At 43.3% G+C, this 72,089-nt stretch overlaps 2 protein-coding genes and 1 long non-coding RNA gene across 21 annotated transcripts in view; 2 read left to right on the top strand and 1 right to left on the bottom strand.

Moving 5' to 3' along the window:
• Positions 1-24,626, top strand: part of Tfdp2 (transcription factor Dp-2) — a 118,278-nt gene extending 93,652 nt beyond the window's left edge. For all 19 annotated transcript variants that reach the window (XM_050157334.1, XM_050157326.1, XM_050157320.1 and 16 more), the window contains 4 exons: positions 7,034-7,185; positions 10,494-10,660; positions 18,807-18,912; positions 19,101-24,626. In XM_050157334.1, the coding sequence (XP_050013291.1) occupies positions 7,034-7,185; positions 10,494-10,660; positions 18,807-18,912; positions 19,101-19,284 (609 nt within the window). In that variant the 3' untranslated portion in view covers positions 19,285-24,626. The remainder of the gene's footprint in view (positions 1-7,033; positions 7,186-10,493; positions 10,661-18,806; positions 18,913-19,100) is intronic.
• Positions 24,627-35,446: 10,820 nt separating this feature from the next.
• Positions 35,447-66,113, bottom strand: Atp1b3 (ATPase Na+/K+ transporting subunit beta 3). The gene is made up of 7 exons (XM_050157337.1): positions 65,853-66,113; positions 49,749-49,877; positions 47,017-47,124; positions 42,566-42,750; positions 40,977-41,027; positions 37,447-37,533; positions 35,447-36,088 (listed from the first exon to the last, which is right to left on the bottom strand). The coding sequence occupies exons 1-7, from the start codon at positions 65,959-65,961 to the stop codon at positions 35,918-35,920; spliced, it is 840 nt and encodes a 279-aa protein (XP_050013294.1). The 5' UTR covers positions 65,962-66,113; the 3' UTR covers positions 35,447-35,917.
• On the top strand, positions 61,122-63,458 carry LOC126510668 (uncharacterized). The gene is made up of 2 exons (XR_007594457.1): positions 61,122-61,973; positions 63,231-63,458. It is a non-coding gene; the product is annotated as an uncharacterized lncRNA (long non-coding RNA).
• Positions 66,114-72,089: the final 5,976 nt, after the last annotated feature.

The following is a 72,089-nucleotide window of genomic DNA, read 5'->3' as shown; positions in this document are numbered from 1 at the left end:
GAATTTTTATTTTCCTTTGCTTATCTTTTTTTTGTTTTTGTTTTTCGAGACAGGGTTTCTCTGTGGTTTTGGAGCCTGTCCTGGAACTAGCTCTCGTAGACCAGGCTGGTCTCGAACTCACAGAGATCCGCCTGTCTCTGCCTCCCGAGTGCTGGGATTAAAGGCGTGTGCCACCATCGCCTGGCTCCTTTGCTTATCTTTATACCAGAAACATGCCTATAATTTATAAGTCCTAATTTTTTTCTCTTCTCTTCTTTCTCTCAATCCAAACATTTATAGAAGATTTTAAAACTTAAGGGCAGCTTCGCAGCATTGATAGACTCAGGTGGCTGCAAACTGTAAATGAAACTCAAATTATTACTGAAAACAGTATCTTCAGGTTTTCTATAAACATACAACTTAGTTCCTCTTAATGCTTCATTTTTATTCCTTTTATCAAATGAGATTTACAAAGTAGTCATAGAAAATAAATTATGCAAGTTGTCCCTGTGCATTAATTTTGTTGTTGTGGCTAAACTGATTTTGCTTTTTTTAGTATGTCTCAACTCACTGCTCATATGACAGATTAACGATTACTTCTACATGCCACCACTTCCTCTTATCTTTGTTTTTTAGTTACTTTTCTCACATGCCCTTGTTAGGTTTAACTGTCAACTTGGCACAGCCTAGAGTCTTCTAAGAAAGGAGTCTCAGTTGAAGGATTTTCCAGATCAGATGGTGTCTGGGCATGTTTGTTAGGGATTATGTTGATTGTTAATTGATATAGGAGAGTCCAGCCAACTAAGAGTGGCACCATTCCCTGGACAGGTGGTCTGGGGCTGTATAAGGAAAGAGAAGAAGGGAAGGGAGGGGGGAAGGAGGGAGGGAGGGAGGGAGACGGAGAGGAGGGGGATCTGCAAACAACAAGTATTCCTCTATAATTTCTGCTTCCAGTTCTTGTTGAGTGATAGATGGTAACTTGAAAAAAAAAACTCTTTCCTTCCCTGAGTTGCTTTTGGTCAAGAGTATTTTACCACACAACAGAAAGGAACTAGAACATCACCTCATTTAGTATTATCAAGACAGCTCCACACAGACATGGCCAGAAGTCTGTCTCCCAGGTGATTCTCATCAAGCTGACAGTTGAGATAAGTAGTGTGACTACATTATACTTATAGATAACTCGTGCCTTACTTAATTGTCCTTTCCTGCCTTTAAACCTTTTCCATAAGGAACACACTTAAAGCTGTTCAGCCTCTGCAACAGATGATACTGAGTCTGAAAAGAACAAAAAGCCAAAGGGAGTAAAACAGATAAGGAAATCAGTTCACAGTACATAGGAGGTAATTTTATTTTTATTATTAAAATAGAAATACTAAGTTAGGCATGTAACTCAGTGGTAAAGTACTTGCCTGGTAAGAACAAGGCCTTTGGTTCGATACCCAGCACTGCAAAAGATGAAAATAACAGTATGTGTTGACTGGGGTCTCTGTCCCATCAGGTCCCACATCTGTTTAGTCCCAAATAAACACACAGAGGCCTACACTAATTACAAACTGGTTGGCCTATTTGCTCAGGCTTCTTATTAACTCTTTTTTTTTTGTTTGTTTGTTTTTTGTTTTTCGAGACAGGGTTTCTCTGTGGCTTTGGAGCCTGTCCTGGAACTAGCTCTTGTAGACCAGGCTGGCCTCAAACTCACAGAGATCCTCCTGCCTCTGCTTCCCGAGTGCTGGGGTTAAAGGTGTGTGCCACCACTGCCCTTATTAATTCTTATAACTTATATTGGCCCATAATTCTGATCTATGTTAGCCACATGGCTTGGTACATTTTTTGGCAAGGTAGTCACATCTTGATTGCTCTGTGTCTGAGTGAGGACTGTATACTGATTCTCTCCTCTTCCCAGAATTCTCCTGTTCTCATTGCCCCACCTCTACTTCCTGCCTGGTTGCCCTGCCTGTACTTCCTGCCTGGCTACTGGCCAATCAGCATTTTATTAAACAAGTACAAGAAACAAATCTTTATAGGGTAAAACCATTGTCCCACAGCAAGTGTGTTCCAACTGCTTTCATCATCTACACAATTTTGGTGCTATTAAACAGTCAGTCATAAGTATATAGGAGCTCTTCCTTATCACTGTTTGTATTCCTCTGTTGTGCTCACATCATGGGACCCCCAAGCAAGACCACCACAGAGCCAGTATTCCTTTTTTTGTTTTTGTTTTTGTTTGTTTGTTTTTTCGAGACAGGGTTTCTCTGTGGTTTTGGAACCTGTCCTGGAACTAGCTCTTGTAAACCAGGCTGGTCTCGAACTCACAGAGATCCGCCTGCCTCTGCCTCCCAAGTGCTGGGATTAAAGGCGTGCACTACCACAGCCCGGCCAGAGCTGGTATTCCATGCAAACACACTGGAGTTTATTGATTACAAGTTAGCTAACTAGGACTGTAATCAGTCACTCCATAATCCTTCACTGACACAGCAGGTGGTCGGAAAACGACCCCAAGGTTTCAGGGTAAAGGGCTTTAAAGGGAAAAACTGCAAGCAGGGTGACACAACCCTTTGATTTAAGGATTGGGTAAAAGTATACAACTTTTGAATTCCTTGGCTGGGATATAGGGGAATTTTAAAACAATGACTGTCAGCACATAAGAATTTCAAAACTGGTTAATCAGATACCCACAAGGACATTTGAAGCAAGTAGATGTTGTTTGGACCCCCTGGCGGGTCTCTTTGACTAGGGCTGGCACAGTTTCTTGGGAATGTTTATGACTTTGCTGGGCTGCATGCTATTACTTAATGTCTCCCTTTAGTCCGAGGAATCTGAAATGGTATGAGTATATAGGTATACAGATCAAGCACTTGATGATAATGACCATAAAGAAATGTTAATTTACCATTTATTAATGACAAGCAAACTTTCAAACTGGTAGTGAATGTGACTTCATTTATTTATTTATTTATTTATTTGTTTATTTTTAGAGTTGGGAGGTCTGTTGGTGATGCCAAAGTAACCCCAAATTTATTTCTAAGCCATCATATATTATAGTCAAAAAGCAGATCAAAGAACAGAATAATCAATTAACCACCTCCCTGCACTGTTTTCGAGAGTAAGAATCAGGTAGCCTCATCTATCCAGTGAATCCTGTTAGCAGCAAACAGTTTTTATTTCTTTAACTGGAGGTGCCTTTGACTGGCATTCAACAGCTTGTGTCTTAATAGATGATGTGTTCTTGGTCGTGGGCAACATGCTATTTTTCATGGGATTAAAAAGAACTTTTGCACAGCTCTCAAGGATACTGGTTAAGGCAGAGCAGGCAAGCTTGAGCTGAAATGACTGTTAAGCCAGATTGTACTCCAGATGGAAACTGAGTCACTTGTGAGCTACCACACTCTAGGGTAGGTGAAGGTCCTGGGGAAAGCACTTTTTAAATATTTGTTTTCGTTAGTTGTTTTTTGTTTGTTTGTTTGGTTGGTTGGTTGGTTTTGGAGACGGAGTGTCAAGTAGTAAAGGCTGATCCCAAATGTCATGCCTTGAACTCCTCATCTCCCTGTGACTTCATTTTTACATAATAATTGAGTTAGCATGATGGCTAGTAGGTAGAGACACTTGGAATGTAAATCTGCTGAACTGAGTTCAGTCCCTAGAATACCACAGAAGGTGGAAGGAAAGAAACTCCCCCAAAGTTGCCCTCATTCACACACATACAATAATAGTAATAAATGTGAATATTTGATACATACTGCAGGTCAGGAAATATCTTCAACATCTTCCAGAGTTGATACTTTGATTTTATCATTGTCAGTTTTTGTTGAAATAGGAGCGGCGGGGCTGCGTCCCCGGCACCCGGCCGCCCGCATGGCTAGCTTATGCCCGAAATAATTACACGGAAACTGTATTCTTTCAAACTCTGCCTGGCCCGGCTAGTTCCAGCTTCTTATTGGCTAGCTCTTACATATTGTTCTAACCCATTTCTAATATTCTGTGTAGCCCACGAGCTGGCTAACCAGGGAGGATCTTAACCTGCGTCTGTCTGGAGCGGGAGAATCATGGCGACTCACTGACTCAGCTTCTTTTTCCCAGCATTCTCTTCTGTCTACTCCGCCTACCTAATTTTCTGTCCTATGAGGGCCGAGGCAGTTTCTTTATTAGTAAGAAATCACTCCCACATCAAGTTTTGAGACTGTCACATTGTATAATTACTTCATTCATGATGTACAAGTACGTTTAGGACATAACGCATAATTATTCAAATTCTGTCCTAATCTCAAGATAAAATTAATTTAATGATGTACTAATCTCAAAAAAATGTTATTCTTGGTTTGAGACAGTTTGTCTATGTAGCCTCTGACTGTACTAGAACTCACTTTTCCCCCCATTTCTGAGTTTACTTAAGTCAATTAATTTAGAAATCCCATTCAAACAAAACTTCTGACGACATGTAAACACACTGCCATGTTCCTGAAACAGATGCTAACACCTGAAAAGAAGTTGTTAATGGCTTGTGAGGAAAGTTGTTCATTAATAAGACCTGTCTTCAGTAGAACTAAGCCATTTTACATCTGGTAACTTTCCCGGCTGAAAATACCATTAAACTACAGGCAAATATAAAGACAGTTTTGACGGATAGATCAGTACCATTGGTTATAGCTTTTAATCAGTTTCTTTCCTGGCACCACATGGAAAAAGCCACTCACATCATCAATAAACAAAGGCTTTTTTCTTTATCACAGTTCATAAGTGATGTTAATTATGGCCCTTGTCAAACACATTTAGTAAAGGTTATTTACAGTATACATGGCCAAACATGCACTGTTAACAGTTACAGAGAGGCCTGCAAGTTTCCTGGAGATCATACAGTGCCTAAAAATGGTGACAGATCATACATCATTTAAATTAACACAGTTTCAAGCAGAAAATGTTCCTTTTTTGACCACAATTGCAATAGGTACATGAAAATGCATATTCTGTGCACTACAGGATACGGCATGGAACTCACTTTTGTAGACAAGTCTGGCGTCAAACTCAGATCTCTCTGCTTCTGTCCCCAAGTGCTGAGATTTAAGGTGTGTGCCATCATGTCCAACTCAAGCAACAATATTCTTAAAATCAAGCATTCCAATACAATTTAATCAAAAGATAAACTAATTTTATATTTATATGCTGAAGAATGGTGGTAGGGAAATACTACAAGTCTTTTTCATAATTTTGATATTTTCTACAAGAATAGAAAACTTTGTAGAGTAAAAGCACTGCGGTTCATATTATGTGCTTGTCTTAACTGAGCTGTGAAGGCATTAGCAGTGCAGAGTGGTCACGTTGTATTCTGTGAGTCCACGCTCCAGTGATGACACAGGACAACACAAGCAAGCACTGGCTGAAACAATATAGGTTTATGGTGTAGTAGAGTCTCAATTAACTTTTTGTCAGAAACCTTATACTGTTCCTAATTATTTTTTAATTCAAACATTTATTTACATAGCTCCCTCCATATGGGATCTCAACCCCGTCTAAGCTGTGTTCTCACAGACATGATGGCCGGTCTATGCTCACAGCACTTGGGAAGTAGAGGCAAAAGGACCAGAAATTGAAGATCTTACTTAGGTCCACAGCAAGTTAGAGACCCACCTGGACACCTCGTCTATAAGTCAGCCAAGCTATGTTCTAGAAGGGAAGAGAAGTTACAGAGATGTGTTTGACCCCTTCATTCTTTTTCTCACTTCTAATTCAAGCACATTTTTTTTTCTCTGGATGTAAGAGGTGTTGGGGAGTGAATATAAGCAACTTTTGGGTTGGTGGTTGTTGTTGTTGTTTGTTTTTAATTTATTTCATGTGTATAGGTGTTCTGCCTGCATGTATGCCTGTGTGAGGGTGTTGGATCCTCTGGGACTGGAGTTACAGACAAGTTGTGAGCTGCCATTTGGGCGCTGGGAATTGAACCTGGATCCCCTGCAAGAGCAGCCAGTGCTCTTAACCACTGCTCTGAGCCATCTTTCCAGCCGCCTACTTTTGTTTTGTGGGAATAGAAAATAACAAATATAACTTTTAAGTTTGATAGTCGTAGTGATAGTGGTAATTTTGATGGTCTTTGACTTGACAATTGGACAGTTAACACTAGAATAAATTGGCATTCCTTCCGAACAGTGAGTTTAAGAGACAGTATTTATTTTCTAGGGAAATGGGACCCAGCCACTTTAAGATACTTTTGTAAATCAAACTTTAGTTAAGGCCCCAAACCTGAAATGTTCTGAACATAAATAAGATTTTTCTTTTTTTCTTAACATAAGATGAATTTGGTGTTTTTGAAAACCGTTGTTTCATGAGACTATGAAAGAGAGACGGCCTAAATTCTTTTTTAAAATTGGTCGTCTTGCGGGGGAACCCACCTTCCTGCTGTCAGAAGGGCATTGCTGCTTCCATCTGTTTTCTGTTTGGAGTGCGCCAGATGTCATCCTGAGAGTATTCTCTGGTTTAAAGGAATTGTGTAACTCTGAACTAGATAAAAAAGGTGTATTTTACCCTAAACTCTAAGGATGCCGAATGAGGTGAGTTGATACAAAATTTACTTGGGGTCACTCTAAAGAGAATTATTGCCTGTGCTGCTGAGTCCTCCCATATCTCTGAGAGCCTGTTTCTCTGGGAAATGGAAAACAGAGGCCACAATATTTATCTTAGTTAGACATCATCAAAATAGATGTGTATTTTGCCGGGTATGGTAGCGCATGCCTTTAATCCCAGCACTTGGGAGGCAGAGGCAGGTGAATTTCTTTGTTTGAGGACATACTGGTCTACATAGTGAGTTCCAGGACAATCAGGACTATACAGAGAAACCCTGTCTCAAAAAATAAATAAATAAAAATAAAAGAAATATATGTGTTCTACTTTTGAAATGTGTTTATTGAACTTAATCATTGTAATCTTTTATCTTTTATTTGCTAGTACAGATGTTTAAATACTCGAAGTTTGAAATAGATATTTAAAATGTAGTATGTTAATTCATTTAAATTCAGTGTAACTTTTTTATATTAAATGATCACCTTTTGCTTATTGAACATTACAGCAAATTGCTTTTAAAAACCTGGTACAGAGAAATCGACAAAATGAACAGCAGAACCAGGGCCCTCCAGCTCTGAATTCCACCATTCAGCTGCCGTTTATAATCATTAATACAAGCAGAAAAACAGTCATAGATTGCAGCATCTCCAGTGACAAGTGAGTAGGAACTAAGGGAGGGGTACGGGGCCTGCGTTCTGCTGATGTTCTCCCACGGTCTACAGCCCTTCACCTGGCTTCAGTGGGGTGTGTGCAATATGTTCTCGGGCATGGTGCTGTTTTCAGCAAGAGTGAGCGCTGTTGTTTACCATACAGTCCCTACCCCATGTTGGGCTTGCCTGTCACATATGGTGGTACCTGGGCCCTAGCTGTCATGTGTGTCACTTTTGTGGTAACTGAGCAGGTAACTGCAGTAAGTTAGACATCAACGAGGGCCCAGGAGGAGTCACTGTTCTGGTTTATTAGGAAAATATATCAGACCAGTGTGTGGCATTAAAGCAATTGTCTCATTTATTGTATCATACTTAAGTATGCTGATATTTATTATTTATTTGGTCTAAGGCCCAGTCTGTCCTCTAACTATGTAGCCACAGATGGCATTCGGTTCATCTTCCTTCCACAACCTCCCACATGCTGAGATTAAAAGACGTGTGCCATAACATGTGCTGTTTTTGCTTGTTTATGAATGAACACGTGAGCATTAAAATCCTGGGTACAAGACTGGGAGATGGCACAGTGACTAAAGTGTTTGCTATAAAAACAGAGTCCTGAGATTGGCTCCCCACCCCCATATAAAGGCTGGTGTGTCGTGCTTACCTATAACCCTACTGGGGGGCAGGGTGATGATAGCAAATCGGGAAGTTTGCTAGGGCTTGCTCAGGCAGCCTAGCTCAAACAGTGAGCTTCAGGCTCCGTGAGAGAACCTGTCTGAAAAAAATAAGTTGGGAAGTAATAAAGGAGGATACCCAATGCCTTGGCTGGCCTCTACCCATGTGAACACATAAATCAATAAATGTTTTAAAAATATCTCAAACAGTTTAAATAAAATCAACACCATTCACTTTAGCACTTTTCAAAGTAGAGCATTCATTGTATTTTACCTGTCCTTCAGAAGGAAGTTATGTGCATAGGGGACAAGACAGGTCCCAGCTGTGGATCCAGCGCCTCTCCCTGCCTGCTCACGGAGCTCCTGTTTACAGCCTTGTGAAGTTGAATGAGATAATGCTTTTAAAAGATTTGGGTCACTGTAACATTTTATAAATGCTAGTTGCTGTTCTTAGGGACAAGCAGTTTTCCTTCTTTAAATTTCTTAGCCTTTCTAAGATCTCATTCCTTTCTCCATAGAAGTAAAAATTAGGGCCAGCAAAATGGCTGAGTGGATCAAAGGTGCTTGCTGCCAAATCTGGTGACCTGATTCTAATCCTCAAAACCCACAATGTAGGAGACAACCAACTCTAAAAACTTGTTCTCTGACCTCCACACATGTTCCATTGTGCACACACACTAAAATAATGTATAAGAATTCAAGAACCAAAAAATTAAAATCAGTTACTTATTTTGCCAATTTATAAAAACTATAAATAAATTCACATAATATCTAGCCCAGTAAAATGCTGGATGTCGTAGTTATTATTCACATCCCCAGACTCTACAGAAACCTGTGTTTAAGAGGACTATCCACATATAACACCGAGAAGCCTTCAAAGTGGTTAACATCTTCGGAAGTGACCTACAAATGTCATACTGTAATTACTCTCTAAAGTTAGTCTCTTCCTTTATGAAGGACTATATAATTCTCTTCTTAGATTATAGGGCTTCCACAGCTGAGCATGTAGTAGTACATAGCCTGTGAACCCAGTACTCAGGAGGTTGAGCAGAAGGGTTGCTATGAGCTGGCCAGCATTGGCCAGCCAGGAGAACTGCAGAAGAAAGACCTGTCTAAATAAATAAATAAATACATTAAGTTTAGAAGAATTAAAAATTTCAGGAAAATCGGGACCCATTGGGAACTATTGACCTTAACAGTTTGTGGTCACTGTTCACCCAGGCTGGAATCTATTTTGGTTCTATGCCTTGGGTGGTCACTGACTCATGCCTTGCCTTGCATCCCCTCATGGAGCAGCTTGCACACACTTGTTATTTGAGGTAGGTCCGTAATCCTGTCTGTCAGTTACTTTGGTGAAGCAATCTTACCCTTAATTAGCCTGGAGGCTTTCTCACAATGCAATTAAGTTTACAAAGCCATCTGCATGTAAAGATGCCTGAAATCATCCCTCTGGCAGGTGCCCACTTCCAGTTCATTGTGAGCTTGTTAATATACTTCAGACTCACTTCAGCCTCCTGCTTTAAGTTAGAATAGTATAAGTCTCAACCTCACGTGCATTTAATAGAGAATCCCATAAGAAGGTCAAACCCACAATTATTCAGAACTTGCACTAGAACAAACAGCACAGAACCTGTAGATAGAGGTCTCAGTTCTGTCCTTCCCCAAATTATTTCCTGGGGATAAGTTTAGGTCACATCTTGTTGTCCCTTTCTTTGCTTCTCGATTGTGCTGTGTATTCAGGCATCTAAACTGATTACTTTTCAAGAACATTCTGATAGCTGCTATGTAGTTTATATGTGGTACTTTTGTTGGTTTGTGACAGATTCTCACTTTGTAGACTAGCCTGGACTAGAAGTCTTAAAACCCAAGATGGCTTTAAACTCAAGTAATGGTATTAAAGGCCTGAGCTACCATACTGAGCTCTGTGCACTTGCTTAAGATATTTTATTCTTAGTTCCTCATGACAGGATTTGGCTGGGTTTGCTTTGTTACAGTTGTCTTCCATTTAATTCAGATATGTTCAGTTCAAGTGACTGAAGTCCCAGTTATCTAAGAGGATCCCTGAATCTAGAAGTTCAGACCAAACTGTGCAGTGTGGTACATCCTCAAATCAAAGGGAAAAGTTTTCCTGATTGACTGAGTATTCTGTGGCTAGCTGGAAAATTGAGCATTCACTTTATTTCTCTAAGACTAATAAGCCAGTCTACTACAAACCCCAGGAAGCAAATTAAGCAGAAAGAGCACAGGGTGTAAGACCTTGCAGAGCTCCTCTATGGCACCAAGACCCCATACTTCCTTTCTTTATTATTTTTATTTTTGTTTGTTTTGGGGTTATTTTGTTTTGTTGAGACAAGTTTTCTCTGTGTAGTCCTGGCTGTCCTGGAACTCACTCTGTATGACAGGCTGGCCTCAAACTCAGAAATCTGCCTGCTTCTGCCTCCCAAGTGCTGGGATTAAAAGGATGTGCTACCACCACCTGGCCTCCTTTATTTCTTTAAAGAAAAATTATTATTAAATTTATGTATTTAGGTGTGTATGTGTTAAAGTTATATATTTAGGGGTGTGGTGGGGGGAGAGAACTGAACTCAAATTGTCAGGATTGGTACAACTCAACCCTCCCCATCCTTGCTTTATTTTGCAGGTTTGAATACCTTTTTAATTTTGATAACACTTTTGAGATCCATGATGACATAGAAGTACTGAAGCGGATGGGAATGTCCTTCGGTCTGGAGTCAGGCAAATGCTCTCTGGAAGACCTGCAAATTGCAAAGTCCCTGGTCCCGAAAGCTTTAGAAGGCTATGTCACAGGTATGCTGGAGATGCTATGTACCCGGTCGAATGTCAACCTGACTTGTTAAGCATTCTCACAAATGCAGTTCAGAGAGCATGCGCTAGCTTCACTAGGTGGCGTTCTTAAATACTTTATATAATTAAAAAATTAGTGATTTTTTTTTAGAGTACAAGCTTACATCTATACTGTATATATTGTACAAAAATTGGCTGACTCATCACTAAGTTTAGGGCCACAGTGATATTTTCTCTAATTCTGAGAGTTTGAATAGAGTCTTGTAAAGCTTTTAGTGAAAAGCTTGATGGAAGTTTGGCCTTTTGTTTTTGTTTATAATTCTTCTAGGGGAACTTAAGAGTATTTTACCAAAAAAAAAAAAAAACAAAACAAAACAAAACAATAGATTTACTTCACTCTACTGGGATGCTGTGTTTATCTGTTCAGGGGATCTGAATTCGGAGAGCAGAAGATGTCTTAGTTTTCTGTGGCAGTTCACCATGACCAAGGAGTTTGTAGAAGGAAGGGTTGACTTTGGGCTTAGAGTTACAGGGGAGAAGAGTGGATCATGGCGGCAAGCAGGAGGTGTTTAGGCTGGAACAGGAAACAGTGCTAACTGGAAATGGCTTGACTCTTGAAACCTCAGAGCCTACCCCCAGCAAGGCCATGCCTCTAATACTGGAGACTACATTTTGAAATGCCCAAGACTTCTGGGGACATCTCAGTCAAACTACCACAAGGAATATAGTAAAACAGAAAACATGGATTTGTGCTTATGTTCATTATTCTCTTTACAGTAAAACCTCTAAATGGTCTGTGCTTCCTGTTCCATATTCCTCTCCAGGTTTTAAATTGTTTCTGTGAAATAGTGAGTAGATACTGAGTATTTCTACAATTAGAGACTAAACAGTCCTGGTTCAGTGACTCATCACTTAGTAGAAAAATGATTCTGTTAAAGTTACTTGTGCACCCTCCTATCTGACTTTCTCCACACCTGTAGATGTAGCCTCGAATGTCTTCTTTAAACAAGAATTTGCTGTTAGCCTTGCCTCTAATCTTGGCTTTCTTACTTCAGCCTCCCAAGTGCTAGTCTGACAGGTGTATATCACACTCTGGCTTTAAATTTCTTATTTCTTATCTGTTCATTTGCTTTTCTTTAAAGCAATGGTTCTCAACCTTCCTAGTGCTACAACCCTTTAATATAATTCCTCATGGTTTGGTAAGCCCCAACCATAAAATTATTTCGCTGCTACTTCATAACTATAATTTTACAACTATTATGAAGCATAATGTAAATATGTGATATGCATAATATCTAGTTTGTAACCTCTATGAAAAGGTCATTGTTAAGAACCACTGATTTAGGCGGCAAAAACCAGGATGTTCTCAGTTGGTAGAATGCCACCCAGAGGTTGAGAGCTGTTGTAGGAGCTGCGGGCCTCTTCCCACAGCCCGGCTCCTGACCGCCTGCTAGCTTATACCCCGAAATAACAACACACAAACTGTATTCATTTAAACACTGCCTGGCCCATTTCTATTAATGTGTGTAGCACCCAGGTGCGCTTACCAAGATTCTAGCCTACGTCCATCCTGGGTTGGAGCTTGTCTGCCCCAGAGAGGAGAGCTATCGAGTCTGAGCTCACTTCCTCTTCCTCCCAGCATTCTGTTCTGTTTACTCCACCCATCTATGTTCTAACCTATGAGGGCCAAGCAGTTTCTTTATTTTTTAACCAATGACCTTCCTCCATGAGAGAGCCACTGCTTTGGAGGCAAAAACAAGTATGATAAGCAGGAAAAAGAAACATTGTTTTGTCTTCTGATATCAGTAAATTCATGTCTTTCTGGTTGTCTCTAGCCTAGGCCATCCTGGAACTCACTTTGTAGCCCAGGCTGAACTTGAACTCATAGTATCCTGTCTCAGTCTCCTGAGTGCTGCGATTACATACTGGACTGTGCCAACTTCATGGGGTGATATTTTCTTTAGTGGCTTGATTTTCTTTGACTTAACATTATATCTGTCATATTTAATGTTGCTATAATACATACATTTTTATTTCCACATTAAATTTTGTTGCATGAAAAAAATCATAGTTTGTTCATTTCAGTGCTGATGAACTTCTAGTTGTCCCCCCACACACATAGTTGATGTTATAATACAGTGCTGCTTTGAACGTTCTATCCATGTGTCTAATGCTGTGTGCAACTTACAGATTGAAATTACTAGGTCTGCATTGGATGGGTCTTGAGCTTTCTTAGATGATGCGAAAATTTTTCAATTTGATTTTACTAGATTTTACTTTCCCCTAAAAAGTAGAAATATTCTACTTTCCTAGTTGGCTTTTGAATTAAGATTTAATTCTCATAAAATGAAACATCCATTTTAAAAAGTTTTTATGTGGATGGATATTTTGCCTACATGTATGTCAATGGACATGTGTGTCTCATGCCCAAGGAAACCAGAGCAGGGTTTCAGAATCTTTTGGGACTGGAGCACAGAAGTTGTGAACTACAGTGTGGGTTCTGGGGATTAAACCCAATCTTCTGGAAGAATAGCCAGTGCTTATAACTCCTGAGCCATCACTCCAGCCCTGTAAACACCTATTTGTAATTCAGTGGTGTTTTAGTATATTCACAAAAGTTTGCAACCATTGCTTAATTCCTGGATACTTTTTTTTTTCTTTTTAAAGACTCACTACACAACTCTGGCTGGCCTAAAGCTGACTATAGATACTAGTGTTGGAGGAGGGCCCCTTGTTTCGTTCCTGGCTGCTCAGCCCCGAAAGAATCACACAGAAACTGTATTAATTAAATCACTGTTTGACCCATTAGCTCTAGCTTCTTATTGGCTAACTCTTATATCTTAATTCAATCCATTTCTAGTAATCTGTGTATCGCCATGTGGCTGTGGCTTCCCTGGTAAAGTTTAGGCATGTCTGTCTCTGGCAGCCGCTCTGTGGCTTCTCCCTGACTTTGCCTCTTTTTTCCTAGCATTCAGTTTAGTTTTCCATGCCTAGCTGTGCTCTACCCTATCACCAGTGGTGTTTACCGCATACAGATGGGAATCCCACAACAGACCAGGCTGGTCTCAAAGTCATAGACCCACCTGCCTTGCTTGCCACTGCTGAGATTAAAGGCGTGTGCCACTACACCCAGCTCCTGGGCATTTTTATAACCATAAATAAAAACTACAGGTCATTAGCACTCCCTACATACTACAACCCCAGCCCCTGGCAACTAGTAGTTTAGTCTGGTTTTAATGTTTTTGTTTTTTTTTTTTCTTTGTTTCTTTGTTTTTATGACTGTGGTTTTCAATCACATATAAACAGGATTGAATATTATGTGGCCTTTGTAATGGCTTCTTCTACTTTGCATAGTATATTTAATATACTCATCCAAGCTATTCCATGCCTTTGTATTAGGTATTTCTGGTTGCCCAAAAATGCTTAGGATGAGAAGTGCTTTAGATTTGGCTGCGTTTTGTTTGTTTGTAGTTGTTGTTTTTTTGTCTCTTGGAATCTTTGAATTTGCATAATAAAGTTATTTGAGAGATGGCACCCAAATCTAAATATAATATCTCTTTGTGTTTCATATACAATTCTACCCAGTTACTTTGTAGGGTATTTTAATATGCTTGTGTTTTGACTGTGACCTATCATATGAAGTCAGGTATGGAATTTTACAATTTTGGCATTATGTCAGTACTTAGAAAGTTTCAGATTTTGAAACATTTCAGACTTGGGATTTTTGGATTAGGGAAGCTTAATTGGTCCCCATTCCTTTTTAATTGGTAAATAATATTCCATTTTATGAAGTACCACATTTTCATTCATCAGTTGGTACACGTTTGGATTGTTAGTGTTTTGGTTTTTTATTTATTTAGTTAGTTTTGGTTTTTCAGGACAGAGTTTCTCTATGTAACAGTGCTAGCTGTCCTGAAAATAGCTCTCGTAGACCAGGCTGGCCTTGAACTCACAGATATCTGCCTGCCTCTGCCACCACCGCCCGGCCCTAGTGTTTTGCTTTTACAAACATGTCTACAGCTTTGTTGGAGCAGAATTGTTAGGTTTTTTTTTTCTTATGAGATACTAAATGGCTTTTAAAGTGCCCATACCATTTTACAGTTGTACAAAGTAATGTGTGAGGCGTCTGATTTTTTTTTTTTAAATATCCTTCTCACTACCCTCCACGCCTCAATTTTTTGGCACTAGTGATTGAATACATAGTTTTTTGAATGATAATTATACACTCTACTACCAAGCTACTCCTATCCCTGTCCATCGTTATAATTTTACATAGTGGATATGAAATGGTAACTCACAGTGATTTTTATTTAATTTCCCTAATGATTTAGGATCTTTTCATGTATTTATTGGCTGCTTATACATTTTTCTTGGAGACATAATTTTCTTTTTATTATAAAATGAAAGAGTAGCCAGGTGGCAGTGGTGCACACCTTTTAATACCAGCACTTGGGAGACAGAGGCAGTTGGGTCTCCTTGAGTTTGAGGCCAGCCTGGTCTGCAAAGAGAGTTCCAGGACAGCCAGGACTATTACACAAAGAACTCTTGTCTTGAAAAATCCAATAAATAAATTGAAAGGGTATACTAGGTATAGTTAATAAAAAGAAGGTTCACATTCATATATTTTCCACTAATTTGGAAATGTTTGTGGTTTTGCTAATTTCAACAATATTATATATTGTTGAATGTTTAAATGTACCTTGAACATTTAAAACTATTTGGGGCTTTTCATCTAGAATTTCACATTTTTGGTTGTTGCTATTTTTTTCAAGATGGACTCTCAATGTTGTCTAGGCTAGACTTTAACTCCTGGGCTTCTGTGACCTGGTGCCTGAGCCTCCAAGTAGCTGAGACCATAGGTGCACACCACTGTACCTGACTTCACATCTCTGAAACAGAGTTTTAATATTAGTTGTAAGGTATATAAATTCAAATATAAGCAGAAAGGTAGTTTGCTTTATCTTTTTGCTCGTAGGTCTTTTTAACTGAGATTTGATTTCTGTTGTGCTGCATGTACTAAGTCAGTACCATCTGCCTTCTGCAAGTGTGGCCCCCCGACCCTCCTGCACCTCAGCCGATTCTAACCATATATGCACTGTTCCCTGCTCCCTTCGCTCCCTGTTTTCATTAGCCTCATCGGACTGGAAGTCCAGCAGTGTCTGAATAAAGGACTGGCTCAATAAATCACCACAAGTTTCTTTCTCTTATTCCCAGTGGAAAGGTTCAGGGTGATTAGCAGGCCCTGTAGTTTGATCTCTTCATGACCTCATTTGCAGACTGGGCTACAGATTTTCCTGTCAGTTCAAAGGGACATGTTCCTTTAGTATGAAAGGGAGGGACTGGCCCTTGGACGAGAGTGTGAGAACCACCGTAGAGGGCCTGTAATGATGTGAAAGAAATGTGGGCTTTTCAGATCCACTGTAGAAGGAAATATAATCTGTACTGCTCACAACTGAATGGCTGTGACCCTGCAGAAGTCTGCACAGTTCTGTGTACTAATTCATATTCAGCACAGGATTCAGCTTTAATTTCATCTTGTTCAGACTTGTTCTTAAGTGTATTCACAATCTGCTTTTCTTCTTAGAATTGGAGTCTTTTTTTTTTTTTTTTTCCCTCTCACAGCTGCCTTAGCCTGTGAAGAAAAGGCTTAGCAGGCCAGTCTAAAGTTGATGTAGTTTATTTAGTTTCCTCATTCGTGCACAGGCTCATTCTCAGTGGCTAGACAGAATTCCTATCTTAGCATACACGAAAGTATCTGAGTGAGTAAGAGCACTGGCTGCACAAGCTTGGCCACCTGAGTTTCATCCTCAAACCCACACAAGGAGCCATTCTGGTAGTGTGCATCTTCATTGTGGGACTCCTGCAGGGAGATGAGGACGCAGAGACAGATCAGCTGTGAGTGTGCAGTGCAGCAACCCCCGAGGTCCTGCCTCACACCAGAGACAGGAGCCCGCTCCTCAGCCCACTGACTTCCACAAGCATGCCATGGCACGCAATGCCCACACACACACGGGGGGGGGGGGGTTGAGGGCTGCCAAGATGGTTTGGTGGGTGAAATGTTTGCTGCCAAGCCTGAGTTTCATCTCCAGCACCTACATGTTGGAAGGAGAGAGCCAACTGCTTAAAAAGTTGTCCTCTGACTTCTACACTCATGCCATGGCACATCCGCACACACCCATAGAAACAAAAATACAATACAATAAAAGCGTATTTGCACAAGCTATTTTCTGAGTATGCATTGGGTTTTGCCTTATCATGTGAGGGGGTCTGTGGTCTCGACCCCCCCCACACACACTGTTTTCTCTGTGTAGCCCTGGCTGTCCTGGAACTTGCTTTGTAGACCAGGCTGGCCTCAAACTCACAGAGATCCACCTTCCTCTGCCTCCCAAGTGCTGGGATTAAAGGCGGGTACCACCCATGCCCAGTGATGTGAGATCTTTTTCTCTTTTTTTTGGGGGGGGGGGTTGAGACAGGTTTTCTCTGTGAAAAATTTCTCTGTGACTGCCCTGGAAATCATTCTGTAGACCAGGCCGGCCTCAAACTCGCAGAGGTTCATCTGCCTCTGCCTCCCAAGTGCTGGGAACAAGTTCTAGAACAAGTGGGGGACTGTTACATAGAAATACCCTGTCTTGAAAAACTAAACAGAAAAAAAACCCAATTGTTGTAAGAGACTATATACATTCATTCATTAATTCTGAGGTCCCTAGACATTCAGGTTACAGTTCTCTGAGCTAACTTTTTCTAGACAGGGAGGCAGCCTGCAAGTAACAATGTAGTAAGAACTGGTCTGCTGTGGTGGGAGAAGCATGGCATATTCAGGGAAAAGGAGATGCCACGACATCCCCTTATGGTTTCCTGTGAGCTGAAACACCTCCTACCTGTCTCATCTTTATTAAAACCATCACCACAGACCTGGAGAGAGGGCTCGGCAGCTAAGAGCATGGGTGCTCTTCCAGAGGACCCAGGTGCACTTTCCAGCATCCACCATGGCTTACAACCACCTGTAGCTTGAGTTCAATGCCTTCTTTTGGTCTTCATGGGAACCAGGCCATGGTACACAGATACACATATAGACAAAATATCCATACACATAAAATAAAAATAAATTTTAAAACAGCATTATATGAAAGCACAATCTTAAGACTACTTTGGATTATAAAGCAGATGACACCAGGGGTAGAAGTGGAGGGGCCTCTAGGTAGGAAGAAGCATAGATCATTGATGAGCGACAGGATTGGCTTCACCTGCATACACAGGGTGGGAGCCGGTTCAGTTGGTAGTGTGCTTGCTGTGCAAGCCTGGGACCATCTGTATGTAATGTAGTTCAGTCCCCAGCACCTGTGGAAAAAGCTAGACGTGATGATGTATGCTCATATCTGGCGCTTAGGGAGACAGGTGGGAAGATCCCTGGGGCTTGCTGGCCTGCTCACCTAGCCTGATTAGCAAGTCCTAAGTCTCACATGTGCACACACACAGTGGGAGGTGGGGGAAGGGTAACAGGAGTCTATCTGTCTGCCTGATCCATAAGCTGTGTGGTCTCTCCTAAAACAGTTGTGATTTGTCTTGTCTCTGTCCAATTCTGGCTTTCGCTGTTAATGTCTCTGTCGTAGTGTTTCATGGTGAGGATGGCAGATGTGTAAGATAGTCCACATTCTGGCCACATTCTTACTATACCCAGTAAGCAACCTTGTCAGGTGTTACATAAAGACAAAAGGAAGCTAGAGTAGTTAAGTTAGAGTTGATACTGCTGTTGTGGAAGACAGCGCACAGCTCGGACCCAAACCCCTTTCCTCCACTGGCACCTCGTATACATACATTCCCTCTCGGGCTTTTACAGATACACATGATTTAAAAATAATAAAATAAGTCTTGGGGAAAACAAGAACACTGAACTAAAAGGAGCCAGTGATGGTTTTACTTTGAATTCTTTTTCCCTGAAGTCTGTCTTCCTTTATTTTTTTCCATTCTCTTTCAGGAATTAATTGGTGCCTCACCCCACCCCACCCCACCCCCAAAAACCAGGTTCTTCATGGGGCAGGAGAATTGTCCAGCTGTCACCAAGATATGCAGCCCATGCTTACTTCAGGGCACAGCAGAACAACCAGAGTGCAGAGCCTACATTTTCTCTTTTTTGGTGTTTATCTTGCAGATATCTCTACAGGACCTTCTTGGTTAGATCAGGGACTGCTTTTGAACTCTACCCAATCAGTTTCAAATTTAGACCTGACCACTAGTGCCACTGTACCCCAGTCAAGGTATGTATTTTTTCAAGGTGAGAAAAGCCAGCCCCAGAGCCCTGGCTCTTCTTTGGGGAGCCAGGGCCATGTCACTGCTGCAACAGGTGGGTCAGGTTTGTAGCAGATCTGCTCAGCGGTACCTCCTTCCTCTGTTTATTCCTGTCTGCACTACACTAATGAATCTGTGTTTTTAACTTACTTGCTAGTGTGAACCAAGGGTTGTGCTTGGATGCCGAAGTGGCCTTAGCAACTGGGCAGTTCCCTGCCCCAGATAGTCACCAGTCCAGTAGTGCGGCCTCTCACTGCTCTGAGTCCCGCGGCGAGACCCCCTGTTCATTCAACGATGAAGACGAGGAAGATGAGGAGGAAGATTCCTCCTCCCCAGAATAAAGACAGGAGAAAACTCATGTTTTAATATTTGATGCTCATGTGTGTCTTTAGTGTGAGCTCTTGTGTTTTGAAATGATTGCTTCAGTCTTTGCCTTTGCATTTGTGTTTAGTGAAAACTAGAGAAACACAATAAGCAAATTACATGAAGGCTGAGATGGTTAAAAGTTAACTAAGCATGAATGGGAACTGATCAGCAGAGCCAACAAAGCATGCCTTCCGAAGAGATGGAGGGACAGTCCATGAAGAATGACAGCAAATGAAGTTTGTCTTCAGGGAGGTGGAGTTTGAAGACCCCACAGTGTGTGAGACTTTAGACTTGAGATTGCTGCAAGGACAGTGTGCAGTGATGATGGCTTTCGCCCCGTTGGGCAGAAGTGAGCCTGGAAGTCCCAGTGGGTGTCCAAGGGAGCCATGTAGATTGCAGTCCTTGTGGCCTGAGGAGCACAGGTGAACTGCTGAGCTAGTTGGAAGTCTAGCTGAGGTGCTTCATGCATCTGCTGCCTTAGCTTCTAGAAGGGAGCAAGCGCTAACTTTAAGTACCTAGGTGACATTTAAAATAATTCACAGAAAACTGAAGTGACCATTTGTCAATGCGTTGGTGCATAGGAGTTCCTAGGGCTACTTCTGGAAGCCAAAATAGAATAGCATTTCCATGTGCATTAAAAACTTTGCCAGCACTGCCTTTTGCCAGCATTCTAAATTTGGAATTTTATTGAGAAGGAAACTGTATTTATAGTCTTAATCAAAGCTATGCATCTCATACAGCTTTTTAATTTTCAGTGAAACAAAGAAGCAAATTCTTTGACTAAATTGCTTGTCGATAGCTGTCTGCAGTACTGTATGATTTTACCCATGTGCAATTTGTGAAAATGAACCAAATGTCACTACTTTTGTCTTTATTTCAAGAATATGAACATCATTGTTCTCTTCTACATGTTATCTTTTTCATATTTTAATTATCCAAATGACCTTATTAGATTTATTCCTGGGTAAATTGCATTTCAAATTAACTCAATATTCAGTGTTTTTGTTAAAACCTTGAACACTCCAATTGACTGCATCCGTGATGGTTTCAAAGCCAAAGATGCCGTGAGACCACTCCAGTATGTCTGTGATTTCTGCTCCTCTCAGCACGGGAGCATGGGACATCCACTGCCAAGCCAAACCCAACTTACTAACACATTAAGGCCTTGAAGGGAGGCAGAGAATGGTAGGAGGATCATTTCTGAAACCAGCTCAAGTCTCATGTGTTTGTCCTGATCCTGTGTATATGGTTCTTGTGGGTCCTGCAGCAAACTTAGTCAAAAGTGCTGCTCTCTTTAGACCTGTTGGGGAAGTTTGAGCTGGAAGCAAAAGCTTTGGTTAACTTAAATGTTACGAGGCATTAACACTGATAAGCATGAATGTGCAGATACAACTTAGGTTCCTTTGAGAGGAAACTCACTGTATCAGAAGGAAGCTGTAGCACAAGCCCTAGTGTTCAAAGGACACAAAGGTCCTGGCAGGTTTTGCAGAGTTTCGTGTTGGCGTGAGTTTTAGAACACACATTGCTTTGTCTGAACAAAGGATCCAGAATGCAACCTCCTGTTGGCACTACCACTTCTGTCTTTATACTTAGAGACAGGACTAGCAGAGACCTGGAGAGGCCTCAGCATGCTTGTTTAGTCTTCAGAGTACTAAGGTGTTGCAGAGCAAAAAGCAAGTGCATGCCTTCCACCCATTCCTTTTACCAGGCAGCAGATCCTTGCAGGAGTTCTCACTCCTGCCGCCGTACGCTTTACGTTGACAAAGCATGGGCTTTAAAAGAGCGATCATGCTGGATGTGTTATGTACCTCTAACCCCAGGATTTGGGAAATGGAGGCCGGAAAGTTAGGATTTAAAAGTCAGCCTTGGCTGCAGACTGAATTCAAGGCCAACCTGGGCTGCCTGAGATCCTTGTATGGGGTGTCACAACCAAGGACTCAGTCTTTGTGTGCCCCCACCCCTGGCCATGCTAGCTGCCAGTGTGTCCTGCTGTCAACAGCTGTGACCACTGTGGAAAAAAAAACCTAGATTGAGCCAAGAGGGTAACATTTCCTTGTTGTCCTAGACAGGCAGAAGGGTCAGTCTGAAGCAGCCAGGGCTACAGAGTGAGGAAAACCGAAGAGTCTAAACTGAGATGTTGGAAAGGAGGAACCATGGTCTCCGTCTCCCTAAACACATCCCTCCAACAGGATCAAAATGGAAGGGGAAGAGTTAAGTTGTGGTCATAGCATCCATGTTTCTTTGTAGGAGGGCACATAGGTTTCTTACACACAGTTGTAACCTACCCTAAAAGTGCTGGGCACATGCTTAGTGTGTTCAAGACGCTTTCCCCTCCTGAGGTTCAGCTTCTCAAGTGTGTAGCACTCTTGTCAGTCCGCTCTACCCTCCTGACCACATGGGCAGCTGGCTCTGGCCTGCACACGCCATGTGAGTAACATTTCACAGGCTGCAAGCTGCTCAGGCCCTCAGTGATAAGAGGACTCCCCTTGCCTGTCCCCTACTGAAATCTGCTCGGGTTTGCATTCATTGTGCCTTACATAGGAAGAAAGGGACTCAACAGAATCCTCCTCTCTAAACAATCCCCCAGAAAACAGGCTGGTGGCCATGTGTTCTGCAGCTTCTTTGATTCTTTTAAAGAAGTGGTAAGGAGAAAAATCTGCCATTTTACCAGAATAAGTGAGGAAAACTCTTGTTAGCAAAACATATAATCAAAGCAGTAACAGTACACTGTCATTTTTGGAAGATAATTCCCAATCTGTCCTCAAAAAGAATACCCCATCAGATAATCCAAATGGAAATGGCCCACTGTATCCCCACATAGCACCCTAACTCTGCATTCTACATCTAAACCAAATTCTTGTCAGAAGCATCGAAACTGTCCCAAGTACAATGTGATTTATGCTCTGAGACAGTCTGAACAGTATGTGTGTTTGTGTGTCAGACAGACAGACAGACTAAGGTGACGAGAATGGCCTCAGCTGTTGGTGCTGTCAGAGCAAGAAGCCTGTTGTCTTATAAGCTCACTCTCAACACAATGGGCTGTCCTTATTCACTCAGTCTGCCGCAGAGGGCTTTGACATTGTCTTTCTTAGTGGTAAGCATGGAGCAGGGATTGTATGTGGGGAGGGTGTTAAAATACCAAACCTTGCTGGCTTTTGTGTGCACAAGCCAGGTGAGGATGATAGCAAGCCCACGAAGTTCTCAATCAGCCTCATTCCCTTGAACTGACCCTACACCGCAGGCCAGTGATCTGAGCTGGAGAATTCACCTGTGTTCTCTAGGTTGCTGATTCTTAAAAGATGTAGTTTGTGAATTGAACACATGGAAATGGTCCTCATGGTGCACTGGGACGGACTGACTTTGGTGAAATACAGACTAGATTCCTTAGAACCAGCTTTCCTTGGGGCTTCCTGTTTTTCTACACCTTAAATGAATAATTGCCTCCAAGCACTAATGCTCATTAATGCAGTCTTTGAATACTACTGTGCACGCCATGTCACCTAGATGACCTCAGAATGTGCCTTCCTGCTCACTAGTTCGGTTCACCGATATCCTTTTATCCTATACTTGAGCCAAACACTACATCATTCAATAGGGGGAGCTCAACGCGACATTCTGCCTTTAATTTTTTTATTGCTAAAAAGTCTTTATAAATTATGACAAGCCTCAGGAACTTGCCTCTTAAATATGAGCAAAATATCTGAAGTTAGTTTGTAAGATCCAGTTTTCCCACATACATCTATGTTCACAATATGCTAAGGGGGTATTAGTACAGAAACCTTTGACATGTCGTGTTCCTGGGAGTCCCTGACAGTACGAACACTGGCCTGGTAGATGGCCACCCCTCACTGAGTCAGGGCAGGAAAGCTCCTCGTTTATGCTGTCTGTTCTGTGTAGTTCTTTCAGATAAGGTGAGATCTTGGAATATATTCGCCTGTAGAACCAGTGCCGTGGCCCCTTGTCATCCTAGCAGAGTGGAGTGGTCCTGCTTAGAAAAGCTACTTTAGAAGCATTCTGGCCACACTGGCGAGTTGGGGTTTATGTATTCTTTACTAGGGTCTCAGAAAGGGAGAACATTTCTTGGGACCCCCCTCAGAGATGGAAGTCTGCAGAGCTTCATGGCCCAGCATCCCTTAGCCTCTGTAGCAGTCCACTCCAATTTGTCTCTTCTGCAGGGCATCATTGCCTACTGTAAAGTACTCTTTCACCATGGGCCATCCAGACAGCGACAGTCTTGCTGAGTGCCAAAACAATCTGAGGAACCCAGGGGATCTCTCCAAGCCCTGCCATGTAGTGTCAGCCTGGACTTCTCAGGACCGCAGGTGCAGATGGTCACAGTCACAAGAGATTCTGGGCATTGGTAGGGACTAGAGAGGTGGAGTTGCCATCTGGGCCATAGTGGCTTGTTTCCAACCAAATTTTGCCAGGCTTGACTCCGAACTCAGTTCTCCCCCTCAGACATCTGAATACAAAGGTGGCCTGGTTCTGCATGGTCGGATTCCTCAGGGTTGGTTTTGTTTCTTCGTACATAAGTGTCCCAGTGACCCGGCCACTCCTGTGAATGTGGCACAGGTTGTGTTTTCCACGAGTGTAGGACAACATTCTGAGTTCTGGGGACCCCCACCAGCGCTGTGAAGCGCCTGGGTGCCCATTTGCCCTGCCACGCTGTGCCTGGACAGAAGGGAGGAGATGGTTGAGATCACCAGGTGGCCCACTTTCCACTTAGAGACATTTGGCTCTGCTCATGTCTCCAGAAAAGTGTAACTTTGTTCTTTGCGTGAAGCATAGGCTGGTGTCATGCCCTAAGGAGTTGGAACGAGGTAAGAGGAAAACACATCTCGTCTGCCTCTTAGAGCCTTTCCTTCCTAGGTTGAGTACACAGGCTAATACATTATTTTGTAGTATCTCAAACTTTGCATAAATACTATTATTTTTGTATGGGATTTTTTATAGAAGAGCTATTTCTGTATACGTATTTCTGTGCTTTTTGAAATGCCTTCCAGTAGGTAACCAACAAGTCTTAAGTAGTGTTCCACGATGGGTGGCTCAGGGACCACCTACCCAGAATAGACAGGGAATTTAAAGTTTTTCGCTCCCTGCACCCACTCCAGACAGAAGCTCAGGGTGTGCCTAGGAAGCATTAGTTTTAATAAGCTCTCAGTTTTAATAAGCTCTGAGTCATTTTTTCATCAATTCACACATCTTTGTCCGTACTGTAAAAGAAGAAAACATTTGAAATGAGTATGTTGAGCTTGAGAAAAATTGTATCATACTATTCTGTGATTTGAGCTACAGAAAAATAAATAATTTAAAATAATGTTGGCGTCATCATTAATTCATTAATGGCTCTCCGGGGGATGAATATCCCAGCCTCACACAGTGAGGAAGTACAAGGCCCACTCTGCTCTGCCAGGTCTGGGTCTCTGAAGGGCTACCCCAGCATCAAAGCTGTCCGTGGGACTGGCTGAGGCCTCCGGCAACAGCATTAGTAGGCCACACAGCGTCTGCGCCCCAGCTTCAAAGATGCCCCCAGGGTCTCCCCAGAATACCCACAGGGAGTAGCATTTATACCATCTGGGAAAGTGTGTGTGTGTGTGTGTGTGTGTGTGTGTGTGTATCCACAGCAGCAAACAGTCATGACCCTGAGCTACAAGCACACTCTCATTTCGCCTCAGGCTCCCCCTTGGCATCTCTTCTGAAGAGTACCTGTCTTTCAGGGGAGGTGCCCAGGTGACTTGTATCCCCACAAACTGCACCCAGGGACAGGAGGTGGTACGACTGAAGGATCATGGCATACCAGCAGCAGTTCTTAAACTAAACACAGGCTGGGTCGGGTGACAGTGGTGCACGCCTGTAATCTCAGCCTTGAGGGGGAGGGGGGAGGCAGGTCGATCTCTGAGTTCAAGACCAGCCTGATCTAGAGAGTGAGTTCCAGGTCAGCCAAGGCTACACAGAGAAACAAAACAAAAAAAGCCCTGGCTGCTCTTGCAGAGGACCCAGGTCTGATTCCCAACCCCCACATGGCAGCTCACTACTGTCTTGACTCCAACCCCCGGGGGTCTGACACTCTTCTGGCCTCTGGGAGTAGAAGGCATTTGTGTGGTACAGATGTCCATGCAGGCAAAATACTCGTGCAAAATTTAAAATAATTTTTTTTAAAGGACAGAAAGTATGGTGCAATCCCAGGAGGGCAGATTTGTGCCCAGCTTCTATGTGTGATTAAACCAATGAGGGAGAGAGACACTCCTGCCAGCCTCTTGCCACGGCCTCCCTGCAGGTTAGCCATCTGCCAGCAGCTATTTAGTGCCATTTGGTTAACGTATCCACGGGCTTGTAGCCATGACCACTGAGTCACACCGGCAGGGTAACTGGTGGCCATCAGTAGCCATTGGATATGATGTTGACAGGCAAGATGTCTGTCTGCAAAGCCCAAGGAGCTGACTGCAGTGCCTTGCTTTTTATCCAGCTGCTGGAGCTCAGTTTTTTTCTGCTTCTGCTCCCAGGGCCGTTTTGTCTCCCCGCCTACTAGAAAGCTGGCGGCTGCCTTGTCTCTCCTCCTTTCTGTTCAGGTGCCTGCAGAAAATCCCCTGGCCCTCACCCAGCTATGGAAGATGGCCTGGTGATTGGGAGCTCCAAGTACTGTCCCCAGCTTAGCCCCTGCTCTGAACGTCCTTCCCAGCCTCTTGCTCAAGCCAGCTTCCAGGTAACATTGGAGTAGTGGTTCTCAGCCTTCCTAATGCTATGACCCCTTAATACAGTTAATTCCTCATGTTGTGGGGACTCCCCCCCCCCCCAAGCCATAACATATTTTTGTTGCCCCTTCATAACTATAAATGTGCTACTGTTACGAGTTGTACTGTAAATATAGGATTTGCAGATGGTCTTAAAGCCTGTAAAGGGTTGTAAGCCACGGGTTGAGAACCAGTCATTGGCATATAAAGTGCCCTGTGAAGGAAGTCCTGTAGTTGGGGTGGGGCACCATGCCCATTCAATTTGTCATAATCAGTTACTGTCTTGGTCTTGGGGTTTTTATGTTTGTTTGTTTGATGGAGTTTTTTTTGTTTTACTTTGGTTTGGTTTGTGTTTTTGTTTTGTTTTTGCTTTTGTTGTATGGTTTTATTTTGTTTTGTTTTAAGGCAGTGTCATATAGCCCAAACTGGCTTTAAACCTTGAGTTTTTGAGGCTGTTGCCCCCCACCTCTCAGGAATTACAGGTGTGTGCCACCATGCCTGGTTGTGTGTCGTGCTGAGATCAGACCTGGGCTTTCTATCTACTTTCCCTGAACCACATGCTCAGCCTTTGGGGACATGTTTGCCACCAGGACACAAAACTCCCAGTGGCTTGCTCGGCTTGATGATGATGATGATGATGATGATGATGATGATGATGATTAATACAACCCAGTCCTGTTGACCATGGCAGTACTCTCCATAGTGGCCTGTGCCCTCTAACATTAGTCCTTAATCAGAAAAATGTAGCTGGGATCTTTAATCTCAGGAGGCAAAGGAAGGCGGATTTCTGTGAGTTCGACGCCAGCCTGGTCTACAAAGAGTTTCAGGACAGGCAGGGCTACACAGAGAAACCCTGTCTTGAAAAACAAAACAGAAATGCCCAGGCTTGTCTATGGGCCAGTCTAGTGGATGTGTTTCTCAACCAAGGTTCCCTTTTACCTCACCCAAGCATTGCATCAAGATGACAATTCAAAAACAAACAAAAATATAGTTTCCTTTTACTTGTGGAGCAGTGAAGGCCTATTCTACACAAAGGTATCCACCATGGGAACGGGAATTACAGATTTTTACTTGATACATGCATTTTGAAATTGTTTTTTTTTTAAAGATTTATTTATTTATTATGTGTACAATGTTCTGCCTGTATGTATGCCTGCAGGCCAGAAGAGGGCACCAGATCTCATTACAGATGGTTGTGAGCCACCATGTGGTTGCTGGTGTTCTTAACCTCTGAGCCATCTCTTCAGCCCTGGAAATTATTTTTAAAAACAAAAAACCAAGTTGGGCATTGTGATGCAGTCCTATAATCTTGGGACTTGAGAGAAACTTCAAAAAGGGATGGAGGGAGGACAAGCCAAAGCCTGTTGAAAGACTAAAGGCATATACAAGGATGCACGCATTGTGAGCCCATGTTCCCCAGGTGCTCAGTAGCTTCCCATCCTTCCCAGCCCAAACAGGCAGGTGAGCACCATGCTCACCGGTAGGATTCATCATGGCTCATTTTGTCAAGGCTTTTCACCTGGACTTTGGCAGCAGCAAGGCAAGCAGCTGAAAAGTTCAGGGCTCTGGTGCCGTCCTACCTGAGTTGCAAATGGAGACACTAAAGAGAGGGGGAGTCTGTTTTCAGAGTATGCCAGGGGACGGCATGCGCTTGGAAGCCTCTGGGCGGATTCTTGGGATGCACCTCTGATGGGGGAAGGGCATTGGCTAATAAAGAAACTGCCTTGGCCCATTTGATAGGCCAGCCTTTAGGTGGGCGGAGTAAACAGAACAGAATGCTGGGAGGAAGAGGAAGTGAGCTCAGACTCAATAGCTCTCCTCTCTGGGGCAGACGCGATGAAGCCAACTGCCAGGTCAGACATGCTGAATCTTTCCCGGTAAGACTGGTGCTACACACATTAAGAGAAATGGGTTAACCTAGATGTGAGTTCCCGGTAAGACTGGTGCTACACACATTAAGAGAAATGGGTTAACCTAGATGTGAGAATTAGCCAGTAAGAGGCTAGAGCTAATGGGCCAAGCAATGTTTAAATGAATACAATTTGTGTGTTGTTATTTTGGGTGTAAAGCTAACCATGTGGGAGCTGGGCAGGACAAAAAAACAGGCCTGCCCGCAGCTCCTTCAACACACCTAAATCCTAACTTGGAGGGTCACTGGCATGAGAGCAGCCATTGCGTCCCTGCTCGACTGCTGCTAAAGGTCTTGTCTATGTCATGCATCAACTATGCAGGCAGCAGAAAAGCCTGGCTGGAAAAATAAGTGTGCCTAGACAGAGGGTTCCCCGTTTCCTTCTTACCCCCAATCCTCTGATTGGTTTCTCAGAGACTGGAGGGCAAAAGCAGAAAGGAATCAGACCTGGGCTTTGGCCAAGGGGGCAGCTGGCTGCTGGGCCAGGCTGTGGCCACTCTTGATCATCGAGGCAAAAGAAACAAGGAGCAGATGGGGAAAGCCTCAGGGACAGAACGAATGCAGGAAAGGGCAGTGACAAGACCGACTGTCGGCCATGCAGGCTTTAGCTGTTAGAGCACTGTTGCCTATACCGGCGCATCAGCAAAACAGCTCATGAATCTAGTAGACCTGAGGTTAGCTACCATTTGACATCTCTAAATCTGCTGTTTATGTGTCCCAGGGCCCCATCCATAACCCTGTTTTTCAGCTAGACATGGTGGGGCCTGCACACCTGCAGTTCTCGCAGTGGGGTGTGGAGGTTGCGGGAGGATGGAACAAGAGGACTTCAAATTTATGGTCACCCTCAGAGCAGTTCCAGGCCACACTAGGCAAAAAAATGAGTCCCTGCTCCACTCCATCCAGTTCATTTGTTTTCTAGTTTGTCACGTTCTATGACAGTGTAAGGTGATGTGGCATTTCCCTCTATACGCTGTGATTACCATTTCTTCTTCATAAAGAAACTGCTTTGGGGGGCTGGAGAGATAGCTCAGAGGTTAAGAGCATTGCCTGCTCTTCCAAAGGTCCTGAGTTCAATTCCCAGCAACCACATGGTGGCTCACAACCATCTGTAATGAGGTCTGGTGCCCTCTTCTGGCCTGCAGGCAGACACGCAGACAGACAGAATATTGTATACATAATAAATATTTTTTTTTAAAAAAAAAAGAAACTGCTTTGGACCTATAGCAAGGCAGAACTTAGGTAGGTGGGGAAAACTAAACAATGCTGGGGGGAAGAAGGTAGAGTCATAGAGAAGCCATGTAGCCCCTCCAGACAGACGCTAGGAACTTGACCCTACCGGTAAGCCAGTCACATGGCGACACACAGATTACTAGAAATGGGTTAAATTAATATGTAAGAGTTAGCCAATAAGAAGCTTGAGCTAATGGGCCAAGTAGTGCCTTAATTAATACAGTCTGTGTGATTATTTCAGGGATGAGCAGCCAGGAGCCAACAAGCGGCTCTTCTTACAACACTAAGATGTTGGTTAAACATTTTTGGCAATCTGTGTCTGTCTCTGTGAGTGTAGGTTAAGAATGCGGTGGATGGAACCAGGTCCTAGGCCAGTAACCTACCGCTGATCTACAATCCTGGTTGTGTTTGTGTGTGTACACACGCGTGTGTGTGGTGTCTACATATGTGTGCAGGTATGCCTATGCATGTAAGCGGCCAAAGGTGGATGTCAGTGTCATTTCCTATTGCTCTTCACCTTCTTAAAAAGATTGTTTTATTTGCGTGTGGGTATATGTGTATGTGCAGGTGCGGATGGAGACCAGAAGAGGGCGTGTAAACTGCTTGAGGCTGTGGTCAGCAGGTGCTTGTGTGTGGTGCCTCTGACGTGGGTGCTATACCTAACTCTGGGCCTAAGAACAGCAAATGCTTTTAACAGCTGAGCTTTATCTCTGGCCCACGCATATGTAACGCTGTGTGCACTTGAGCACCAGCAGATGTGTGGAGTCCAGAGGGCAACTTCCTGGAGTCAGTTTTCTTTCTGCCTTCTCATGGAGCTAGGTCTGAACTCAGGTCTCCGGGTCAAGTGGTCGGTGCCTTTACCAGTGGAGCCGGCTCGCCAGCTCTCAAGCTTCTTGTTTTTGGTTTTTTGAGACAGGGTTTCTCTGTAGTTTTGGAGCCTGTCCTAGAACTTAACTCTTGTAGACCAGGCTGGCCTCGAACTCACAGAGATCCACCTGCCTCTGCCTCCTGAGTGCTGGGATTAAAGGCGTGCGCCACCACCGCCTGGTGCAGACTTCATTTTTGAGACTAGGTGGTTAGCAAGCACTTGGGATCCCCCGACTCCATCTCCTCTTGCCCCACTACTGGGGTTAACAGACACAGGCTACACCAGTCTGGCTTTTTTTTTTTCTTCCTTTTTTTGGATGGTTGGGGGCCACCATGTAGGTGTTGGTTGGCAATCAAGAACAAGTGTCTTAACCGCTGAGCCCATCTCTCCAGCCCCACACTGAGCATCTGTGCGGGTCTGGGCATCCGAACTCAGGTCCTCATTTTTGCAACAAGCACTTTACCCAACGAGCCATCTCCCCAGCCTCAAAATTGTAAGGAAAGAATACTCCCAGTAGAGGAGGAGTGGACATGGCTCTTGCGCGCCCTTGCTGGAGTCCTGTGCTGTGCTAGTTACCTTGTGGGGGGTGGGGATTTCTGAAGAGCTTGGCTCCCTGTGGCTGGAGCACCTGGAAGACGGAGGGAAAGATCATGGCTGCTGGCCAACCACAGGCTCGCCTGTGCTCCGGTGTCACCATGCGCAGTCATTTTCTAGCTCACAGGGTGAGAGAAGGAGGTGGGAATCTTCATTTCTTGGGCACTAAATGTCCATGATGAAGAGTATGAAGTTGTAAAAGTGCGGATTTGAGTGGCGAGGGAAGTGGATGGCTTTGAGTAGCAATAAAATGAGCTCGCTGATCCAAGGAGAGGCGTGAGATCATGGGCAGGGGAGGGGCCAGTCTCCTTCCTGTGAGGCGCGTGCCCAGCGCTCTACTTTTCTAGCTTCCTGGGTTCTTCTGCACTGTGCCCTTCCCCCTCCCACTAGAATGGTTACACTTAGAGCCATAAAGACCCTAAAAAACAAGAGCACTTGTCCACTATGTCTCTCAAATACCAAACAAGTACTTTTCCTACCCTACGTCCACTCCAGTCCATCCAGAAGCCACTGTCCTCTAGCATACCTGAGTACCTGAGTGTGGGCAGCAGTTAACAATACTTGGTAAGAAAACCCCTTTAACATAACCTGCCTATAGAAATCTAGATGATTCTGCCCTAAAGAGGTAAAGACAGGATCACTATGCGCTCTTCCTAATGCTGCCTTCTCCAGTGCCTTCCCTTAGAAGACAGTGGGAGAGGGCCAGAGACTGCCAAGATCTCGCAGAGGTCCAAGTCTCCAGATGTGACCTGTGAGGTGGCTGGGACTTCTCCCTAGCCAGGTAGAGAATGTGAGGGTGTGAGTTCTCGTGCTCAGCATCTCAGAACTCTCTACTTCCAGTTCTGGTGTTAGCTGACAGACTTATGGCTCCAGGTGACATAAATCTTATAGCTGTGTGCTGACGCTGGCAGCCTGGCCCTCAGCAGCCCAGGAACTCCTTGGCTCCAGGCAGCTGCTGGGAGCAGCAGCAGAGAACCCAAGTATTCAAACTCCAAGCTTCAGGGTCAGGATCCTTAGCCTTCTTCAAGGTCTGGAAGCTGTTTCTAAAATGCAAGTCCATCTCATCACTTCTAACAAGCCCACATCTAGACCACGCGTGGACTGTCACTTCTAACAAGCCCACACCTAGACCACGCGTGGACTGTCACTTCTAACCACAGCCCACATCTAGACCATGCATGGACTGTCACTTCTAACCACAGCTCACATCTAGACCATGCGTGGAATGTCACTTCTAACAACAGCCCACATCTGGACCACGTGCGGATTGTTGTTCCAGACACTATGCATGGCTCCTCCTGACATCCAAACATTCCTGTGAGCTTCTAAGCAGGAAAACACTTCTAGCCTCTGCCTTTGCCCCCACGCCTCTCTCTGAACCACAAATACATGCTCCAACCCAGCAGTAAGTCACCAGGTAGTCTTCTGTTTGCAGTGATGCTCTCAAGAAACCTGCAGCCTCAGAAGCAGGAACACCACTCAGTAACACAGTAGTTACATCTGTTCTCACAGTGTGCTTTAGACACTCAAGGGTGGGATTACTTTCATTTTACAGAAAACTGTAGGTTAGTTAAACAACTTACCCAGGATTTCTAAGCAACCAAATGTAAATAGAATTCAAAACCTATTCCCTTATTCTTTTGAAAATGGAAGATGACAAACATCGTTTGTATTCCCCCCTGAATCTGAGTCGGCCTCCTTGGAGGCTTCACCTTCAGGGCCAGGCAGTCCTGCCTGCTACACTTGGACCTTGCAGGAAGCAAACCAGTCAATGTCATCTCATTTCCAAACAGCTGAAGGAAACCATGATGAATTCTAGTAGAGCCTTTGGATAGGACGAGGCCATGCACATGCAAGTTTGTAGAAACCATGATGAATTCTAGTAGAGCCTTTGGATAGGACGAGGCCATGCACATGCAAGTTTATAGGAAACTATTCCAAGACAAACCTAAAAGCCCATGTATTCAAAGGGGACAGAACAACATTAATTTGTAGCCAAAATAAACCCATCAACTCCCAGTCCCAAATAGAAACAGTTTGGAACTCTTTTTAAAAGTATTCTCAGGACCAGAGAGATGGCTCAGCTATTGAGAGCACTAGCTGTTCTTCCAGAGGTTGAGTTCAATTCCCAGCAACCACATGGTGGCTCACAGTAATCTGTAATGAGATCTGGCGCCCTCTATTGACCTGCAGGCATATATGCAGACAGAACACTATACATAATAAAATCTTTAAAAAATACTGCACACTAGTTCCAAACTCCGCAATTCAACCAGATAAGTGATCATCAAAGCGCCATCTAGTATACAGTTAAGTGCCTGACTCAGTCGCTAATGTACAAAGCTGACTGCTTCATCCCCCTGGTCCAGTTACTCAAACTGCTCTGAGTGAACGGACTGTAGAAGGGGCTGTTAAAATAAACAGAATCACAGCAAGCAACTGTGTGCATAGCCTAAGATCTCAGAAAACCGAGTCCATTCCTGGTCCAATTCATTACCCACCACACACAGACCCACCCTTCTTCCATTCTTTTTGGTTCTGTTTTTCGAGACAGGGTTTCTCTGTATTGCTCAGAAGGCAGTCCTGGAACTAGCTGTTGTAGACGAGGCTAGCCTCGAACTCACAAGAGATCCGCCTGCCTCTGCCTCCCACGAGTGCTGGAATTAAAGGCGTGCGCCTCCACCACCTGCCTTTCTTCCATTCTTAAATCCAACTCATCACCCAGAGAACAGAGCCAGCTCCTACTTGATTTGCCTCACAATAAAACACCATTACCACAAAAGTTCCTCTCATTTGGAATGATCTCTCCTGAGCACCAGGTCTGTGCCCCTTGCACGGCAGGGCTCCCAGTGTGACCACACTAATTCCTAGGCTGTCATGTCCCCTTCTATCTTAGAGTCCAGTAGGCTGTGTCCTCTCAGTCAGCATGCGTCAAATCAAACAGGCACTCCTAACTTTTGCAGATGAAGAGAAACAACCAGAAGAACTGAGGTAAGTTGAAGTCACAACAGGGCAACACCAAGTCCAAAGCTTAACCAGGAAAAGAACCATAAAATTTAGGGACTTAGATTTATGTTCCTTCTCTTCAAAATCCACCTCACTTGGGACATCATTCTCACTGTGGGTTGCAAATCTATTCCGCTGGTCACTCTGTAGACCAGGCTGGCCTGAACTTAGATTAGAAAGATCCACCTGCCTCTGCCTCCTGGATGCTGGGATTAAAGGCCTTACTTTAACATTGATAACGTGAACTGGGAAGTTGAGGCAGGATGACTGAGGTTGGAGTAGGACGGCCCCATAGACTCATACACGCGAGCCCAGTCACCAGGGAGTGGCACTGTGTGAAGAGTAGGAAGTGTGGCCTTGTTGGAGGACGCGTGTAGCTGAGCTGAGAGCTGAGGTTTCAAAAGCCCACGCCAAGCCCAGAGTCTCTCTGCCTGCCATCAGGGTGTGGTTCTCAGCTACTGCTCCAGTGCCTGCCTGCATGCTGCCATCTTCCCCACCACTATAATAATTAAATGTTTTCTATTATAAGTTGCCTAGGTCATGATATATCTTCACAGCAATAAATCAGTGACTAAGATAATGACTTGGTTCAAGGCCACCTGAAGCCACATAGCAAGATCAAAAGGCATAAAGAGCATGCGCAAACACACACATTAGAAAAAAAAAAACCAACAAACCCCAAGTCCAGAAAAGGTTTAAGTTGGGAAGAATTCTTGAGTTCTGCTGCAGCCCCGAGCAGAGCTCCTTCCAGGGGCAAAGAAGCTCTCCACCTCATCCCTTCAGCTTTTCCAAACAGCCAACCTGATCCAGCTGGGTTCTGTCCTAACAGGCCTGGCTTACAGACCACAGAAAACCTCCAAAAGTGGCCCTGCACCAACCATGATAAAACAGCCCCTAAAAATAAAAAATAAACGGGGATGACCCTGTTGGGACAGCTCAATGATTAGGAGCACTGACTGCTCTTCCAGAGGACCCTGGTTCAATTTCCAGCACCCACATGGCAGCTCACACCTGTCTTTATCTCAGTTCCAAGGAACCCAACACCCATGGTGAAACATCAATACATATAGAATAAAAATAAATTTAAATAAATAAGGTGCTGGAGAGATGGCTTGGGGGTTCAGAGCACTGGCTGATCTCCACAAGGTCTAGGTTTAATTTCCAGTCCCACGTGGCTGCTCACAACAATCCGCTAACTCCAGCTCCCTCTTAGGGCCTCGGCATTCACCAGGCACTCAGGTGTGCACATACACGCATGCTCTCAGTCAAACACACAAACAATTAGACCTTTTATTAAATAAATAAATGAAACCCACAGGTCAAATGGAAGATACTTTTCTCAGGACAGTTCTGGTCCTTGCAAAAGTTCAGGTAAGAGTGCAGGGGCAGACAGTCCAGGGTAGCAGCCACGTGGGAAAAAAGACTCCATCATGTGTCCTGAGCTTCAAACCAATTTGAAGTTTTTGTATTTCACAATTTATATTTTTATTAGGGTCCATATTCTGCTAACAAGACATTTAAGAAACTACACAATTTATGTCTTGGGAATTTAATTTCATTCAAGAAACAAAACAAAACTTGGTGTACATTTGTCTATCTTAAAATGTTGTTTCATCCATGGTCTACGGTACACGAATGTGGAAGACTTGATTCCATCACTCAAAGTCACCCCATTAGTATTTTAAAATGTTTTACAACAGAAAGCTTGTCCTCTCAATAAAATATCCAGTCTCATTCAGCATGTAAAAAATAATTTAAAGCCCACTGATACACACACTCACACACAGAATGGAAGCTAATACTTTGAGATCCACTTTTATTTTCTTTTTCCTCCTCACATACAGAACTTCTCACACATTTCTTGCAGCTAAAGTCACTTGATGTTGGCAAGGTACCATTTTATCCCTAAACTTTGTTGGCATCAAAATATGACAGTTACCAGTGTTAAATCCATGAAATATTTACACAGCACAGCACATGAAGCTTTAGACGTTTGGCAATTACACACAGAAGACGAGACCCCCCACTCTGCATGTTTGGAACTGGGAGCTCACTGGTCCCTATCTGGCGACCGTACACTGGTTCAAAGGGCAGCAGAGGCAGCAGGCAGTTACTTCAGGACACTGAACACTATGATCTGGAAGCACATTATGATGTCATCCCAGTGTGTACCACACCACCTCCTCCAAGGTGGCCTCCTCATCCTAGAATGGCAGGTCCAGCTGATACAAAATGGGGACAGACGTTTATTCTGTGGAAACGCCCTACTCCTAGGGGCTTACTGTGACCTTGAACACAACTCGTCCCAAAAACTTGTCACGGTCATCCTTGTTTTTTAGGTTCTTTGGTCCATCAATTTGGCACTCAACTGTTACTTCTTTCTTGACAGAACTAGATCCAAAGATGACCTGGACGGCAACTAGGGGCTGTCGATACCCAACCTAGCAAATGGAGGAACAAATATTAGTCACAATTCTTTGGTAAATTCACCTACACTTAGAAACCCAGTTGCAACTTCCTTGAAGCAAGGTCTCAATTTGTAGCCCAGGCTGATTTCCTATTTCCAAGCCACTTGTCTCAGGATTACAGACATACCATACCGTAATCTCTTATTTGCCTTATAATATTAAGTCTATGAACTTAGCCTATTATCTTATTTTCTTTACCTTCCTTCTTGCTATGGCTATTCCCTTAGCACAGCTTTGAGGGCATCTTGTTGGTAACTGCATCATTTGATTCAACCTCTGGATGCCTGATCCCTGGCAATTCCATTCTGATCCCAACATATTAGCACAATCCACTTACAAATGTATTTATGAGATTTTAGCTGTTCCAAAAATCTTAAAGATGATGTATCTCCACTATGGGCTCAGTTATACATTACTGTATCATTTCACTTACACACACCCTTTGCATGGCATAACTGGGATATGCACCCACTACTGCTCCTGGCGATCACTATGGCTGTTTGTAGGAACAAGCCTGCTGATAACTGAGTCAGGCAAGAATAACAAATGCTAAAGCTTTCCAAATAGCTGATATACAAAGTTTATGTTCTCCATACATACTTACTGAAGAACAAAAGAAAAATCTAACTTTACAGTGTGGAAGCCTAGCCTAGCACCCCAAGAGATTGTGGTCAACACATAGTAATGGACTCAGTCAATAGTGACCTTTCCTATATGACTTCAAATAGAATACATCTACTAACTTCCAAAAAAATACAAAGAAACTTAAACTCCAATTGAGTCCTCCCCCGATCCCAGACCTAGTTCTGAAGCATACAGAAGCAGGAGACAGAGGGGCCAAGAAGCCACAGCATAGCCCTCACAAGGCAGCCATGCTTGTCATTTAGCCCGATGATGCACAGACGGGTAAGATAACATGTTAAGATCTGCTAGCATGCTTTCAGAACACACTATTCTAGGCATTTTGAGTTGGGAAGAATTTTAAGGTAAGTTTAAAGACATGACAAAACTTTATGGTTTTCTGAATATTTATATTCCAAAATCTTAAAATCACAAATCCTGTGTCTAAACAATGAGTTTTTACATCTGACCTGTAAAGAGTACCTACAACTTTCCGAGCAAAAACAGAACCAGTATTCTGAAAAGAGCCATCCTTGAGCCTGGACACAGCGCTGCTGTGTTGTCAGCGTGGTCTCCACTAGTCCTCCCCACTTGTAGGAACCAACAGAAAACGTGGATGACGAACAAGTGACACACATCTGTGTCTATCACAGGGGCCATCTCATATCTCAGTACATACAGTTTCCTACGAGATGACTCTAAATACTTACGTGCCGTTTTTTCCCATAGTATGGAAAATACTTTAAGTCTATAACTCCCCGGTCAGGATAAGTTGATATATTTGCTATGTTATTTTCCTAGAGTTGAAAGCAAAAGAAATCATTTTTAGGTCACAGTAAAGACTTTTCAAATATGTTTACAATTACCGACAGTTCCTAGTTATGATGAAACTGCTTCAGCCACATTAATTACAAGTGTTTCTGAGAACTGCTTGTCTTTGCTGTTGAGACAGGTCTCACTGTGTAGCTCAGCCTTGTCTTAAAGCTACGGCAATCTGCCCATATCAGCCTCCCCAAGTGCTAAGATTTCAGGCATGCACTACCACATGACTGCTCATCTTGATTATAAATATTACATAATCAAATGCTTCAACATAAACTATCCTGGTACTTCTTATATTCCCAATATACCCTAGGAGTCTTTTCTCAGTTACAGTGGGTGCCGCCGCCTATGAACTGCAAACCCAGCTCTTTGACACTGACAGCAAACAGACCAGTTAGTTTGGGCCGAGGTTTCACTAATGAATGAAATATTATGCTTCCAGATTTTAAGCAATAGCGTCCAGAAGCTAACAACCAAAGAGGAGCACTCAGACCTAGAAGTAGGTAGAGGCTACATTACAGTTCAGAACCATAACTGTAATCAGGATAAACCACCTTGCAACAAACAGAAAAAGAACTCATAGTTCCTATGAATAAATAGAGAAAAGCACCATGTTCCAACCAGTCAGTCACTGAGTATCTGTGTCTACACATCCCATGCATGGCGCCTAAGTGGATTCCTGGCACTGAGACAAACACAACTCCAACAAGTCAGCCCCAAGCTCACAAGCATCACTCAACACCTCGGCTTTTGATCTGGATGAACTCAGACTCCTGTGTGGTGCTGGAAGCTTGTGTGTGCTGAGCACAAGTGTTACCGTCGATCTGCAGGCCAGTCTGTGGTGTCTACTTCTGAGAGCACACAGAGAAGAAGCGACAAACTCTGACTGCATAGACAGCAGCCTTGCTCTCTGCTTCTTTATTTCGTGACCATGTGTGTGCGTGCACGTGCACAACATGCACCACACTCATAAGCAGCAGGCAGGGACAGTACTGGGTACACAGATGACACCCTCCCTTCCATTGATGTTCCGTAGGCTTTTGTTTTGTTTGTTTTTTTTTTTTTTTTTGAGACAGGCTCTGGCTATGTAGTCCAGCTTTGATTATAGCATTTATCATCATGTAGCAAGACAGATAGCAAAAAGAGAAAAGAAAACCCAAGTTCTAATGACCTAGATAAAATGATAGGAAAGCCAGTAGATAATGACTAAGAAACAATGGCCACATTTAAGAATGATCATCCATCGGGGTGTTCCTGGCAGCTGTCACTCACCAGCACTGTATGCTTAGCACGCGGGTGTAAGCGGTTTGATCCTTAGTGCTTAAAATTTTACATTTTATGCTAGACAGTGGTCGCATGCCTTTAATCCCAGCACTCAGGAAGCAGAGGGAGGCAGATCTCTTGAGAGTTCGAGGCCAGTCTGGACTACAAACAAGTTCCAGGACAGCCAGGGCTGTTACATAGAGAAACCATATCTCAAAAAACCAAGAAATTGTTTTTAACATTTTACATGAAGAAGTCATACTGATGAGAATGTTTCTATGTTAACTAATTTACTTTAAACTTGGCACTAATGTGACTTTCATGCTAAGAGCGCAGAAGTGTATGGTAAGTAGAGTTTTAGAAGAATTTATCGAGGAAAGTTCAGTTACTGGGAAGATGAGATGGTTCAGAGAATAAAGGTCTAATCTCACACATGCTATTGCACAAGTACACACACACACACAACATCAAATAACAAAAAGCCTTCAGCTAACGGGACATGCATGTAGTTTTATTCGAAATCAACCCCCTTTTTGAGAAAGGGTCTCATTATGTAGCCCTGACTGTCCTGCAACTCACTATGTAGGTCCAAACTCACCGAGATCCACCTGCCTTAACTTCCCAAGTGCCAGGATTAAAGACGTACATCACCACACCAGGCTTATGCCCTCCCCACCCCCAAAGGTAGGGTTTTGTATAGTTTTGTGTAATTTGGGGATACTGGGTTTTTACTAGGTAGCCTTAGCAGGCCTAGAACCCACTATACAGACCAGGCCTCAAACTCTGAGGTTTGCCTGCCTTGGTTTCCCAAGAGCTCATATTAAAGGCAAGGCACCCATGCTTAAGGCACAGACAGGTAGCTCAGGCTAGTTTCAAACTTTTAATTCTCCGTCCCATCCTCTCGGAGTGCAGACATTATAGGCATGTAAAACTGTGCCTAGTTAAGATTCTAGTTCTCTAAGATTCTTGGGAGAACTGAGTGTGGCATGCAGAGGTAAAGCGACCTGTCTCTGGTTGTAATCTCCGCACTCACCTAGAAGGAGCTACAGGCTTTGTTCAATCCCTCCAAACACTGGCTAACCATCAAAGGGCAGCGCCAAAGCAGCCACTCAGTGAGGCCTGGACAGCAGCAGCAGCACCTGGGATTCAGGAGCACAAATTCTGGACTCTGCCCATATAGGACTGGGGACCAACAAGCCCAAGTGACTCTGGGGCATGACGATGTTTGCACGGCAAAGTTTCTGCCCAAGTAAGAAATTCATCTCTGACTTAAGAAATTATGTTTTCTCCTGAACGTTAAGAGCAAGTTCAATGCAACATCTTAGTTTATTCTGCATACAGCTGGAGATGGATACTAACATCAGCAAAGTGACAAATTCGAGCTTAAATGTGCTTCTTAGACTTTTTACTCATCATTTCTACATTTGTCTTAGTTGTGTTTGTAGCATGGAAAGAAAACAAGCTACAGGATGAAGTGCACAGCACGTCCCTAAGGAGAAAAAAAAATGCAAAACAGAAGCAAAAGAGCACCTCTACCTTAAGGAAAAATAGCAGATTTCATTAATTACCAGGTGACACTGATAATTTTTAAGACTTGAAAAAAAATCCTGATACAGAACAGGACCCCTGGGGTTGTAATGCCAACTTCATTACTAAACTAGAAAACACATCCTAAGACCAATGAAATGCAGTGCATGTGAACAAATACGGGCAGAACAAACAAGTAGAAATTGCCTTTCAAATAGTATATTAGATGGCCGGGCGGCAGAGGCAGGCGGATCTCTGTGAGTTAGAGGCCAGTCTGGTCAACAAGAGCTAGTTCCAGGATAGGCTCCAAAGCTACAGAGAAACCCTGTCTTGCAAAACCAAAAAACAAACAAACAAAATAGTGTATTAGCAAACACAGGGTCACCCTAAAAAGTCTGGTCATGCTTTTTTTTTTAAGTATTTGAAAAACAGGAAAGCTAAGGGGTGGTAGCACACACACCCTTAAGCACTCAGGAAGTAGAGGCAGGCAGATCTGAGTTCAAGGTCAGTCATGGAAACACAGAGAAACCCTGTCTCAAAGGGAATAATAATAACAATAACAAAATAATAAAGAAAGGAAAAGGAAAAGAAAAAGAAACATGAAAGCATTAGTAACTGAAATACTAACCTTTGGTGTGCACAGAATCCGTGGAACTCCCAGTGGGATTAATTCAATTATCTAAGGTTAAGAACATAGTCAACACACATAAATGCAATGGAACCTCCTCTTCTGTTGCTGGGGGTCAGGGCAGAGCAACCGAGATTAGCACTACTCTGTATATTCAACTCAGCTAGACTAACCTGTGTTTTACAACATAAAAACCAACCTTCCAATGTAGTTAAGGACTGTACCGAAGCAATGCAGTCATGTATTTGCCACATATAAAACAACAAACCTTTAAATTACAGGGGCAGAATATAACAAACTATTGTGTTTACTTGTTTTGAGAAAGGATTTTGCTTATAGCCTAGGCTAGCCTTAAGGATGCTCCTGTCTCCACCTCCCAAATGCTGAGGTCACAGATATGCACTACCACACTCACTTACAATACAATATTCACTATGAAATATGTTCACACTATCCCTTCTCCTAATGGCACATATTGAGAAGAATCCCTCTCCCCCACAATAAGTTTTAGTGGTGATGAGACCAAAGCCAGGGCCTTGACCATACTAGGTAAACACTAAACATGAGTTGTAATCTCAGCCTTTGGATCTTTTAGAATTGTAGTCATCCATCTACTTAAAAAAAAATTTTTTTTTATTTATTCGCGCGCGTGTGTGTGTGTGTGTGTGTGTGTGTGTAGGGGATATATGTAGAAGACCAAGGACAAATTCCATGATTTGGTTCTCTTCTTCCACATAGGTAATAAAAAGCCAAACTCAGTTCAGACTGGTGGCAAGTGACTTTATCACCAGCTCTATCTTCTAAGGTTTTATTGTTGTTTTGCATTCGGAATTCGAATTCAAAGGTTTTCAAGACTTAAAGAGGCCTCCAAACGTCAAGCCGTGGAAGCCTGTAGAAAGGCATGGACAGCAGATCCTGTCTTCTACTCATAGCTCTGGAAGCACTCGGGAAATGCTACCAGCTGGATCCGAAGCTTTCCTGTGAGCTGCAAAGCCAGCCTTTAAAGCGAGCAAGATCTCTGAGTCCCATCATGCAAAGGCCATTTCTAAGAATATAAACTCAGAAGGTGGTCCTCTGAACAGGAGGAGATTTTCAGCAATATAGCAAATACAGTGAGGACAGTTGCTGCAGGCCGGTGTTACTGAAGACATCCTCATAAAAGGAATGTATTTCCTTACAGCACAGATCACTTTCCACATTCCTTCTGGCTTACTGTTATGGCCTTAGTTAAGTCTTGTTAAAACATCCCACTAGCACTGGCTATAACTACAACACTGTATTGTGCTCATTAGTATATGGTTTATTTATATTCCCACTATTTAATTATACATACCACTATAAGCTTTAGTACTATTTACAAAAATACATAAAATCCACAATTAAACTATGAACCTTGGCCATATTTATTTCCCCTAAAGCATTAACTAGTCCTGCTAGCCTTTTCAGTGAATTATTCCAGTAAGATGACACTTACTAAGGCATGAACTCAGGCAGAGAAGCCTAAAAAGCAGCTATCAGCTTCACAGCTGCACCCCATGTACATGTGACTGCTAGAAACAAGCTGCAGCGGAGGGAAAAGAAGTACGTACTCTGTTCATTTTCACAAGAATACAAGGCTGGCCTTTGGAATAGCCAAAATCAGCATCATTCACACCACTGCAATCTTGAAGCAAGGAAACTGGAAACTGACATGCTTGATAAACTGGACCATTCTGTTCAAAAACTTCTCCATCGGGGCAGTTTGTGAGATTCTTCTGTTCTTCTACAGAATATGCTAAAAAGGAAACGTGTGTGCCAGATCAGCTAAGAAGAGATACCAAACACAGCCACAAACAAGTCAAACTATTCCTCAAACCATCGTTGTTCAAAGACAACAAACAGCAGCAATGTGAATTACCAGGTAATAATAGCGAGCGCTCAGTAGAGGCTAAGCTCGTCCCGTTGCCTGGTAACAGTTAGCCAATGCCCTAAAGCTTCTGGCTTCCAAGAGTGCCCGGGCTAAATAACAGAGCTGTTTCACCACTATGCCTGGCACTAGCAACAGCTACAATGGCAAGGATGTGCAAAGGTGTTGCTACTGCCCCCCGGGCCTACAATGTCATGGGGGAAACAGTATATTCAGCACTGCAGAGCGATGGAAAGAAACGGCACTCTAACAGTTTACGGCAAGGGGACGCCACTGACCTGAAAGCAGGGGGGGAGAAGCTGGACCATAGAAATTTTGTAAAAACTGTGAAGTACTGAGGAAGAAGGGTTGCCAAAAGAATCATGATGTTCCATTAAAAGATTTTTATACCAGGCAGAGTGGTCACAGGTATGACTGCATTTATGTCAGTATTTATGCTGGGCAGAACAGATCCATGCAGGACGTGAAACAGACCCGGTGCAGCACAGGTAAGATGTCAGCTGAGAAAGGTGCTGCGCATGGGGACGACAGGGGTAACTAGGTACATTTAAACCAAAGAAGTACAATGTTTAGGAACCAGAAAGACGATCCAGTGAAAGCCATTCAGAATTAGGATACACTGTTGAAGTATCCTAGTGACAACTACTGGCCTGTGTATACAACTGGAACCACAAAAGGCCATCCAATACAACACAAACAGAAACATTTCAAAGGGAACTCTTTCAGAAGGAAATGTAGTGGAGATTTTGTTTTGTTTTTGATACTTTGTGGATAAGAAGGTTATCAACAGTGATGGCTAATCCAGACTGTCATGTCCACACAACTGAAGAACAGCCGCCCTCAAACTAGCTTAATGAGTCTGACAAATTTTCTTTTTCTTTTTTTTCTTTTTCTTTTTGGTTTTTTGAGATAGGGTTTCTCTGTAGCTTTGGAGCATGTGCTGGATGGAACTCACTCTGCAGACCAGGCTGGCCTTGAACTCACAGAGATCTGCTTGCCTCTCTGCCTCCCGAGTGCTGGGTTTAAAGGCATGTGCCACTAGCACCCAGCTGAGGAATATTCTTAACTGCTAATTGATGTAGAAGGGCCCAGCCCACTGTCCACAGTGCCATCCCTGAGCAGTGGACGGGGGCTGTATTTAAAAAAAAAAAAAAAAAAAAAGGGGCAGCTCCATGGTCTCTGCTTCATCTCTTGTCCTGACCAACTTCCCTCAACGATAAACTAGAAGTTGGTGAGCTGAAACACACCCTGCTCTCCCTGACTTGGTTTTGATGGTGGTCATCACAGCAACAGAAAACAAGCTACATCACAAGGGCATCTGTCTCTGAGAAGGGTGGCAGAGACTGAACTCCAGGCTTCATTATGCTAAACATGTCATCTACCTCTGAGCTGCAACCCAATCACATGCATTTAGTTCAAAGCAAAGAATGACAGGGACTGATGTGGGAGTGTCATATCAATCTGTTGATTTCATTGGCTGAGCAATAAAAGAAACTGCTTGGCTGGCCCTCATAGGTTAAAGCATAGATGGGAGGAGAAAACAGAATAGGATGCTGGGCGGAAGAGGAAGTGAGGTCAGACTCTGCTCTGCTCCTGGAGAGAGACGCAATAGCTCTGCGCTCTGAGGCAGCCGCATGAAGCTCAAACCCACGATGGACGGAGGCTAGATCTTCCCGGTAAGCGCACCTTGGGGTGCTTACACACATCATTAGAAATGGGCTAGTCCAGGTGCGAGAATTGGCCTGTAAGGGCTAGAGTTCATGGGCCAAGCAGTTCTTTAAATGAATACAGTTTGTGTGTTGTTATTTCGGGCATGAGCTAGCCAAGCGGCCGGGGTGTTGGGGACGCAGCCCCGCCGCTCCTATTTCAACAGGGGACTGTCTGAGAAAGCGCTACTCATTACTCCTCCACACATTTCCCCAGAGCATCCGTCCTCTGGAGCAAAGGCTGCTGCTTAGAATGGTTGTCAAGCAGACTTCCACTTCTACACAAAATTAAATGCAAGGAGCTGGGAGTGTGAGGGCATGATGGGAATATAGACAATTACAATTTCAGAGTAACCAGAGTCCTGTACACCTGAGGAAAGCTTGAAATAAGAATGTTAAAAAGAGTTAATTTTAACAAAATAAAACTTTCAATTTAGAATCTGTCAGAAGGAAAAAAAAGAGACCCTTTACTTTTAAACCATATATTTGTCTTTTGAACATTGGGAAGGAAATTCCTAAAAAACCAACGACAGGTGAATATTTAAAAACAAAACCAGTGTACTAGGTGAGATGACTCAGCACATAAAGCAGCTTCTGCTATAGCCTGATGACCCCGAATCCAATCCCCAGAATTTACATAAGAGAGAACGCTGCTCCTACAAGATGTCCTTTGGTCAACAAACAATATATTCCTAATTTAAAAAAAAAGTAATAAAAATCCAAAATAAAAACAAAACTCCAAGGGGATTAAAAGGTACAGTAAGCTCTGGAGAGTTTTTTTAAGTATAAACAAAATGAGAGAAACATAAGATACAACACAAAGCTGTCACACTGGAGAACCTACACTCAGCTGAGTATGAAATGTTTCAGGTCACTGAAGGCTCAACTGAAAAGGCTCATTACCTCCCAGCAAAATGGTTTTGAAAATGAAATCCAAAAAAGCATTTTAATTTTATCTCAAATTTTAATCTCAAAATTTAATTTTATCTCAATGTTAATTTGAGATAAGAAATTATAAGCCCAGACTTGGTATTAAGGCAAGAGGGCCATATGTGTTCAAGGCCAGTGTGAGTTACTCTACCTCAGGAAGAAAAATTGTACTAGTAAAGATACAGAAAACAGGGCTGGAGACATGGCTCAGTTTAAGAGCACTGGTTGTTGCTCTTCCTTCCAGAGGTCCTGAGTTCAATTCCCAGTAACCACATGAGAAAACTCCGTAACGAGATCTGGTGTATAGGCATATATGCAGAAAGAATACTGTATACTTTATAAATCTTAAAATCTTCAACAAACAAAAAACCAAAACCAAAAAGATCCATTCTGTAGTCTGGTTTCAAAAGTCTTCTTAGTGATTCTTCAAACATGAGATCAATCCATGTATACTCACTTCTTAAATCTCCCATCCTGGTCAATTATAGGAGTCAATGAATACAACAGGCCTCTAAGGACCTTCAAAACCCGGTCCTCCTTTAAGACCCAATGTCCATCTCCTACTACTTCCTGGCTTGCTGTATCCAGCCACTCTTCCTCCCGATGAATGTGACTTTAGACAGTTCTCTGGGTCCCTCGTCCTTCAAGGGTTTAGTGTCAACCAGGCATCTCAGCCCAGCCTTCAAAACTCACAATCCAGCTGGGGGTTGGGGGGTGGTCACCATGAATCCCAGCACTCCAGAGGCAGAGGCAGGCAGATCTTTGTTTGAGGCCAGTCTCGTCTACAGAGCTAGTTCCAGGACAGGCTACACAGAGAAACCCTGTCTCAAAAAAAACAAACAAAAACTAGACGGGGAAGAATGCTAGAGGAACGAAGCTGTGATCACCAGCCAGAGCAGAACCACTAGCACAGGACAGGGGAGAAAGCTAACAGTCTAGCAAGACACAGTGGTGCTGGGAAAGCTCCATGACTTTGGCAACTAGGGAACAACTGTGGTGTACTGTGTGGCTGAGAAGGGATAAGATGGTCAAGTAAACCAAAGTTCTTACTATTTCCTCATTTGACTGTTATTATATTTATAGGAATTTGCTTAAGCCAGCTACAATAAAGACGTTGCCTACAACACTTATTAGAGAGAATCATGTACTGGTGACTCTAACAAACGTAAGATGAGCACATTACACTCTGACACAGGCACTGTCCCAGACACAAAGGAACACATAACAGGCTGCGGTGCCAGTAGTGGGGGGCACTTGCCCAGCATGCCAGCACCACAGGAGACTCTGACACTCAGAGGCACTGTTTACAGGACACAGATTTGCCTTCATTCTTACAGCTGACAGTGAGTTTACTTGCAGATCCTCCCAGCTGTCTGTGTTTGAAACAGGGAGAACAAAATTGGAAAACTGACTAGAAAATGCTGCTTCTCCAGGCAATTCCAAGTGGCACTGGGCTCTGCAGGAACTACAGCTCTCCCCTCTTCTAGGTCACACTTACGCTCTAGGAACCTCTTCAGGTCTGCAGTGAACTTTCCATAAGTACTTGGCTCAGACATGTCATATGTATATTCCAAGGCAGTCACTGGTTTTGGAAAAACCATGAGTCCTAAAAAAGAGACAGAGAGGGTTATTAACAGTAAGAAACTACCTTTCCTTACTTTTATTCCCGAAGGGCTGTGTGTCCACAGATAAGTTACAATTATCAACAACTCTCTATTTGGATCAAATTATGAAAAACATCTAAAATAACTCAAATCTTTAAAACCAGTTAGACAAATTAATTAGAAACAGTCCCTAAATTTTATTATTTTCAGTTAATTATAATCATCACTCCTTCCTTTAAAACATACTGTTTTGCCAGGTGCTGTGTTGCCTTTAATCCAAGCACTTGGGAGAAAGTGGCAGGTGGAGCTCTGTGAGTTCAAAGTCAGTCTGGTCTACAGAGCTAGTTGGGGGGAGGGGGAGGGGCACCGACCACCAAAGAAACACACACACAAAATCCTGTTTTACTCTGAATTGTGTGCGCATGGGTGAGGGAGGGAGGGAGGGAGGGAGAGCACGCGCACACATGCATTCCAGAGCACACTATTAGGTGCTCCTACTCTCATCAGCTTCCACCTTATTCTTGAGCCGGTCATTTCTCAGTGAATTTGGAATTTGTATTTTTTTCTGCTAAGCTGGCTACTCAGTCAGCCTGTGGCCTTCCTGCATTCACCCTCCTCACTAGAGTTACTGGTACAAGTGGCAATGCTTGGCTTTTACTAAATGTTAGGAATCTGAACTCATGTTTACATAGCAAGTTCTCTTACCACTGAGCATTCTCCCTTGCTTTTACTTTGAACTTTCTAAACCCAGGTTTTTATCAAATACTATTTTAGGTTTTTTTGCTGCTTGCTGTTACAGATTAAACAACAAAACAGAAACTCTTGAGCATACCAGAAACTAAGAACGTAAGTATAAGCCACCAGCAGGTGCCCACCTGCTCAGTCTAAGCACTTTATCATTCAAAATACAACTATGAAAACATATTAAAGACAGTCTACTCTTTTCAGCTAAAGAGTTTCCATTTGGAACCCTGTAAATACTCTTTTCCTTCAATAACCATTCAAGTATGTTTCTTACATACCAAATTTGGATTACAACCAGTAATAATTTCATCAGGAGTTGATAGCCATGCATATAGAGCAAAGAAAGGGCAAACATACTTGTCTACAAAGAATAATCTGGCTTCTAACTTTAATACAAACATTTCTCATATCTAAAAACTTTGTGCTAAATACACACTTGTTTATATATTTACTTATTTATACTGTAAAACTACAATACAATGAATAATATTATAGAACTCTGTTTTTTTTGGGGGGGGGGGGACAGGTTTTCTGTGTACAGCTTTGGAGCCTATCCTGGAACTAGCTCTGTAAACCAGGCTGGCCATGAACTCACAGAGATCCACCTGTCTCTGCCTCCCATGTGCTGGGTTAAAAGGCATTTGCTGGCACCACTCAACTTAGAACTCAGTTTTGAACACACTTTACTGTTTAGATGGTTTGTACAATGACAAACAGTTTAGCATTTTCTGAGGTTAGATTAGATTATGGCTGATAATAACACAGTCATATATAACTTAGAAAGAAAATGAAATTTAAATTAGTGTAGGCAGAGGACAAAAGGTATATTAGTTGTAAACAAAAAACTAGAACAAAAAAATGGCTGTGGAAGTTGGTGTGGATTCTCTGGTAATAAAGGTCAGAACTCCTCAAAGTGGGAAAAATATGGACTAGAATGCCTCAGCATGAGTTTGAGTGGGATAACTCTGTTGGGAAGGAGGGGCTGTCCTGCTCAGCAGCATCCTTGGCTTCTACTGGCAAATACCGCTCCAGTTCCAGTAACTAACAGTGACTCCAGACATTGCCAAGTGGTCCCTGGAAGACACATCAAAAGTGGCTGACAAATCAAATGTTCTACGGAGCAACTTTCCACTTTCCCCACCTGCTGGGCCCACTCATTCTCCTTGCTACCAGGCTTCTCCTCCTCTATAGACAGGCGTGTCCCTGTTCTGGAAAACTTGTTACACTTGGGGAATTCCATGCACTACTTTTCCTCTTAAATGTCATCAAGCCCAGGTCCTCACTCCCTCAGAACTTCTCCTATGGAGTTCTTTTTCACTTTTCTGAATAAATATTGATTTACTCGGCCGAAAAAGCCAGGACTAGGCTAGGGATGTAACTTGGTGCTGGAGAACTTGCTTAGCCTTTGTGGCGGGGGTGGGGGTACAGTTTAATTTCCAGTATTGTCACACAAACACTGCCAGTTCCTTGAGGCAGAATTAGCATTCAAAAACTGTTTCAAAAGAATAACATCAGGTGAAGAAAATGTAGTTTACATAACTAATGTTTCAGGTAAGAGTTTTTTTGCTAAAAATCTAACCTTTAGCATAACAGATTTTTAAATGACAGAGAACTAGGCATATCAAGAACACACTGCCTTTACTCTCTAATGATGTCATCTTTTTCACCACTCTCATACCAACCAGTCAAAACCACAGGGCATCTATTTTATCAGACTAATAGTATAACTCAAGCCAGAGCCAAACATGTGCTTCCTCCATACTGAAGGCAGTGTGAAGGTGCTGTACACCTTCTCAACTCTTCATAAGATTCCAACTCACTTCACTAAAACATTCATTTCTGCTGTGATGTTTAAAAGCTATGATAATGTCAACACCATTACCTGGACTAGTAATCTGGTCTCGGTATTTCGGAATCTCATCATTCAGTGTCTGGAGCATGGCCCACATTGTGAATGTGAAGAGTGCAGCCAAGAACCCATAGAAAACTAGGTAGAAGAGCAAGATCAGACCTGTAGGAGAGACAAACACCCGTGAGATGAGATATACACAGGGACTCACACGGGCTCGAGCAAACAAACTGTTCAATGCAGGGGTGGGAGCCCATGCTTTGCCATGCACGCAGCCAAGTATCCTCATGTGGAGGGTACAGAAGTTGCCTAAGCAAGGGGAGCTCTGGCAAGCAGCTGCCTCTAACCCCATGAGCCCTCCTCTCATATCATGTCCTTCCAGCGAAGAAGTTTTCAATACTCATTCTCTGGTTCAAAGTTAGAACTTTAGCCTAGTGGTGGAAGCACACACCTTTAATCCCAGCATTAGGGAAATAGAAGCAGGCGGATCTCTCTGAGTTCAAGGTCAGCCTGGTCTAGGACAGCCAGAGAAATACCACCACCACCCTCAAAAAGAAAAAAAAAAAAAAAAAAAAAAAAACCAAGAGCTTTAAAAGTCCAGCACATGGGGGAGTGCTTCTCAAAAAGAATTTCATGCCCTCAAAACTAAGATGCCCTTAGGTGGGACAGCCTCCCCCAACATACTCAGATGTTTAAGTGGCAAGTTAAAAAACAAAAACAAAAAACCCTCCTCTATACCTGTACTTCAGATACTTTATGTACAATACAGTTGTTACGGTTCTGTTGGTGGTGCTTTGTTGGGGGGAGGGGGGGTTGTAGCTTTTTGGAGAGAAAAGGCTGGCCTGAAACTCAGAGACCCACCTGTTAAGTGCTGGGATTAAAGGTGTGTGCCACCACACTCGGCTTTATGTTAACATTTTAAAGGGTGAGTTAACTTAAAGAATAACCAAGAAATGTGCAGAGAAGGAAAAAAATCATAAAGATGAAATTCAATAAAGTTTGAAAACAGTGGTTAAGTAGAAGGGCTCATGCAAACATGCAGAGAAGAGGACAAGACCAGAAGCAAGCACTGCACCCCAGGGCACAGCTCTGCAGAAAGGGCACAAAGCACCATGTGACAGATACATTTCAATATACCCAAACTCAGTCCCACCCCTATAACTGGAAAACACTTAGGTCTATCCCAAGCCAATGATTTGTTTTGGGAACACCAAAAATGATCAGTATTTTTTTCACTTATCAGCTACATTCAAAGTTCTAATATTAGAAATGACTATCTTCAAAATTATATATCAGAATATAGTTGAAGTAAGTTATTAATATTTAAATGTTTTTTAAAAGTAATGGATGATGCAAGGAGAAACTAAAGAATATTCAACTCTACCGAACTGACATCTTACCCGCTTTACTCCCATCTTAATATATCTATCTAAGTCCTCCTAAGAGGACTCCCACAGGAACAAATTCAAAGGGCTTATAAATTTCATAATAATGAAAATCTGAACATACTTATTCATCCACACCCCACAAGTTGATACACAACTTTCTTCGATTCTTAAAGAACAAGATCCCAAAACAGATTATGCCCAAAGCCAGATAAACTTTCTTTACTGCAGGCCAGAAATCCACTTCAAAGGGAAATAGTCTAAGCAATGCTGACTGTCTAACAGTCTAACATTGGCTGGACTGTTAATTTAGACGGCATCCTACCCTTCCTCCCAGTTACCAGACACAGAGTGAGTGAACAGAAAGGAGAGACAGAGATCACCTTCGGGCAGCATCGCTTCCCACCACCCACTTCGGTCCTGCTGCAGAAAAAGAAAAAAGAAAAGGAAGAAGAAAAACAAAACCAAAAAAAAAAAAAAAAAAAAAAAAAAAAACAAACCCATGGGGTGAGTCATGTGCTACAGTGAGAAAAGAAACAGTCACTGCCTCCAGAAGAGGTCGCAGAGTGGAGCGAGCACCAACCAGTCCTAGGTGCTCACATATGCTCAGGAGTGTTGCATCCTGACAATCAGCACACTGCTGCCAGAAGCGCTTAAAATTCATCCCAAAAGGTCTCACATCTGCAAACGTGTTAATTTCCAGGGAAAACAGTATAAATGAAACTCATGAACATGAAAAATCCAAAAATCATTATACAATAAAAGATAAGTGTTAAAGCTTCACATGAGGACTTGAATTAATAATATATATATACACACACACATATACAAATTTGTGCTGGGGATGTAGCTCAGTCTGCAGACGGGGTTCCTTCCCCAGCACTACATACTGGGTGTGGTGGCTCCTGCTGGTAACTCAAGGTCATCCTTGGCATCAGAGTTAGAGCTGACCCAGGAAACACGAGACCCTGACTGAACACATCCCCCACAGTACCCTGTACCAGATACCAGGCAATGAGTTACTTCTAGCGCTTATTTGCCAAAACACAAACCTAGCACTTAAAAACTAAAGCTAACCTCTCTTATAAACATCATCCAAGACTACTCAACAAGAGTCCTGATACTTTCTCAATGTAACCACCTCTTCGTCTCTGGAGGAAGAAAAAAATGGCAGAAAATAAAAACAAAGTTGTAACTTGCCCCAGGACTTGTAGTAAAGTCTGCAGATGGGCTGAACTCAACAACGAGGTGGTTCTACCTAGAACATCCAAAGCTCTACATCGTGTGGAGCCTTTGCAGTGTGCTATCTGCTTGGCCTACACACCACAGCAGCAAACAATAAACAACCATTCTATCACATGACTGATAAATACTTGCTGACTTCAAATCCTTCAAGAGACTTTAGTCATTATCCACGGGCAGAAACTAAGTGTTGAATATGGTGGTGCATACCTGTAATCCCAGCACCCAAGGGACTGAGGCTGGACTGCAAGTGGACAGTAGCCTAGAACTCACAGCAAAATACCCCTCCAAAACACAAAGCATCACCAGGTGGCAGTGGCATACGCCTTTAGTTCTAGCACTCAAGAGGCAGAGGCAGGAGGATCTCTGTGAGTTTGAAGCCAGTCTGGTCTACAAAGCAAGCTTCAGGACAGCCAGGATTGTTACACAGAGAAATCCTGTCTCAAAAAACCAAAAAAAGAAAAACAACCAACAAACAAAACAAAAACCCACAAAATAGCAACAACAACCAAAAGAAACTAACATGAACTTAAAAAATCTGAAGAAGCCGGGTGGTGGTGCACACCCCTTTAATCCCAGCACTTGGGAGGTAGAGGCAGGCGGACCTCTGTGAGTTTGAGGCCAGCCTGGTTTACATGAGCTGGTTCTAGGACAGGCTTCAAAGCCACAGAGAAACCCTGTCTCAAGAAAGAAAAAAAAATCTGAAGAAATGGGGCTGGAGAGATAGCTCAGCAGTTAAGAGCATGTTGCTTTTGTAAAAGAACTAGGTTCAAGTCACCACACCTACACTGATGGTTCACATCTATCCTAAACTTCAGTTCTAGGAAGTACAATGCCCTCTTTTGCCCTTAAAGGGCATCAGGCAAGCTTGTGGTGCACTTGCATGCATGCAGACAAAACACACATTAAAAAAAAAATCTGAAGAAATATCACGATATCACGGACAGACATGGTAAGTCACACCTGTGATGTCAGCACAATGGAGGCTGGAACAGGAAATTGTCAAAGAATCTCCATTTCAGCCAGCCTGGACTACAAAGTGAGTTCTAGGACAACTACGGTTACATAGAAGGACCCTGCCAGAAAGAAAGAAAAGGGAGGGCTGAAGTTATTACTGAACAGCATTCTCTGCAAAAGCCACTCTCACTGTCCAGCAGCCCCAGTGCTACCTTCTGATTCTACTCCGGGATCACTACATCAGCATGTTGTACAACCAGAAATCCCTTCTTCAGTGGGCACTGACTGCTTTCTCTTCTGTCATACTGTGGATTAAGCTCAGGGTCTTGAAGGTACTTGGCTAGTACTTCGCTACCAGCCCAGACTTCTATTTCTGTTCTTGAGACGACCGATTTTCAAAATGGTTTTCTTCATTTCTGATGAGGAGACAGAGCTAGGACAGAGCTCCAGCTGGAGCCAGTGCGCCAGGACAGCTGGAAACATGGGTCTTGCTAGTTCGACCTGGCTCTAATCTAGTGTCCTACTTTCATTCCCACTCTCAGCACCAAAAAGAAGCTAACAGTAGTACCAACCTAAGTATTCATTTTACAGAAGGAAAACTCAGAAGTCAAGGTTTGCTTTCACATTCCCATTTCCTATTGCGTGCATGTGTGAAGGCTCATATACGGCAGGCAGGATAACTCACAGGTTCCAACTCAGGAGACATTAGCTGCTGAGAGTTGATAAGATAGAAACAAAACTCCAGCAACAAACTAGAAACGTGTGGAATGGAACTGCAGTGGGGTTTACAGCAAACATAAGAGTCAAGTCTAACCTAATCAACTGCATCTACTCTAAAAAAAAAAAACCAACAACTTACTTGAGGTCTGGTTCATGTGTTATCTATACAATTAAGAAGAAATCTGGCCAAGGTTTACCCCGTCTCACAAACAGGTCCCATCCCATTCTGTCTCTTTGATTCAGCTCTAACTGTAAAATGTAGTCCTGCTACCAGGTGAATACAGGCCTTAGATGCTCCACCAGAAAGCTGGGTCCCAGCTGTGTCTTGGAAATATTTTGCTCCTTATCCTCAGCTTCCATCCCTCACTAGAAAAACCCAACAGAACTCAGGAGAGTTGTACGTTTTCTCTCAGGTGCTGTGGTCAGGGCAAGCCTCCAGCACATCTGCTCATACTCTCGGAGCCACTAAGATACAGCTTAGTTTGTACTAAGTCTCATCTTTTAGTGACACTAGACTGAATCCTAGACTGCTCTAGGGACTCAATTTACAACCCCCTTCTTCCTTTCCTGACAGTCAACTGAGTTCAACATCCCTAAACCAATGGGATGTGGGTCAGCCCTCATTCTGAAGCCAGGGATCTAACTTAATGTCTTCATCAGCATAACAAAAACGACAGAAAATCCCAGGGTTCTAAAGATCACGTCAGAAATGAGATAAAGACAAGTTCTCCAACATAGACCACAAGCTTCATCAAAACTGGACACACACTACCAGCCCAGAGGGCTGGGCAAGAGTATGCAGGCCAGCTGGGCTACAGTAAGACACTGGCTCAAAAAAGACCAAAGGGAAACAAAAGCAGCCCTGAGTACACACCCTCAGCATTTTGAGCCTTATGATTTGGTTCACTACTTTGTAAATTTTCTAGTTACCCACAGGAATCTGACATGAAAGAGAGCTCAGAAGATTCTGGGATCAGAAACTTTTACTTGATAAATAACCATTCTGTTTATAGTCTTAATTATTTTAAGGCAGAGGCAGGTATGCTTTTCAAAAAAAAGAGTAATTATATTAGGTCACACAAAGTTTAAAATGTTTAGTATATCTGAATTTTTAATCTTTTGTTCTGACAGTTTCATACATGTACACTTTGTATCCTACCCACCTCCTCTCCCATGTCCTCTCTTTCACGTAATGTATTGTAGCGCAGCCTGCTGCAATGATGACCAGTCTATAAGGTCTTGTGCAAGCTATTAGAATTTAAACAAAAAATAAATAAATGAAATAAAATAACAAAAAAGAGAAAAACCTAAAAACAAAAGTAGAATGTTACTAGAATATGGTTTGCCACTAACATTCAAATGTACTATACAGTTTAACTGTTTCTAGTATGTCCTGATTTATACAACTCTATTACAATACATTTAAAAATATTTCAGCAAGATCTCCTACTGCCCCCGTCATACTCATCCTCATTCTTTGTCTTCTACCTCACCAGGCTCAAGCAGCACAATTTTCTAAAAATGTCTCATAAAGAGAAATGACTTCTTTCAAGACTCACCTGTATCTAAACATGCCTGAGCATTTCAGCCCTCTCTGTGGCTATTAGTCCACTGTACTAATATCATATACATCTCACTGACCTTTGAGCTACATTACAAACTACACTCGAATATTCCCACAAGATGTGCTGGATATCAGTTTCATTTCTCTTGGGTATTTATCTCTATGTTAAATGCTGGGTCACATGTACTTCTATACTTAGTGAGGTCCTCGCCCTCACTGCTGCAGGTCAGACCAAGGAGCCTGTGGTGTATACCTTCAGTTCTGTTTAGCACTTTATTGATCTGTGCTGGGGACAGATGTCAGGCCTTGTGCATACTTGATTACATGAAACCTTGACTCAAATTAAAAGAGCGGTAGGAACCTCCATGACTTTGTGTGGGTTCAAATTTTGTACTCCTGTTGTGTACACACACATATACACACACACACACAGCCCCACAATCATGAATAAAGACTTTAATGTATCTTTGCCAAATGTCCAGAAACAAAGAGATAACAAGGACAGAAAGTATTTTTCAAAAACAATCAAGTTGCCTAAGATACAGAGCTTTGGGATCATCAAAAAACACTCTTCAAATCTAAGAGCATCTGTTCATAAACTAGCCATGAACTAAATAAAAACCAAGTGGGCTAGAGGTGTAGCTCAGGGATAAAACTCCATTTCAACGGGTATGAGGCCCTCCGTTCAATCCCTGGCATCTCTTGTACCTACAGAAAACTATTTTTTAAAACTTTTACTAAAAAACAAAGCAGGCATGCTGGCACATGTCTGTAATCTCAGGCCTTAAACTGAGGCAAGAGGATCAGGGGTTCAAGATCATCCTTGGTTACATAGTTTGAGGCTAGTCAAAGCTACGTATGATCCTGTTTTAAAAAATTAAACCAGGCATGGTGGCATACGCCTTTAAATCCCAGTACTCAGGAAGCATAGGCAGGTGAATCTCTGGGAGTTCGAAGCCAGCATGGTCTACAGAACGAGTTCTACAACAGTCAGGGCTACACAGAGAAATCCTGTCTCAAAAAAACATGTGCCAACTCCACACACATACATATTAAAAATGATTTAATAAAGAGTTAAAAATGTATTGACTTAAAAAAAGAAAGACGAAAAGCTGTCAAGTTTTTAGTTAGTTGAAGAGTAAACTGGGCCGGGGACATAGCTTAGATTTTAAAGCACTGGTCTAGCACCATGAAGTTCAGGGTTCAATTCCTAACACAGCCAGGGTGCCAGGGGCTGTAATCCAGCACTCTATGAAGGCAGGAGGATGAGGAGTTCAATTATCCCAGACTATTTTTAGCCTGGGCTATAAAATCTTGCTTATACTGGGGGTGGGGTGATATACAACAAAGAAACAAACAAATGTATTTGTTGCTGTTGTTGTTGTTTTAGTTTTTTGAGACAGGGTTTCTCTGTAGCTTTGGAACCTGTCCTGGAACTAGCTCTTGTAGACTAGGCTGGATTCAAACTCAGAGAGATCTTCCTGCCCCTGCCTCCCAAGTGCTAGGATTAAATGTGTGCGCCATCACTGCCTGGCTGACCCCCCCATCATTCTTTTATTTCCTAAGACTTATTTATTAATTATGTATACAGGGTTCTTCCTGCATGTTTGCCTTCAGGCCAGAAGAGGGCACCAGATCTCATTATTGATGGTTGTGAGCTACCATGTGGTTGCTGGGAATTGAACTCAGGACACCTCTGGAAGAGCAGTCAATGCTCTTAACCTCTGAGCCATCCCTCCAGTTCCCCCCTCCCCAAATCATCCTTAAGACTTAATTAATTAGGTAGAAAGACAGATATAAAACCTGGGCTACCCCCAGAAAGAGAAACTGGGGAGAAAGCACAGCACCCACATGGCAGCTCCAATGCCTTCATCTGACCTCTTTAGGCACCAGGCACGCACAAACACAAATGCAGGCAAAACACATACATTATAATAATAAACAAACAGGATGGGATAAACTGGGCATGGTGGCTGTAGTTGGCTTCATGCCATCACTTGGTGGGAAGAACCAGACAAACTAAGTCTGGGGCCAACTTGATCTGCATACGCAGTTCCAGATCAGCCAGGGCTTAATAGTGAGACCCTGTCTCAAAAAAAAAACAAAAAAACAGTGGAATTAAGTTCAGTAGTACAGCAATTACCTAGCATGAGCAAAACTAAGTTCAACTTCCAATAATAAACACAAAAACACACAGTAAACTAAATAATAGAATTCAAATATTTAAAAAGAAAATCATAAACAGCTACAAAGATGTACAGTAAGAACAACTCAGGCCTATGAACAAGAAACTAAGTGGGGGTTGGCAAGATGGCTCAAAGGGTAAAGGCTTGCTATGAGTCAAGCCCTACAACCTGAGCTCTATCCTCAGAACTCATGGTGGAAAGACAGAACCACCTCAACAAAGGTCTTCTAACCTCCACATGTAGAACACAAATAGTAAATAAAACTTAGAAAAAGCTATCTATAAATCTCCACACTACAGAATTTTATGCAGTTATTCAGAAGAATTAAACAAATCTACATATTCTGGTATTGAAACACAGGCAAGTCATAGTAAATAGAAAAAAAAAAAAAACCCAAACTCTACCTCTTCATATAAAAGTAGAAAAGGGTTGATGGAAAAACTGAAGTTTTTTTTAAAATTCATATTTCTTATGCACACTGGTGTTTTGCCTACATGTCTGTGTGAGGGTGTTAGATCTTGGAGTTATAGGCAGTTATGAGCTGCCAAGTGGATGCTAGGAATCAAACCCAGAACCTCTGGAGAAGCAGTCAGTGCTCTTAACTGCTGAGCCAGCGCTCCAGCCCTGAAAACTGAAATTTCTTTAGGAAACAGACTGGTGATGACATTTCAATCAGTATTATTTACAAATGTACAGGCAAGCTGAATGAACTTTAACAGTGAACACCCAGAATCCCAGTCTCCAGTTAACATTTACCTTACTGTGTCTAGTTTCTGAATGCAGTTCAGCACATGTCAAGGCCCTTCAGCCCCCAAACAACTCACCATCCTAATAGCTAAAGTTGACGGAAAGTTTACAGATCATTACATTTGACAAAATTAGTTCACATATACGACCCCAACTCCTACTGAAGAGATAACCTCAAACCATCCCAGCAGATCTCTATTCCCACTGCTCTAGACTCAGCCTCCATTCTGCACATTTTCACAGCATGCAAATAAAATCATCTAGTATGTACTTTCTTCAGTGAAGCTTTCCCAATGGAATTATGAGGGCTTTTGTTTGTTTTTAAAATACCCGGTCTTATGAGTAGCTCTGGCTGTCCTAGAAATCCCTATGTGTACCAAGCTAACCTTAAACTGCCAACTGCTGGAATCAAAGGCATGTGCCACCACACTCAGCATCATCCCTGTCTTGTATGGCCTTAATACATTTCTTAGTTGAGTTGTACTCCACCGTGCAGGCATACCAGTTTGTTTGCCTATTCTCCTACTGACGGACACCTGGGCTGTTTCCAGTTTAGAGCCATTATGAACACAACTACTATGCACATTCTTGTTACAAGTGTTTTTGTGGATATGTTTTCATTTCTCTTGGGTAAACACATAGGAGAACTGCTGGGTTAGGATGTAAGTGTATATTTGCTTTTATAAGAAGCTGCCAGACTTCTTCTACCCAAAATAGATACATCAAGTATCACATGTTTAAAAGCACTAACACAGATAGTAGTGATTGCCCAGAGAAACTGATGGTAGCAAGGTACCTACTGAGTATGGATATCTATTTGTAAAATTGCAAACAAGTGTGTTAATTGTTACATGAGAGTAGGAACCCAAGAGTCTACATGCCATTCAGACCAGTTCAAATTATTTTTTTCTTCCATGCCTTCTTTTGGGAATAGAGAGCTGAGACAGTCTCACACAGCTCAGGCTGGCCTTGAACGTCTGCTTCTCCTGCTGGCATCCCAATCTTTAGGGTTACAGGTCTGCACTCCTGAGCCTGGCCCACTTCAATATTTCTTGAGTCAGTCTACAATGACCACTTTTATGTCTAGAGTCAACAGACACAACTCATTTTTGTAAATCAAATACTGAGAAGGCAGACACACAATTGTCATCCACTTGGAGTAACGGTAAAGCCACAATAGGCACCATGTAGCCAGCAAAGCCTACACACTCATTTGGTCCTTCAGTGTTTGCTGCTTCCTAGCTGAAAGCATCCGGACGGGCTCATACAGTGAGGTCTGAAATTCCATGCCCTTTCCCCTTTATCAAGGTCCAGAGGCTCTTCAAAGAGAAATCTAAGCTTAGATACAGATGTGGAACTGGAACTTAGGTCTGGATTCTGTTCCAGTATGATCTTCTCAGTGGATTCCTGAGAGAAATCAAGTATTATACATGCACCATGTCTTGTATGTTCACCTTTATTATGGTGCTAGAAACTTCAATATCAGTGAGAAATTTAGTGGAACACAGTAATCTGGCTGACTGAATTATGCCTTCTTGTACAATGAACTACATCAAACTTTCAGTATAGATCTAAGTGACTAATTCAATGCTTTCTCAATATCACTTCCAGGACTAAATGAATCACAAGCTGAACTTTGCTCATCCCAAAAAACACACTAGATGCTACAGGGACATAAATGCAGCTGTAAATCCCGCATTATGGAACACACACACATCAGGTTCATAGTATTAGAAACAAGAGGTATTATTTTCACTTAGAATGCATCAGAAGGCTTGAGGCAGTTTTGACATGCAAAAGAAGTCACACAAATAGGGAGAACTAATATGCAGAGAATGAACAGTATGGGGAAAGGAATAAGCTGGCCATTCCGGACCAAGGAGGCCTTGAGAGCAGTGCATACAACCACAAAGAGGTAAGCGTGAGACCACATGAAGACCACAGCGAGGCAGCTGGCTTATGACAATATAAAAAGCCCATGACTAGACAGACATGCACACCGTGGATCCCAATACAAAGATACCATGGCTGCTGGGATACACCTCACAAGGCAGCACACAAAAGTCTGCTACATAGGTGATTTTTTAAAAAAGCTGGCAGTCATTTATGCCGGTAATCTAGTACTTTGGAAGCTGAGGCGGCAGGACTGCCTCAAGTTCAAGTCTTCACAGTAAAACTGTCTTTATAAAGGGGCGAGGGAACAAGGTGACTTAGTGAGTAAAAGTATCTGCTTCCAAGCCTGATGACCTGAGTTTGATCCCTGGGACCCACAACGGTAGGAGAGTCAGCTCTAACAGGTTGTCTTGAGACTTTTCCATGTGCATTGTTGAAATATGCACATGCACAGACAGACTGAAATGAAACAGTTACTTAATATATTAACTAAGCGTTAAGAAGATAAAGTCATTCCTGGAACTGGAGTTATAGATGGTTGTTTTGGGAGCTAGAGAGATGTCTAAGAAGTTAAGAGCAACGACTGCTCTTCCAGAGAACCTGGGTTTGAATCCCAGCAATCTCATGGCAGCTCACAACCATCTATAACTCCAGTTCCAGGAATTCGACACCCTCCCTGACCTGCAGGGGTGCTAAGCACACACGGGGTGCACAGATATGCATGCAGGCAAAACACTCATACATAAAAATAAAATCTAAAAAAAAATTAAACGTTAAGTAAACGTTAAAATAAGTAACATTTTTCTTTTGCATAATCAGTGCTTAAATAACCAGTCCTTAATCAAATGCAATGATAAACCATTGCAAAATTATTACTGTAGGAAGGCCTTTGTTTTGTTTTTCTAAGACAAAGTCTTACTATGGTGCCCTGGCTGTCCTTAAACTCAATATGTACACTAGGCTGGCCTGCAACTTATAGCAATCCTCCCGCCTCTGTAATTCCATCTCCAATTTCCAAATAATGGAATTACAGATGTGAGCTGCCATGTTAGCCTATAAAACAGTTTTAAACATAAAATAAAACCCACCTGTTAGTACAGTTTAATTCTGATAAAAAAAATTCAGAAATCAACTTTGGGGAAGGGGGAAAAGCAAACTATTTCGGAGTGAGGTTCTTTAATAACATTAAAACACATATGGTCAACTGGGCAGTGGAGGAACACACCTTTAATCCCAGCACTCGGGAGACAGAGGCAGGAGGATCTATGTGAGTTTGAGGCCAGCCTGGTCTACAGAGCGAGTCACAGGACAGGTTCCAAAGCTACAAGAATACCTGTCTCAGAAAAAAAACAAAAGAAAACAACATCAACAACAAAAATATAACAAAAGCACATACGGTCACTATTACAATGACTCCTGTAACCTGCTTCCTTCATCCACCACAGGTCTACTTTCTGGACAGTTTAGGACTGATGTCTTACTCCTGTTGGGTGACACTTCAGTAAATGCCCTGATCGGGTGCTGCCCCTCCCGCACTAGCCTGCATTTATAACCTGCACACAAGGTAAGGTAAGTCTTTTAAAAGTGCCTATATGTATAGTTTCACAAAGGTCCTACTTACTGGATGAAGACCATCATCTCATAAAGCTACATCTCATCTCATAAAGTGTTATACCCGAATGATAGCCACACTTGCCTTCTCTATAGCTAACTAACTAGTCTCCTGAGCAGAGCATTTGCTAAGGCGGGACCCAGAATGGAAGCAAGTGGTTGCCAAAATGGCACTTCATGAATCTATTATGAATAAAAAGGGCATCTGAACACGATGACATGAGCTAGTTATGAACCAGAATTTATGTGGTTATGCTTAGTAATCAGAATCTTGAGTTGTAAGCAAGTCAATATTAATCTACAACATTTATCAATAGACAACCTAGATAACAATGCCCCAAGTTTATCTTTATAATGATACCATGCCAGGCATAATTTACAAAATAGAACTTCTAATCTGGACTCTGCCCTCTCACTAACTCACCAAGTGATTTTTCTCACCTACGTCTTGAGTACAATTCCTGCTGAAAACACATTTTTTACATTACAGTATTTGATGCCTAATGTAAATTAATTTTTTTACATAGTGTATCATACATACAAATACAGAAACAATGAGAAACAACTCTTCCTTAGATATATTTTTGTTATTACATTCCATAATTGAATGTTAATTGTAAATCAGATGTGGTAACAAATGCCTATAATCTCAGCACTCAGGAAGTAGAGGTGGGAGAGCCTGAACTTAAGTCAGCAGGATTCAAAACAACCAAATAAATTTAACTGCAACTCATGGCACACTGCCTACCTTAATACTAGATGACAGCCAAGTCCCAGCACATTAGCTCTAATTGTACTTAATTCACAAGATCAGCCACTAGGCACCAACATTTTTGTTCTGTTTCGTCAGAAGCGGCAACTCCTTATTCCTGCTGTGTGCTCACTGTTCAGCTTGAGAGAGTAACTCTAGATATACCTCAATCCCCACACTGCTACTCAAAAGCTTCAGATCGCTGTTTTCAATACAGCAATATGATGCAATAAGCAAAATTTTCATTTTCTAAAATGCTTACAGTAAAATTACAGGCAGGGTTTCTGTGTTAACAACCCTGGCTGTCCTGGAACTCACTTTGTAGACCAGACTGGCCTTGAACTCACAGAGATCCTCCTGCCTCTGCCTCCTGAGTGCTGTGATTAAAGGCATTCACTACCACAACCAGTGCAAAAAAAAATTTCTTAAATATTTTTAAAGTATCTAATGTACTTATAGGCTACACCTCAGATCAAGATGGAACATACTGCAGACCTAAGAAAAATAAAACCAGAAAACTGTGGACATCTTTATAAAGTCTCAAGAAGCCTTTATACAAAACAGACAACAACTTTACAAAGGATAAAATAATGTTTTTTTTAAACTACTACCTGCATTAAATTTATGGAGGTGTGGAGACACAACTAGAAATATATAAAGAGGTTTTTTTTTTTTTTTTTTTTTTTTTTTTAGAAATGTAAAAGCAAAAGCAATCACAAGATAAGAATAGCCTCAGTGTTGAGGGTAAAACACCATTACATCCTTGGTGGGAATATACTCTGACAACTGCCAGGAACACACCATGACAACATGCTTTCAAACTCTAAAAGGTTTGTATGAGCAGCCTAGAAATCCCACAAACTGATCCCAAAGAAATAAATTTGGAAAACTGTACATACACAAGGGGAGGAGGATGAAGAAAGAACCAGTACATATGGGTGACAGAGATCCTTTTAACATGGCAAGGTGTTTACAAATACTTAGAATGAATCTACGGTTATCTCTTTTGGCTTTTAAAAAAGGAAACATCACACAAATTGTAGAAAGACATACCAGAATGTTAATGGTGGATCAGGCAGCTGGCTCATACAGGGCTTTGATGATTTTAAGTAAAAAGTACCCCTCTTGGCAGAGAGCCCCAAAGGCACATACTTGAGTCTGGGTGTAGGAGCCCTTCTCCACAGCACACTCAAGAGTCTAGGTCCACGGCCTTGAAGGCTGAGAGTGGATTTCAGCCTCCTCCCACCCACATTTCCTTAAAAGAATGCCCTTGTGCTGGAATCTTCAACCACCCCTGCCGCTCTGCACTGGCTCACAATTCCCTCAATAAACTCGAAATCTACTACTTGAGCATAAGGGTAATAAATGCTGATTCTGTAAAGAGGTCTTGCCTAATTCTTCCAAAGCTAATCCCAATTTTATTTTATGTTCCACTACAACCCTTATACTTTGTCCAATTAATTCTAGATACTTTGTATGTTATCTATTTAAATGCATATTATCAAGGAGATCTATTTGCTAAAATAAAGATTAAAACAGCAACTGTCTAAGCTACCCTGATGTTCACTCATGTAAGTGACTTGAGACAAGAGAACTACCAAAAGTAAGTCTGAGATCAGTCTGGGCTACAGTGAGAGCCTGCAGAAACCCTAGCGAGGTGAAGAGACTCAGTGCTGGAAATGAGAAAGGCAGACAGAAAGGCAAAAGGTAATCTACAAGATAAATCGCTCTCCACCACCCCAGATCGCTTCAGTTGGAAGTACAAAACAGAAATAAGCAATAATCATCATTCTCTCTTTAACTCTGGGTGGAAGGCTGATTTCCTTAGCAAGTAGTGAGCTCCCAAGAAAAGATAGCAATTTAAATAAAAATTGTACATAATTACTGGGCAGTTAGGCAAGGCATCTGTAAGATAATACAACCACTGGACTGGGATTAAAGGAGACTGGGCTCTTTTCTTGGCCCCGTAGAATATGTAATTTTACATAGGCAAAAATCACAACCTCTGGGTCTCATTTTTCTCATTTCTGAAGTGGAGGCTGGAAATTTAAAAAAACAAAAAACAAAAAAACCCAAAACCACCCTTCCAGGGCCCCTTTCAGCTTGTGACAGGAAAGTCGCCTTCCACCCTGCAGGAGCTCACTTCAAGTTATTTTTCTGAGCCACAGTTCATTTACCGTCTTTAAGCTTCTCAAATAAAATACCATGCCCCAACGGTTCTCAGCTCTAGAAATCTATTCTTGCTCGGAATGAGATAAAAAAAAAGTCAAGGTCCATTAACAAGATACTCTTTAAAAGGATTAAAAGGATTTCAAAAAGATAAAATTGTTGAAGTATAAAGGCAATAATGGAACACACTTGTTCATTTTCTCTAACATTTTTTTGAACAAAAAAAGGCACCTCACAACCGCACAACACCCAGAAGATGGATTCACTATATCTTTTTAAAACAATGAGTTCGCGCAGAGAAAAGCTGCTAACATTCAACCATCACCAAATGTTTTGAAGGCGAGAGGCGGGCACGCGGGCGGGGGTGGGGGTGTTTAGACTGGACTGTCTTTCCCCAAAGCAAAATCCGCAAGGTAGAAAAGTGCTATGACCTCCGAGCACGAAGAAACCCTCTCCGAGCCGGCCTTTCTCGGTCGGAATTCCAGTGCATGTTCGCGGACAATGTGCCCCAGTGATTAAGTCCCCGTCACGCGTCCCTGCAAGCCACCCACCCACCCACCCACACACACACACACACTCCCGGCGCTCGCCCGCACTCTCCCGGGTATCCGGGTGGCAGCGTCGCCGAGTCACAAGATAGCGGGCAGTGGAAATTTCCTCTCCCCAAGCAGGCGAGGGGCAGGTCCGGCTTCCCCAGTCGGCGCGGCCCGGGCCTCCAGGGCGCGCTCCCCACAAAGGAGGCCTGGCCGGGCCGGCGGGTCCCGTTTCCGGCGCCGCTCGCGGCGGGAACCGGCAGCACGTGCGCCCCGCTCGAGCCGGGGCAGCGGCCGCCCAGCCACGGAGCAGGGGCCCCCAGGCCGCGGGCAATGAATGGGGCCGTCCGCTGAGCCGCCCGCCCCGCCGCGCGCTCACCCCAGCTTTTGGCGGTGCGCCCCAGGAACTCTCCGCTGGTCGGGTTGTAGATGAACAGCTTCCACTCGGCCAGGCTCTGATGGAAGGACTTCTTCTCAGTCTTCGTCATGGTGGGCGTGCGGCAGGCGAGGCGAACCGAGGCCGCGGGACTGGAGGCGACGAAGGGCTCGGCGGCGCGTCCCGGCGACGGCGGCGGCGGCGGCGCAGCCCAGCGACTGCGGCAGAGGACTGCAGGGCCGGGGCCAACTCTCCGTTACCAAACCACTCGAGCCGACTGAGCCGCGCCGCGCCGGGCGGCTGCTGGGGCCGCGGGAGCCTGACGTCTCCGCCCGCCGCAGCCAATCCCCGCGGCCCTGGCGCGCACCCCGGCCGCTGCCTCCCGCCCAGCTGGGCGCGGCCCGAAGGCCAAGCGCCGCCCTGCTGGCCCCGCCCCCGACAGCCACGCCCAGGTTGCAAGGCTCCGCCCGTGACGCGGGGCCACGCCCCCGATCAGGCCCCGCCCAGCCTCGGCTCTAAGCGCCTGTGGCCCCCGCCCAGCACCGCGGGGCTGCGGGCGGAAGTCTCGAGGGCACAGTGACCAGCTGGGTGGTGGCCCGAGGACGGTGGGCACCCGCGTCTGCAGCGCTCTCCATTGGAAGCCCAGGCCTTCGGCCATCAGCCTGCGGGGTAGCCGTCAGAGCCTGGAGGGTGTCCTCGATCCAGGGGCCTCCTGCAAACCGCCGTGGCGCGTTCTTCTCGGGGCTCTGTGACGTCGCTAAAAGACACCTGCTGCAGGGCCTCGGCCGCGTTTGTAGCGTCCGGAGTGGACTGGCTGCTGTGGGCCACCTGACCGGGGCGTCGGGCATGGCAATTTTATTCTAAATGTGCAGTTGTTAACAAGATGGGGTGCCGCATGCTTTTTCTCGAGTCAGTTAAGCATATCAATGAAATCAATGTAAATGTTTTCCCGAGATTCCTGTCCACTAAAGGATACCTTGATTCCCACTCCCCTTCCCCGCCCCGGTCACTCCAATTGTTAACTACAATTCTTGATGGAGTATGGATGCTTGCTGGTGTTTCTTTGCCACTGGTGGCTGCTGCGCTGGGGAGGAGGAGAGGATGCAAGCAGCATTCTACAGGAGATGGAGCTGAAGAGCAAAGTGTTTCACATCATAGACGAGCTTTAAAAAAGACACAAAATGGGAGTTTGAGAAAGTGAGTATTTCTTCGGAAAAGAAATGGAATGTTGCCTCCGTTTAATAATAAGAATGAATAAACGCAACACAGTTTGCAGTAATTTTCTTCATTAACCACCCCCCCCCAATTTATGATGAGTATGTAAAATCAAGTTTGGTTTGTGAAAGGGTCTTCCTATGTAGCTTCCTCACTTGACACTGTATCTCAAGTTCCAGTCTTGCCTCAACCTCTTGAGTTTACAGGCATGTGCTGCCATGCCTGATTTCCAGTTGTTAATTGATTTGTTTTTGTGTGTTGGGGTTTGGGGGCAAGAGTGGAACCCATGGCCTCACGCATATACTGCAAGCATACACTACCAGCTGAGCTGTTTACTCAGCCTTCTAGTTATTTTTTTTAAGCCAATAACACCAGAAGGTTTGCAGGAGCATTTTGTAGACTTTGGCACGGAGCTGATATTAGAAATGCCAAAATATCACTCAAGGAGCCTAGAGTGCGTTTCTTTAGATTATAGGCAAGGTTGAAGACTAAGGGATGGAAATAATCTTCCCTCAAAAACTGAACTCTAGTCAAGGGTAGAGCTAGAGCACTGTTAGAATCAACTATAAGCTTTTTAGTTTAGGTGAGAAGAAAGAAACACAGAGTTTCTGGAATGAAATAGAAAACCTATCTGCTTATATGTGCTAATAGCACACACACTCAAGAACTAATTACCTGGTACACACAAAGAAAATAGGAACCTTAGGAAATTGTGTTTCAAAGATGTCGGTGGCTGTCTGAGAGTTTGTTTCTGTGTTTTAGTAGCCATAATATGACTTTTATACTTAGTGTTTTGTGGTTTTTCTAAATAAGGGTTCAAATATAAATATAATTCAGTAAACACTTTCAAAAATCATGGCTAGCATAGTTAGTGTGGCAGCCAGTTCCAACAGATTGCAATTTGGCAAAAGTATCATAGCCTACTCCCACAATATGGGAACTATTTGTTTCTCTCCTGTGTAATCATCGAGCATGACCTGGAAGAGAAAACACTAGTTGTCTTGGGATATGAGCCTGCCAAATACAAGCAGATGAAATATCAAGTTCAGTCATATTCCTTGTAGGTAACCTTCTTTTATAAGAGAAGTTGCTTTGCCAAGGTAAAATGCAGGATGCCAACTTCAGTTTGAATTTCAGAGCTGATGCAAAACTTTCTTATTATAAGTAATAAGTAAACTTTTAAAACCCCTTAGAAAAACTTTCCCCCTTTTTTGTATGTGTGGGGGTTTTGTTTGCACTTTGCCTGTGTCACACATGTGTGCCGTGACCAAGGAGGTCAGAAGAGGGCACATCCCTGGATGTTACAGACCATTGTGAGCTCCCTTGTAAGTCCTGGGAATTGAACCTGGGTCCTCTGGAAGAACAACTAGTTTTTTGAACTTCTGAGCCATCTCTCCAGCCCCAGTGTAAGTATTTTTAGTATAATATTTGGAACAGAGCTGCAAAGATGGCTTGGCAGGGAGAGGCACTTGCTGCCAAGTCTGAGAACCTGGTTTGATCCCCAGGGCCCACATGGTGAGGGGGCAAGAACTGAGTCCGTAGAGTGGTCCTCTCACACCACACATGTGCTCTGGGATGTGTGAGCACACGCACAATCAATAAATAAATACATGTAATACATTTAAAATAATAATAACAGTTACCCTGGAAAGTGCTGGGTTTTGTCTATCTGAAATACAAATACAGGTGAAATTCAACTATAACTAAGTATCCTATATTTTCGTTTGCTGAATCTGACAGTCCTACCTACCCTGTAGAAGACACACATACAAATCCCACAGTAGTAATGATCATGTATATCATAATAACTAACATTCTTGTCCTGGACTGGGTGGCTAGTGCAATTTATTTCACAATCTTCACAAAACCCAAATCTGATAGTGTCTGCCTGATTTTTTGTTTGTTTGTTTGTTTTGTTTTCGAGACAGGGTTTCTCTGTAGCTTTGGAGCCTGTCCTAGAGCTAGCTCTTGTAGACCAGGCTGGCCTCAATCGCGCAGAGATCCACCTGCCTCTGCCTCTCGAGTGCTGGGATTAAAGGTGTGCGCCACCACAGCCCGGCCACTGCCTGATTTTCTGAATGAGAAAACCAATGTTAGAGAAACTACTTCACTCGTGGTCATGACACCAATGAGTAGCAGCAGTCAGATTCAAGTGAATGTCTCTCTTCTGCTGCCTCAGGTAGAAATCTGGTGAAAAGTCACCAAGCTGAGGGAATCAAAAGAAAGACCCAGTTGCAGGCCACTTTCTGGGTGGCAAGATCCTTTTTCTACTTTCTATGGATGCAGATAGAACCATTTGGCCCTTAATTTACTGAAAATCTTAGGTTCGCGCCTCAGTTTTAGAAGCATGTATAAAAAAAAAAAAGCTTGGGTTCTTCCAACCACATCGTCTTTTCTAAGGGGGGTTATAACTGATACATCGATACTGCATTGCTGAAGATTAACTTTATCCTTCAGAGAATGGATATTAACATTTCCTGAGCCAAGCTTGGTGGCATTGCCTCTAGTCTCATCACAAGGGAGGCAGAAGGATCAGGAGGAGTTCAAGGTCAGCCTTGGCTACAAAGCAAGTTTGAGGTCATCCTAAGTTACATGAGACCCCCCCCCCCCAACAACAACAAAAAGGAAAAAATTTCCTTGCAAGCACTGTGCTGGCATCTCACTGTTTCTGACAGTTATGTCCACGTACTCCTTTCTGCAGAGCAAAGCCATTTTCTACTTGACTGCTTTTATTACTGGGCGCTTTTAAATAATCCTTTTGTAAATGACATCTCGACACTCTTGCAGATTGCAGGACACAATTGTTGATAGTCTTAAGCACAACATGTAGTCCCAGCACTTGGGAGGTGAAGGTAAAAAGATTGTAAGTTCAAGACCAGCCTGGGCTCCATGGTGAGTTCCAAAGCAAGCCCTAGCTATGCTATAAGACCCTGCTTCAAGACCTCAAAAAACAAAATGGTGTGAGCATCAGGGAATGGAGGCTTGTACCCTCGGTCCCAACAATTGGGAGTCTCAGTTACTTTCCTATTGTGACAAAACACCAAGACCAACACAATTTATAGAAGGGATTTATTGGTGCTTGCAGTTTCAGAGAGAGAGCTCATGGAAGGGAACATGGCATTAGGCAGGCAGGCCTGATGCTGGAGCAGTAGCTGAGTTTCCATCTGACCCCCACACAAGGCAGAAGCAGAGACGCACCTCCTCCAATAAGGCCACACCTAATCCTTCCCAAACAATTCTACCAGCTGAGGACCTAATAAGCAAACACATGAGCCGATGGGGGGGGCCATTCTCATATCAAAGTCCTACTCAGGAGGATTGCTCCAGATTTGAGGGCAACACGGGTATGCATACTGAGTTCCAGGACAGCCAGGGATACTTAGTAAGACCCTATCTCAAAAGATAAACACTTTTAAAGGGCCAGCTAAAAGGCTCAGCAGATAAAGGCACTTGCTGCACAAACCTGGCAACCTAGGTTCAATCCCTGTGAGCCCTCTTAAAAATGGAAGGAGATAACCAACTCCATAAAGTTTTCCTCTGACCTCTGCATGTGCATGGCGGCCCAGATCCCCCGGCCGTGCAGTAATGAGTAGAAAAGATAAGATATGGCACAGATCTGGCTTGTAAAGTGCCATAAAGCCCTAAAATTGGCTGTTATTATTTGTAGTTATAGAGTTGGGGCTTTTATAGTTTTATCACATTGGTTTGTCTCTTCTGTGTGTGTGCACATACACATGCTGTGATACCTTTACTCGCTGCACCATACTGTGGAGAATGGAACCCAGGGCCTCACGTGATAGGCACCGAGCCCCATCCCCAGCCTTGTTGCTGTGATTGTGAATGCTGAATGCTGATCTGCGTGTGTCCCTCAAAGGACCCTGCTCCCAGTATAGAGGTGTTGAGGTCGTAGAGCATTTCAGAAATGAGGCCTAGGCTTGGGGTGAGCCCCACTACTTACTCTGCTGGATGGATATACCAAGTTGCTCCCTAAATTGGTATCTCTATACATACCCATGCATTAGCACAACTTTGAGACCTCATCAGAGAAGTTTCTTTGCTCATGAAACTCACAACTGGCCAAAGCACAGAACACACAGCCACACATGGGACCTCTATATTATATTCCCTTCCCCCAGAACTCAGGGATCTTCAAGGAAGGTGAGGAAGAACTGTTAGAGCCAGAGGCCAGGAAGAGCCATAGCAAAAGTGTCTCCTGGACACAACAGGATCACTGGACTCAGGAACTCACAGTGGCCATGGTGGAGTCCAGTCAACATTCCAACATAGAGGGGCTCACAAGACCCCACCTGTAGCTGAGCATAAGAGGCTGTGGACAGTTGGTGGCTTCTGAGGAGGGAGAAGAGCTTCCTTTAAGGGTGTGGCCCCCAGTAGGTTGACCACACTCTAGTGAATGGCCCCCCACAGGAGCATCTAGACAGCACCAATTGTCCTTGAGGGGTTAGTTAAAAAGCAGAAGACAAGAAGCAAGAAAACGAACATGAAGCTGGGAGGGGGTTGAGATAGATTTGGGAGAAGTCAGGAAAGAATGGGAACACAGGGAACATGATCTTATTGCGTGCATGTATGAAATTGTCAAGAATCAACAGAATGCCAGCGCTGTGCTCTTGGGCCTCAGACCTGTGAGTTAAATCAACCCAATTTTGTTATAATGAACTGTCTTAGGGTTTGTACTGCTGTGTAGAGACAACAGGACCACGGCAACTCTTACGAAGGAAGATGTTTCTTTGGGGCTGGCTTGCAGAGTCAGAAGGTTAGTCCATCATCGTCATGGCGGTGCGTAGGCAGACATGGTGCTGGAGAAGGAGCTGACGGTTCCACATCTCACACAGGCAGCAGAAGCAACTGGGAGGCACACTGACCAGAGCTTGAGCACACAAGAGACCTCAAAGCCCTCCTCCTCAGTGACACTTCCTCCAACAAGCCTACACCTAATGGTGCCACTCCCTGCAGGCCAAGCAGTCAAACACCCAAGCCCTTGGGGGCCATTTCTATTCAAACCACCAC

This window comes from Alexandromys fortis, unplaced genomic scaffold (assembly GCF_014885135.2).
Source record: "Alexandromys fortis isolate MF-2015 unplaced genomic scaffold, M_Fortis_MF-2015_v1.1 scaffold_85, whole genome shotgun sequence".
NCBI classification, from domain to species: domain Eukaryota; kingdom Metazoa; phylum Chordata; class Mammalia; order Rodentia; family Cricetidae; genus Alexandromys; species Alexandromys fortis.
The sequence above is the reverse complement of the archived record's forward strand: the minus strand, read 5'-3'. Positions and strand labels throughout refer to the sequence as shown.

Excerpts from the sequence above, each read along its gene's own strand:
- Atp1b3 (XM_050157337.1), bottom strand. The coding sequence starts at position 65,961 with ATGACGAAGACTGAGAAGAAGTCCTTCCATCAGAGCCTGGCCGAGTGG. Across the intron at positions 49,878-65,852 it reads GCGCACCGCCAAAAGCTGGG|GTCTGATCTTGCTCTTCTAC; the intron begins GTGAGCGCGCGG and ends TCTCTCCTACAG. Across the intron at positions 47,125-49,748 it reads AGACCAGATTACTAGTCCAG|GACTCATGGTTTTTCCAAAA; the intron begins GTAATGGTGTTG and ends TCTCTTTTTTAG.